The 72,089-nt window shown below is 41.9% G+C and overlaps 2 protein-coding genes across 3 annotated transcripts; both read left to right on the top strand.

The window, feature by feature from the left end:
• Positions 1 to 38,623: 38,623 nt before the first annotated feature.
• On the top strand, positions 38,624 to 50,502 carry LOC103648212 (probable 3-hydroxyisobutyryl-CoA hydrolase 3). Of its 2 annotated transcripts, XM_008672699.2 has the most exons (14): positions 38,624 to 38,732; positions 38,862 to 38,942; positions 39,200 to 39,268; positions 43,543 to 43,606; positions 43,901 to 43,980; positions 44,061 to 44,144; positions 48,560 to 48,644; positions 49,015 to 49,100; positions 49,321 to 49,442; positions 49,522 to 49,582; positions 49,668 to 49,766; positions 49,863 to 49,964; positions 50,057 to 50,098; positions 50,206 to 50,502. In XM_008672699.2, the coding sequence occupies exons 1-14, from the start codon at positions 38,694 to 38,696 to the stop codon at positions 50,341 to 50,343; spliced, it is 1,152 nt and encodes a 383-aa protein (XP_008670921.1). In that variant the 5' UTR covers positions 38,624 to 38,693; the 3' UTR covers positions 50,344 to 50,502. The 2 variants fall into 2 exon arrangements, with proteins under 2 accessions (XP_008670921.1, XP_008670923.1); XM_008672701.2 differs by lacking the exons at positions 49,321 to 49,442; positions 49,522 to 49,582.
• A 10,211-nt stretch (positions 50,503 to 60,713) lies between these two features.
• LOC103649474 (ankyrin repeat-containing protein) lies at positions 60,714 to 62,960 on the top strand. Its single transcript, XM_020549227.2, has 3 exons — positions 60,714 to 61,440; positions 61,501 to 62,048; positions 62,171 to 62,960. Exons 1-3 carry the CDS (start codon positions 60,729 to 60,731, stop codon positions 62,759 to 62,761), a joined length of 1,851 nt encoding a protein of 616 aa, XP_020404816.1. The 5' UTR covers positions 60,714 to 60,728; the 3' UTR covers positions 62,762 to 62,960.
• The last annotated feature ends 9,129 nt before the right edge of the window (positions 62,961 to 72,089 follow it).

Here is a 72,089-nt window from a genome sequence, read left to right as displayed (position 1 = left end):
TGACAGCATTTAATGAACAATGGTTATATACAAACATAAAGATTAATTTAATATTTCATATAATTGTAAATGGATCATGATAAAATAAGAGCCTTTTTTGCATCAACTAACTATACAACATATTTTAATAACTGGTTCATAGTAATATACACATTTAGCTCATATTCAAACATGAATATTTAAATAAACTTTTGCTTAAATAACAGTATCTGTATGTATTTATATATAATAAACAGGAGTGTAAACTACAGATTCAAGTAAATAGAACAATGCAAATATGCTTATTATATTGCGCAATGTTCATAAACATCTGTACAAATGAGCATACACAGTACTGCCAATATGCATATATATCAAATCCAATAAGTATATTTTATATATAATAAAATAGATGTGTAAACAAATGATTCAGTAAATGTGCATAAACAGTACTGAGGATATGCATATATAATAAAACAGATGTGTACACAAATGATTCAAGTGAATGTGCATAAACAGTACTGAGGATATGCATATATATCAAATACAATAAGCATATTTGATAATAAAATAGATGTGAAAACAAATGATTCAAGTAAATGTGCATAAAGAGTACTGACGATATGCATATATAATAAAACAGATGTGTAAACAAATGATTCAAGTGAATGTGCATAAACAGTACTGAGGATATGCATATATATCAAATACAATAAGCATATATGTGTTACTTGGGTTGTGTAAAGGTACTCTCTACAAACTCATCAATAAATACTTGATCCACAACCTTTGTCTAGATCTATGAATGTCGAGCGATACAGGGGATCTAGAAGAAATGCAGATGCTCTAAGATCGGGGCTCCTGAACAAAAGAGAGATGCAATGAGCGTTGCAATGACCCGATTAGAGAGATATATAAACGGATACAAATCACACATTTAGCTGAAGAATAAGGGTTACAATCAAATCCACTTCAATCGACAAAAATGCTTCAAAAAATCGACGGCAAACTCGATGTATTTCAAGTTGGATTACCTGGAACTTCTTGAATCGGGCTCCAATGCTCGGAGATTGAAGGAGGTTAGCTGGATTGGAACGGCGCTGGATTGGAGCGGCGCTGGATTGGAGCAGCGGAAATCGCCTGACGAGTCGCCTCAAACGAAAGGAAAGACTGTGCGGCCACTGGGGTTTTCTTCCTATCGGCGCGGGTTTGCCTCAGTTGATTGCGCGAAGACGGTTTTAGAAACCGGAAACGTGGGAGACGTGGCTGGGCTGACGGGGGAAACGGTGTAACGGCGCTGTGACTGGGAACTGTTGACCCGGTGTGGTTCAACCCAAATGAGCATATTGACTAGCATGGGCTTCCTCTATTATTGGAAGCTCAGGGCTCTTAATATATAAATTATATATATACACTTTATGCATTGGGAGACCTGGGCTCTCAATAATTAGAGGAAGCTCTGGTCTAATAATAGCTGTCGTTCTAACCACACCATATTAAACCTTCTTAACCGGCCCATTGAAAAGCCCATCAATTCAGCGCAAACCAAATTTCCAACTAATCGGCAAACCCTAACATTTTCACTGCTCCAGCGAAGGTAACATAGGCGTCGCTGCCGTTTCTTCGTCTCCCATGTTCATCTTCCTCGTAGCGCCACCGCCAGCGCTCCATCTTTCGTTCCCTCGTCCCTACTCACGCTCGGCACACAGGCGACGGTAGCGACACTCAGGCTTGGGCTCTCGGCGATGGCATCGACAGCTTCTTCTCCCGCCTTGATGGAGTCGACGGCTTCCTCTCCCGCCTCGCCTCCAGCCCTCCGCACACCGGCCGGTGACCCTGAGTGCGTGCCTCTCTCTCCTCTCGGCTCCCACCACTCCGGTGGATCTGTTTTGTGTGCGTGTGTCTGCTTCTATATTTTTAGCTTCAAATCCTGTTTGCCCTGTTGCTTCTATGTTTTCAAATCCAGCTATATCCGCAAGCATTAGCCTTCCTGCCACAGATGGGAAATCAGGTTATGGTTATTGGCTGGGAGTCTGTAGAAGATGATTTGGGAGTTTGGGACTGCACCACGAAAGCTAAAAGCTTTGATTGCTATATCAGGTCTATGTAAAGAAGGTTTGGCACTAGGCACTAGCTATGTTTTTTTGCTACGCCCTAGTGACCTACTCACCTACCTGTATGTATATATGTTTGACCTGTTCATCATGCGTCAGCTTTAAATTAGGCCTTAGATCAGGTCGTAGAATGAAGAACTAGTATAAAGCGGTCGAGACATTTTTTCCACGTCAATAGTGACGTATATATGTACATTGCATATATTGTTTAGGACCAACACCTACCGATGACTATTATGCGTGTCATCACTAATTAGTGACCACATAAAAAATAAGGTGGCCACATGGGTTACACATGCTTGATCGTACTGCATGCCACTTTGTTTGTACTGCAGTTCAATATCCTTTTCGTTCTGTTTTATTTGCACATTTTAGTTCAAAAATGAATTAGCGAACGACAAATAAATATCCAAGATCCAAGATAGTATTGATTAAAGTTGGTCGGTAGTCTAACATATATATATATATATATATATATATATATATATATATATATATATATATATATATATATATATATATATATATATATATATATATATATATATATATATATATATATATATATATATATATATATATATAACGAGAGCCTTGAGCTTCCAATAGTTAAAGGAAGCCCAGGCCGACTCCTGCAACGTGGTTCAACCCAACGCAGCGACTTAACCAGGCTGTTGGGTGCGTCACCCGCCCCATGCGCGCAAAAAAAGGAATGCATGCATAAGTTAAACACGTTCCCTTGCATGCGCGTAAATTTAGGAAAGATACGTGTGACGATTTCTATTTTTAAATGTTTTATTTACTCCATAAATTTAGAATCGCTGCAACAGCCATGCAGCTAGACTCGTAAGAATCATTTTATGATATATACTGATACTAAATAAGCTACACTGTGTAGATAATTATGCAATTCGTTATACTGCATAAAAATCTGTTACCAGCTGCATGCACACGAATTTATGATGTAAAGAATGTGCAATGAAAGGAAATGAATTGCACGTATAGAAACAAAAAATGTATTTAATGTTTTATTTCCTTCATAAATATAGGATCCCTCCAACAGTCATACAGCTAAACACATTAGAACTAGTTTATGATATATACTGATACAAATTATACTACACGGTGTAGGTATTTATGCAATTCGGTACACTGCGTAAAAAATATGGTATGTTGTTCACTGGTGGACGCATCTCCGGGTTGGAGCATAAAAACCTTAAGTTTTGAGTATAAAATCCTTCAATTATAAGCGTAAATACCGAGCCAATGTGAGAGGTTGATAGCTCTAGTAGGTTATTATTATGATCCTATTTTTATGGTAGATCCGAAAAACATGGCAGCCTCATGCATGCGGTTTCTATTTTTATACAGATCCAAAAATTATGAAAAAATGCATGCATAAGTCAAACACGTTCCCTTGCATGCGAGTAAATTTAGGAAAGATATGTGTGACGGTTTCTATTTTAAATGTTTTATTTCCTCCATAAATTTAGGATCGCTGCAACAGCCATGCAGCTAGACTCGTAATGACCATTTTATGATATATACTGATACTAAATATGCTACAATCTGTATATAATTATGTAATTCGATATACTGCGTAAAAATCTGTTACCAGCTGCATGCACACAAATTTACGATGGAAAGAATATGCAATGAAAGAAAATGAATTGCATGCATAGAAACAAAAAATTGTATTCAATGTTTTATTTCCTTCATAAATATAGGATCCCTCCAACAGTCATGTAGCTAAACGCATTACAACTAGTTTATGATATATATTGATACAAATTATACTACACGGTGTAGGTATTTATGTAATTCCTTACACTGCATAAAAAATCTGGAATGTTGTTCACTGGTGGACGCATCTCCGGGTGGAGCGTAAAAACCTTAAGTTTTGAGCATAAAATCCCTCAATTATAAGCGTAAATACCGAGTCAATGTGAGAGGTTGATAGCTCTAATAGGTTGTTATTACGATCCTATTTTTATGACAGATCCAAAAAACATGGCAGCTGAATGCATGCGGTTTCTATTTTTATACAGATCCAAAAATCATGGCAAAATCGTGGGAGTTTCCATTGCATGCGTGTAAATTACGAACAAAATAAATCTAGGAATTGTCTTTCCAATGTGCATACAGTAAACTGATATACGAACTCTGTGTTCAAGCATAAAATTGTACATTTTTTAGCGTAAATAATACATGTGGTAGGCATAAAACAAATTAATCGAAAAGAAAACACGAATCGAAGGAGGTAGTGGTCGAAGGACGTCATCGATGACACAAGCACAAATGTAGGTCGTCACTCGGGCCGCCCAAACTGCGCCGGATCGGAGGATGTCACGTGCGATCATCGTTGCGCGCATCTCGCGCCTTCCGTGACGCCGCTCGCTCGAACATCGCGCCTCATGCGTCACCGTCGCTACTCGCACGTTGACGGGCGTCGCTTGCTCGCCGGCCTTGGAAATGCCGCCTCCTCGGGGCCTCAGGGACAACACCGCTTGCCCACACAAGGGCCCCGCTGTTGCTCGCCCTCTGGATCGAGGAGCCGCCGCCACCGACCTGGGAACCGCCACCACTACTCCGGATCGAGGAACCTCCGCCACCGCACGTCGAGGTCATGGAGCTGCGGCCACCGGCTGGGGGTCCACCGCCGCGCACGCTCTGGGGCAACCGCCGTCGTCGCACGAGGCGTCGCTAATGAATCAGGGTGGAGCATAAAAAACTAAACCCTAGCACTCCGGGTGTTGTTTTATAGACGTCCGAATCTGGTCCGGCTCGACCGGATTGCACCGTCCGACCTGGGCTTCCTCTAGTTATTGGAAGTCTAGGGCTCTTAATATATAAACTATATATATATATATATATACACACGCACATATCAGCATCAACATAGCCTTTTAGTCCAAACAAGTTGGGGTAGACTAAAGTTGAAACCCAACAAGTCACCAAAAAGACAAACAGAGAGAAAGGGGAGGGAAAATCATTTGAGAGAACTAAAAGAGAAAATGCCTAATCACGGTTCGGGCACGTGGATAGTTTCTTTTCAACCACTTCTATCCAAACACAACTTCTTTGGAATATTTCATTCCTTCAAGTCCCTTTTGATTGCCTCCTCCCATGTCAAGTTTGGTCGCCCTCTACCTCTCTTCACATTATTGTCCCGTCTTATGATGCTTTTGTGCATTGGTGCCTCTAAGGCTCTCCGGTGGACATCTCCAAACCATCTCAACCAGAGTTGAATAAGCTTTTCTTTAATTGACGCTACTCCTAACCGATCATGTATGTCATCGTTTCTCACTCGGTACAATCTTGTGTGCCCACATATCCAACGCAACATACACATATCTGCGAAACTTAGTTGTTGGATATGTCGTCTCTTAGTAGGCCAACACTCAACCCCATATAACATAGCAGGCCTAATCGTCGTTCCGTACAACATGCGTTTCAGCTTCCATGGCACTCTCTTGTCACATAGGACTCTCGATGCTTGACGCCATTTCATCAACCCTCTTTGATCCTATAGCTAACATCTTCATCAATATCGCCATCTCTCTGTAGCATTGATCCCAAATAACGGAAGGTGTACTATCTGGCCTTCCAAGCTTACATTTCCATCATCACTAATTGTAGTACCAAAGTCACATCTCATATACTCGGTTTTGGTCTTGCTAATTCTAAAATCTTTTGACTCTAGGGTCTGACGCCATAACTCTAGCTTATTATTTACTCCTTATCGGCTTTCATCTGCTAGAACTGCATTGTCAGCGAAAAGCATACACCAAGGGATACCTCCTTGTATATCCCTCGTGACCTCATCTATCACTAAGGCAAATACATAAGAGCTCAAAGCTGAACCTTGTGAAAGCATCTAGGCCCCTAGTTAGTTTTAGTGATTAATGACAATGCAATATTATATGTGATTAACGTGTGTTTTGCAGCTACAAATGGTAAGTTAGGTCGCATTACAGGAAGATGTACTACAACGGTGAAAACAATCCCTAAGATAAAGAACTTGAAGCGACGGTTGAAACGACGAAACAAAAGATGAAGGTCTTTGTATTCCGAGTGTCAAGGAGTTGCGGACACTCGGTATAGAGTTAGGTCTTTTATTTGTTTTATCCATACTATAAAGAGGGGTTGTCGATGAGTAGTTTGACCAAGAGAGTTCTAGTGTAGTGTTGGTGCATATTCACACTCACATATAGGGCTAGGTGTCACTCTAGAACATACTCACAAGTTAGAACGAAAACTGGTTTGAAAAACAGAAGAAAACAGAAACTAGGGTTTTTGGCCTAGGGGCACCGGACTGTCCGGTGCGCCCCTTGACAGTGGGGCCAGCCTGGCCTGGGGAATACCCTTTTCCCCCCTCCAGAAACGCGAGAGCGCGAAGTTCAGAAAGTTGAATTATAGTCGGCACACCGGACTGTCCGGTGTGCACCGAACTGTGACTGTTCACTGTCCGGTGTGCCATCTGCGCAATGGCTAGCTATCAGAACTAGCCATTGGAGATGACCGTTGGCGCACCGATGGCGCACCGGACTGTCCGGTGAGCCCATGCGCAGCCAGGTTCTGGTAACGGCTAGTTGGCGGGTGGGGGCTATTTATACACCCTCCACCCACCATATTGATTGTCTTGCTGCCCACATTTACTCCTACACATTGGTAGAGCATTGTAAGCACCCAAAGCTTAGTGAGGTGATTAGAAAATCTTAATCCTGCATTTGGACCTCATTAGTGCTAGCGAGATCCACCTAGAGCACACACTTCATGCATTAGGCTTCTCTTGGTCAAGTGAAAGTCTACGGTTTGTTACTCTTGGTGATCGGCATCACCTAGACGGCTTGGTGGTGTTGGGAGCTCGGTGATCACCTTGGAGATCTTGTTGGCGACTCGGCTCAAGATTGTAAGCGGTCGTGAGGGATCCACCATGCCGAAGTGGCAAAGGATCATCTCATAGTGAGCACTAGGTTCTTGTGAGGACCAAGGGGAGCAATACCCTTGCGCGGGTGCTCCAACGAGGACTAGGGGAGAGTGTCGACTCTTCGATACCTCAGGAAAAATTGGAGGAGTCTTCTAAACCTTGCTTTACATTCCGCACTTAATTCAAGCATTTTGCATTGTGTATTGTTTAGCAAGTATTTGAAGTATTGTCTTAGCATTGTTGTATTTCTAGTAGTATTCCCTTATTACTAGTTGTTGGGGTGAAGTTGGGCTTTTGCTTAGGGTTTAATTATTGTTGAATTTTAGAAAAGCCCAATTCACCCCGCCTCTTGGGCATCGTGATCCTTTCAATTGGTATCAGAACCTTGTTGCTCCTAGATTAGCTTAACCGCTAAAGTAATGATGTCTGGTGGGGATGGACCTCCTCCCGTTTTTGATGGTGACGATTTTCCATATTGGAAAATTCATATGGAAGCTTATTTAGAGGCTATAGACATTGGTGTCTACAGAGCCGACACATAAGGGTTCCCCAAACCTAGAGATCCCACAAATCTTGTAGGATAAGATTTTAACTATGAGAAATGGAATGCTAAGGCCAAAAACACTCTTTTAGAGGCCTTTGCGAAAATGTCTTTAATAGAGTAAGAAACCATAGAAATGGTCATGATTTGTGGATTGATATATGTGCTCTACATGAAGGAACTATAAGTGAGCGTGAGGAGAGATATCATATTGTTATGAGAAAGTTAAATTCTTTTGAGATGCTTGCTAATGAAAATGCCAATGTTATGTACTCACGTCTCAATATTCTTGTAGAGGAAGTAAATGGCTTGGGGCTTACACAAATTTCACAACCGGATGTTGTGAGGAAGATTCTCAGTGTCCTCCCAATTGACAAATATGGACACATTGTCACAGTGCTGCATCAGATGGATCTTTCAGTTGCTACTCCTACACATTGTCACATGCACATCAATGACAAGGATGAGTCATCTTCCAAGAGAAAGGATTTGGCTCTCAAAGCCAATCAAGAAAATAAAGGAAAAGCTAAAGTACAAATTGAGGAGGAATCCTCAAGTGATGATGATCTTGATGCTAACATTGCCTTGATGGTGAGGAAGACCACCAAGATGTTAAAGAAGCTCAACAGAGAAGGTATCAAGTTTGACTCAAGAAAGAAGAAATTCTTTTCTAGTAAAAGAAAGCCTATTTCTGAAATGGATTGCTACAATTGTGGAGAGCTTGGTCATCTTGCTCATCAATGCAATAAGCCAAAGAAGAACAAGTTCAAGGGCAAGAAAGAAGATGGCAGTGATGACGAGAAAAAGGAAAAGAGATTCTTCAATAGGAAGGATGGGAAGCACAAAAGGTTCCACAAAAAGAAAAATGGAAAGACATTCATTGTTGGTGACTGGCTCACTGACATTGAGTCATCAAGTGGGTCTTCTTCAAGTGAAGAAGAAAATGATGAAAATGTTGCCGCCATCGCTGGGGACTTCTCTTCACCACCACCATCACCTTCATCGACTTCTCATCTATGCCTCATGGTTAGAGGTGAACGGAAGGTACAAAATGATAATGATATTATTGATGATAGTGATAGTGATGATGAATTTGCTTCACCTTCTTATGATGAACTAGCTGACTTGCTTAAGGAATACACTCAAATCATTAGGAAGTCAAAGGCTAAATATTATAAGTTGAAAGATGAAAATGAATTTTTAACTGCCAAATATGACATAGTTGTAAAAGCTAGTGATGAGATGAAAGAAGAAAACAAAACTATGTCATCCACTGTAAGTGAGCTTAAATCCTCCCTAAAAGATGCTAAGGATAAGTGTGATAAGTTAAATGAAGCAAATAGGGAGTTGAAAGATAGACTAGTAAAAATAAAGGAAGATTATACAAAGATTAAAATTTAGCTTGATAATCTTCTTGTTGCAAATGAGCTTTTATCTTGCAATACACATGAGGCTATTAACCCTGTTGTTAAGATTGATGTAGCAACCTCATGTGATGATTTGAGCCAAGATGATCAAACTAGTCTTCATGATGAACTGACTGAAAAAGTTAAAATCTTGACATTAGACAATCAAAAATTGAAGAGATATTTGACTGATGCAACTACTAGAGGAAAGGTTGCCATTGAGAACAATGACTTCAACAATGAGTTGGCAGTGGATAATGAAAGACTTAAAATGAGGTCAAGAAACTTAAGAGTGAAAATGAACATCTTGCAACAAGTATGCAAAAGTTCAACAAGGGCCAATACCTCCAAAATGAATTGCTCATGAACACTGTCATGAAAAACAACAAGAGTGGTATTGGATATAATTCTTTGGTGCAAAAGAAAGTTACAAATCAATACAAGCCAAAGCAAACTCATAAGCCTATCAAATGCTTTGAGTGTGGAAAAGAAGGTCATTTTGCCCACAACTGCAAAGCCAAACCACCAACTCCCTTGCCAAAGCACTCAAGACCATTTGCCTTCAATGTTCACTATGTTCTAACAAAAGTAGCAAATGGAAAAGTCAAATTACATTCCTCGGTCCACCAAGCAAGAGTAGACCTAGACAAATTTGGATTGCAAAGTCCTTGATTGAGAAAGTCACCGGTCCTATGCAAAATAGGGCCCTCAAAATTCAAGCTTGATTTGTTTGTGGATGTAGGTGAACTACAAGATCGGTGGGAGTCATTGGGTTATTGATAGTGGATGCACTCAACATATGGCTGGCAACCCACGGATGTTCACCTCACTTGATGAAAATGTTGATGGATAAGGCAAAAACACTTTTGGGGATAATTCAAAGGGAAAAGTTCAATTACTTGGCAAGGTGGCAATTTCAAATGATCTATCAATTTCAAATGTTCTCTTGGTTTCACCTTTGAGCTTCAACTTATTATCATTTGGTCAACTTTGTGATCTTGGCATTCAATGCTTATTCACTCCTACAGAGGTTATTGTATCAAAAATGGATGATGAATCAATGGTGTTCAAAGGATTTAGATACAGCAATCTCTACTTAGTGGATTTCACTTCTGAAGATGCAGACTTAAGAACTTGCCTCTTTACCAAAGCATCACTTGGATGGCTATGGCCTATGGCATAGAAGGCTTGCACATGTTGGAATGAGCACACTCAAGAAAGTACTAAAGAAGGACATGGTTAGAGGACTAAAGGATGTTGTATTTGAAAAGGACAAGCCTTGTAGTGCATGTCAAGCTAGAAAGCAAGTTGCTAACACACATCCTACAAAAGCTTTCATGTCAACATCAAGGCCACTGGATCTATTTGGACCAACAACTTATGCAAGTGCTGGTGGCAACCTCTACTGTCTGGTTATAGTTGATGATTTCTCAAGATACACTTGTGTGTTCTTTCTCCATGATAAATCTGAAGTTGCATCTATATTCAAGAAGTTTGCCAAGAAAGCTCAAAATGAATTTAATTCTAAGATCAAGAAGATTAGAAGTGATAATGGAAAAGAATTTGATAACACCAACATACATGAATACTGTGATGAGATTGGGATCAAGCATGAAGTATCAGCAACATACACACCTCAACAAAATGGAATTGTTGAGAGGAAGAACAGGACCTTGATTACTCTTGCAAGGACAATGATTGATGAGTATAACACACCGGAGAGGTTTTGGGCCGAAGCTGTCAACACTGCATGCTATGCATCAAACAGGCTATTTCCTCACCGGCTACTTGAGAAGACTCCCTATGAACTGCTAAATGGAAAAAGCCAGACGTCTCCTTCTTTTGGGTGTTTGGATGCAAATGCTACATCTACAAGAAATGCCATCACCTAGGGAAGTTTCAAAGACATTGTGATATTGGTTTTCTACTTGGTTATTCATCAAAGTCCAAAGCATATCGAGTATTCAATCATGCCACTGGCGTGGTAGAAGAAACATATGATGTGGAGTTTGATGAGATTAATGGCTCCCAAGGAGCACTTAAAAATCTTGATGATGTAGGTGATGAACCACTTAGGGAAGCCATGAAGAACATGCCAATTGGAGCTTTCAAACCAAAAGAAGATGAAGAAGAGGTGCAAAACATTAACAAGCCTTCTTCATCAAGTGTACCACAAGATGATGAAAAAGATTAGAGGCATGCAAATGAAGATACATTTGTCTCTCATGAACAAGCAAGGATACAAGCCAAAGATGTTGATGCTCCAAGATCTTCTTCCCAAGTGGTTGAAAAGAGAAACTCATCACTACTTCAAGCACACCCAGATCAAATCATTGGGAGTCCTTCACAAGGGGTTATTACTCGATCACATAAACATGCTTCATTTATTGAACATCACTCTTTTTTTCTTGTGTTGAGCCTACATATATAGATGAGGCGCTACAGGACCCGGACTGGGTGAATGCCATGCATGAAGAACTAAACAACTTCACCCGTAACCAAGTTTGGACCCTGGAGAAGCCTCCACAAGATGCAAGGATCATAGGAACAAAATGGGTGTTCAGAAACAAACAAGATGATCAAGGCGTGATTGTGCGGAACAAGGCAAGACTTGTTGCGAAGGGCTTCTCTCAAGTTGAAGGCTTAGATTTTGGAGAGACCTTTGCACCGGTTGCTCGACTTGAAGCCATCCATATCCTACTTGCATATGCATCATGCTATGATATAAAGCTTTATCAAATGGATGTAAAAAGTGCATTTTTAAATGGCTTTATAAATGAACTTGTATATGTTGAGCAACCACCCAGGTTTGAAGACCCTAGATATCCTAACCATGCTTACAGGTTGTCCAAGGCGCTACATGGGTTAAAGCAAGCTCCAAGGGCTTGGTATGAGCGTCTTCGCGACTTCCTCATCGAAAAGGGCTTCAAGATCGGGACCGTCGACACAACCTTATTCACAAAGAAACATAACAGTGATATTTTCATTTGTCAAGTATATGTTGATGACATAATCTTTGGCTCGACAAATGATTATCATTGCAAATAATTTGGTGAGTTGATGTCGAAGGAGTTCAGATGTCTATGATAACTTTACCGGCATTGACTCTAGTTGTAGCACTTTAATACACAAAAATGGCTTTAACTTTAGGATAAGTCGTTTCTGTCAAACGATTTACGAAATGATTTCACCTCTAACAGGAAAACTGCTTTTTAGGATAAACCAGAGCTAAAATTGTTTTTGGCAAACGAGCCTTATCAAACGAGTCCTAACATAGACGAGTACATCTAGCAAGGGACCGCCTGTTGGGCTCTCTACACGTAGGTGTGTGATCGGATCGGATATTACGCGTTCTATATTTGTTTTTATATTTTTCTCTTTAGATTTAGATCAGATACGAATATTATTAAGCTGTGTCGAATAAGACTTAAATGGATAGCGACATATTATATTAAATATCAGAATAAAGATACGAATAAAGATCAGATCGAGGTGACCACCGTTGGATAACACACATGACCGTGCAGATAGATAATAGTCATCCTCGGCGGTGCTGTTGCTGGTGATCCAGAGTAGGTTCGTTGCCCCTTTCTCTTGCAGCTGCTTTTCCAACTACAGACAGATACAATGCATTGGTCCATGGAGATGAACTCGATGATAGTGCTGGATGTTTCCACGTCAGTAGCTAGTGACGTGTACTGTACATACAAAGTGATGTATATATGTGCATTGCATTGTTTAGGATCAATGACTGTTATTATGTCTTTCGTCACTAATTAGTGACCACTTAAAAATGAGGGGTACCAAGGCCACATCGGTAACACATGCTCGATCGTACCACTTTGTCTATAATGTAATTCAATATTAATTTGAGTTGATGAGTGGTCTAATATATATGTACATATGTACTATGGCCCTTGTCTCTAATATAAGTGTGTGTTTGGTTAGAGGTCAAAGTAGGATGAGGTAGGGGCGATACTGTCCCCTTAATTTTTTGTCATCACGTCGCTACTTAAAAATTACTCCGGTGTTTACCTCGCCCTCACTTGTACCTCTATTTTTCATGTGCTCTTTCCTAAGTAGAGTATCTCCGACAGGAGGAGTATTTCTTCGTCTATGACAAAGGGGGAGAATATTCTTTCAAAAGGAGAACACTCGTTTAGGGGGAGTAATATTTTAAAACTTTGTTTGATAAATCTTTTAAGAGGGCAAGTCTTATTTACTTCATATATGCTTTAATGTCTTCCTTTTTGTTGTTTGATTCCAAAGGGGTAGAAGTTTTAGTGAACAAAGCAATGAAAAATATATCAAACACCAAACACCACCAAATTAAAATTTTAAATTTTTGATCTTGCAAGTGGTTTTGGTTCTTTGGTCTAAAATAGGAAGTAAGTGAATTATAGAGTTAGGGGAGGCTTAAGTCCATAATCTCACTTTGAGGGGACACTCATGCATCCTAGCAAGTAAATTGCATATTTTTATCAAAATGTTTCTTATATTTGCTTGCTTTGGTCGTGTTGTCATCAATCACCAAAAAGGGGGAGATTGTAAGGAAAATGGACCCTAGGCAATTTGGCTAAAGGGATTTTGGTGTTTGATGATAACCATAGCATGTGGACTAATGTGTTTGCTAGTGTTTATGTTTGTAGTTCACAGGATGCTAAAATGACTTGGACTAAGGCATTGAGGAAAGCAACACCTCAAAAGAAGACATTATGAAGATCATAAGTGAAGATCAACAAGTATCAAGCAAAGTCCAAGAAACGAAGAAATGTGTTGCCACAGGACTGCCACCCACACCGGACAATCCGGTGCCACACGCCGGACTCTCTGGTGCACCAGGGAACAGTAGCCCAAAGGCTAGTTCCTGGTGGCACTATGGAGGAGAGCCCGAACTATCCACTGCGACACCGGACTGTCTGGTGGCCGGTGCAAAGGCTGACAGTGCCAACGGTTGTCTGATAGATCCAACGGCCAGTGGCGCACCGGATAAGGCACCAGACATTTTGGTGCCCACCACTGTACTATCTGGTGTGTCGCATAAAGCTGCAGCTTTCCTCCAACGGCTATAATTGAGTTGGTGCTTATATATACTCCACCCAACCGGCCATTTGAAGGTGTGGGAGCCCAAACAACATACCAAGTCATACTGTAGACATTTCCATGTGCTCAAACACCCAAGTGCTTAATAGAATCACTCGGTGATTAGCGTACGTGCATTGCGAAGTGCTCAGGTTACTTAGACCGCATTAGCGCTTTCTATAGGTGAATCCTAGTTAGTTGAGTGAGTTTAGAAAAACCACAAAATCCCTCAGCTCTTGCACGAGCTGTTGTAATTGTACCGAGTGGGGCGAGAGCCTTGAGAAACCGTGACAACCACGTTTGTGTCACAGCCGCCACTGTGTACCCAGAGGGAACGAGGCCCACGACGTTTCGGCCGGAAGCTCGATAGTGGAGACGGCGAGGAGCGTCCAGGAGGAGCCGGAAGCGGAGCACCACTTGTGCGTGGAGAAGTGTCACACCCGGGTTTTAAGGGTCCAAAACCCGGGCGCGAAATAAATACCAGGTATGCTGGGACCAAGTCTCACACAAATGATGAATCATGGCACAGGATCGAATGTCACCTCTTTACTACATAACAGGAGTTCTATACAAAATAAATAAATAATTACATTATAAGGAGACAACGGTCCAGCAACCCAAAGTTGACTGGGAGACGATGGCCTAAACCTCTCACGAACACATCACAACATCCTCCATGCGCCTCATCCTGCGGTACCTGTTCTTGACCTGTGGGGGGTGTGAGACAGCAAGAGTGTGCTCACATACGTTCATAGCTCAACAAGTTGTGGGGAATAATGTGCATGAACTCGCCAAAGGTGGGAGCTCATGTAAAGTGTAAGGCTTACAAAAGAGGATGGTTGAAGCTGAGCATTGCTTTTAAAGTTGGTCAAAATTTTATTAGCAATTACTAAGTATAAGTAAATACCAACCCAATTAAGTAGTAGAACAAAAGTGATAACAACACCCTCAATGCAATGCATATGACAAATTGAATTTAGTTCCATAAATTACTCATTTGAGTGTCCGAGCTACTCATGACTGTGAGCACGGCTAGTATACCAGTTTTACACTCTGCAGAGGTTGCACATCTTTACCCACAAGTCATGTTACCCATCTACCAAGGGATCACGACTTCCCATTCACCTCTACTGGGAGGCGAGGCAGGGTAACACTACGAGGCCTTTACAAAGTTCCACTAGCTTCAGAAAACCCGCTACAGTTTCTAAGAAGCTCCAGTGCAGGGATCCCTCGCCTGACCGCCATTGCAGCAAAATCAACCCAAGGACCTCCCTACACTGACCACTCCCCTATTGCCCTTGCCCCTTTCGGGTAATGTAGTCCTCCACTAGCTTTCCTAATTAGTCAGCCACAGGCATCCCATACCACCCTTGTGGTAGCACTATTTTCCCGGGTGGTTCTCCATGTTCCAATTAACATAATGATCTTATCATGAACAATAATTAACAAACTGATAACAAAAGTATGAATAACGTGTATCTCAATGCCCAAATCCACATAAAGCATTAGCAAGTACTACCCAGAAGTTCAGAGGTAAACAAGGCATAAAGATAGACAAACTAGGGTAACCTATTGGGTCTCATCAAAATTTACCTATGCAGATCATTACGATAATAAGAACATGAGTGGGTAAAAAGAAGGGATCAAGGGCACAACTTGCCTAGGACTTGAGATTCCAGGTACCAACTTGCTCTTCAGATGACTCGCAACCTCGTGCTAGCGTAGCAATACAAACAAACAGTGTATAGGCAAAATTAACATCACACCAAACATAAGATCAATGTGTTGCTACGAGATCGTGGATCCACGAACCACTAAAATCAGGGTTACGGTTACAAAGTTATGGTTTTCCGAAGTCCACGTGGTTAAATATAGAATAGACTAAGTGCAACATTTTAACCTACATTTCATGACAAAACAAAGTTACCAGATGATAATAAATATTATTGTGAGACTAATGCAACTAGAATGGATCAAAACGGAGTTTCGGTTATTGAGTTATGAATTTCTGGAGTTATTGAGTACATGTTATAGATTAATTCAGATAAATAATTTTAATTCATATTTTATTGCTAAACATAGGTACTAAGTGGTAGACAATATTAAAACAAAATTAATGTTTTTGGAATGAATTAAATTGGAGCTAAAATGAATTTAATATGAATTATACAAGTTTCTAGAATTATTTTTGTATTAAAAATCAATTTCTGATATTAATTGATAGTCGCCTAGAGAGGGGGTGAATAGGGCGAAACTGAAATTCTCAAAAATAATCACAACTACAAGCCGGGTTAGCGTTATAAATATAATTGAGTCCGCGAGAGAGGGTGCAAAACAAATCGCAAGCAAATAAGAGGTGTGACACGCGGATTTGTTTTACCGAGGTTCGGTTCTTGCAAACCTACTCCCCGTTGAGGTGGTCACAAAGACCGGGTCTCTTTCAACCCTTTCCCTCTCTCAAACGGTCCCTCGGACCGAGTGAGCTTTCTCTTCTCAATCACTTGGAACACAAAGTTCCTACAAGGACCACCACAAGATTGGTGTCTCTTGCCTCAATTACAAGTGAGTTTGATCACAATAAGGAATCAAAAAAGAAGAAAGCAATCCAAGCGCAAGAGCTCGAAAGAACACAAGCAAATCTCTCTCACTAGTCACTAAAGCTTTGTGTGGAATTTGGGAGAGGATTTGATCTCTTGAGTGTGTCTAGAATTGAATGCCTAGCTCTTGTAAGTGGTTGGAAGTGTGAAAACTTGGATGCAATGAATGGTGGGTGGTTGGGGGTGTTTATAGCCCCAACCACCAAACTAGCCGTTTGGTGGTGGCTGGCTGTCGTATGGTGCACCGGACAGTCAGGTGCACACCGGACATGTCCGGTGCGCCAGCCACGTCACCAAAGCCGTTGGGTTCCGACCGTTGGAGCTCTGTCTTCTGGGCCCGCCTGGATGTCCGGTGGCGCACCGGACATGTACTGTAGAGTGTCCGGTGCGCCAGTATGGGCGTGCCTGACTTCTGTGCGCGCTGGCGCGCATTCAATGCGCTGCAGGTAGCCGTTGGCGCCGAAGTATCCGTTGCTTCGATGGCACACCGGACAGTCCGGTGTACACCGGACATGTCCGGTGAATTATAGCGGACTGGCCGTCGTGAATTCCCGAAGCTGGCGAGTTCCTGAGGCGCCGTTCCTTGGAGCACCGAACACTGTCCGGTGTACACCGGACAGTCCGGTGAATTATAGCGCAACGCCTCTGGATTTTCCCGAAGGTGGCGAGTTTGACTTGGAGTCCTCTGGTGCACCGGACACTGTCCGGTGGCACACCGGACAGTCCGGTGCGCCAGACCAGAGGTGCCTTCGGTTATCCCTTTGCTCTTTTGTTGAACCCGATACTTGGTCTTTTTATTGGCTAAGTGTGAACCTTTTGCACCTGTATAACTTGTACACTAGAGCAAACTAGTTAGTCCAATTATTTGTGTTGGGCAATTCAACCACCAAAATCAGTTAGGAACTAGGTCTAAGCCTAATTCCCTTTCAATCTCCCCCTTTTTGGTGATTGATGCCAACACAAACCAAAGCAAGTATAGAAGTACATAATTGAACTAGCTTGCATAGTGTAAGTGCAAAGGTTGCTTGGAATTGAGCCAATATAAATACTTATAAGATATGCATGGATTGTTTCTTTATTTTTAACATTTTGGACCACACTTGCACCACATGTTTTGTTTTTGCAAATTCTTTTGTAAATCCTTTTCAAAGTTCTTTTGCAAATAGTCAAAGGTAAATGAATAAGATTTTGCAAATCATTTTTAAGATTTGAAATTTTCTCCCCCTGTTTCAAATGTTTTTCCTTTGACTAAACAAAACTCCCCCTAAATGAAATTCTCCTCTTAGTGTTCAAGAGGGTTTTGATATATCAATTTTGAAATACTACTTTTCTCCCCTTTTGAACACAATAAGATACCAATTTGAAATTTATCAATTGAGAATTATACCAATTGAAAAACTCTTTTTAAAATTAGGTGGTGGTGTGCGGTCCTTTTGCTTTGGGCTAATACTTTCTCCCCCTTTGGCATGAATCGCCAAAAATGGAGTCATTAGAGCCCTTGAATTACTCTCTCCCCCTTTGGTCATAAATGAATGAGTGAAGATTATACCAGAGATGGAGTCCTTTTGCTTGGTGCTCATGCTTTCTCCCCCAAAAATGGAGAGTTGCTTGGAGTGACGGCGAAGGATGAGTTACGGAGTGGAAGCCTTTGTCTTCGCCGAAGACTCTAATTCCCTTTCAATACACCTATGACTTGGTTTGAAATAGACTTGAAAACACATTAGTCATAGCATATGAAAGAGATATGATCAAAGGTATATAAATGAGCTATGTGTGCAAATTAACAAAAGAAGTTTCTAAAATCAAGAATATTTAGCTCATGCCTAAGTTTGTTAAAAGTTTGTTCATCAAGTGGCTTGGTAAAGATATCGGCTAATTGATCTTTAGTATTAATGTAAGAAATCTCGATATCTCCCTTTTGTTGGTGATCCCTTAAAAAGTGATACCGAATGGCTATGTGTTTAGTGCGGCTATGCTCGACGGGATTGTCTGCCATTTTGAATGCACTCTCATTATCACATAGAAGAGGAACTTTGGTTAATTTGTAACCATAGTCCCTGAGGGTTTGCCTCATCCAAAGTAGTTACGCGCAACAATGTCCTGCGGCAATATACTCGGCTTCGGCGGTAGAAAGAGCGACCGAATTTTGCTTCTTTGAAGCCCAAGACACCAAGGATCTTCCCAAGAACTGGCAAGTCCCCGATGTGCTCTTTCTATTAATTTTACACCCTGCCCAATCGGCATCCGAATAACCAATCAAATCAAAAGTGGATCCCCTAGGATACCAAAGCCCAAACTTAGGAGTATAAACCAAATATCTCAAGATTCGTTTTACGGCCGTAAGGTGAGCTTCCTTAGGGTCGGCTTGGAATCTTGCACACATGCATACGGAAAGCATAATATCCGGTCGAGATGCACATAAATATAGCAAAGAACCTATCATCGACCGGTATACCTTTTGATCAACGGATTTACCTCCTTCGTCGAGGTCGAGATGCCCATTGGTTCCCATGGATGTCTTGATGGGTTTGGCATCCTTCATCCCAAACTTGCTTAGAATATCTTGAGTATACTTCGTTTGGCTTAGGAAGGTGCCCTCTTGGAGTTGCTTCACTTGAAATCCTAAGAAGTACTTCAACTCCCCCATCATAGACATCTCGAATTTTTGTGTCATGATCCTACTAAATTCTTCACACGTAGACTCGTTAGTAGACCCAAATATAATATCATCAACATAAACTTGGCATATAAACAAGTCATTTTCAAGAGTTTTAGTGAATAGAGTAGGATCGACCTTTCCAACTTTGAAGCCATTAGTGATAAGGAAATCTCTAAGGCATTCATACCATGCTCTTGGGGCTTGCTTGAGCCCATAAAGCGCCTTAGAGAGTTTATAAACATAGTTAGGGTACTCACTATCTTCAAAGCCGGGAGGTTGCTCAACATAGACTTCTTCCTTGATTGGTCCATTGAGGAAGGCACTCTTCACGTCCATTTGATAAAGCTTGAAGCCATGGTAAGTAGCATAGGCCAATAATATACGAATTGACTCAAGCCTAGCTACGGGTGCATAGGTTTCACCGAAATCCAAACCTTCGACTTGGGAATATCCCTTGGCCACAAGTCAAGCTTTGTTCCTTGTCACCACACCATGCTCGTCTTGCTTGTTGCGGAAGACCCACTTGGTTCCTACAACATTTTGGTTAGGACGTGGAACTAAATGCTATACCTTGTTCCTAGTGAAATTGTTGAGCTCCTCTTGCATCACCATCACCCAATCCGAATCTTGGAGTGCTTCTTCTACCCTGTGTGGCTCAATAGAGGAAACAAAAGAGTAATGTTCACAGAAATGTGCAACACGAGATCGAGTAGTTACCCCCTTATGAATATCGCCGAGGATGGTGTCGACGGGGTGATCTCGTTGTATTGCTTGGTGGACTCTTGGGTGTGGCGGCCTTGGTTCTTCATCCTCCTTGTCTTGATCATTTGCATCTCCCCCTTGATCATTGTCGTCATCTTGAGGTGGCTCATCTCTTTGATCTTCTCCTTCATCAACTTGAGCCTCATCCTCATTTTGAGTTGGTGGAGATGTTTGCGTGGAGGAGGATGGTTGATCTTGTGCATTTGGAGGCTCTTCGGATTCCTTAGGACACACATCCCCAATGGACATGTTCCTTAGCGCGATGCACGGAGCCTCTTCAATACCTATCTCATCAAGATCAACTTGCTCTACTTGAGAGCCATTAGTCTCATCAAACACAACGTCACAAGAAACTTCAACTTGTCCGGAGGACTTGTTAAAGACTCTATATGCCCTTGTGTTTGAATCATATCCTAGTAAAAAGCCTTCTACAGTCTTAGGAGCAAATTTAGATTTTCTTCCACTTTTAACAAGAATAAAGCATTTGCTACCAAAGACTCTAAAATATGAAATATTGGGCTTTTTACCGGTTAGGAGTTCGTAAGATGTCTTCTTGAGGATTCGGTGTAGATACAACCGGTTGATGGCGTAGCAGGCAGTGTTGACCGCCTCGGCCCAAAACCGATCTGAAGTCTTGTACTCATCAAGCATGGTTCTTGCCATGTCTAATAGAGTTCTATTATTCCTCTCCACTACACCATTTTGTTGTGGAGTGTAGGGAGAAGAGAACTCATGCTTGATGCCCTCCTCCTCAAGGAAGCCTTCAATTTGAGAGTTCTTGAACTCCGTCCCGTTGTCGTTTCTAATTTTCTTGATCCTTAAGCCGAACTCGTTTTGAGCTCGTCTCAAGAATCCCTTTAAAGTATCTTGAGTATGAGATTTTTCCTGCAAAAAGAATACCCAAGTGAAGCGAGAGTAATCATCCACTATAACAAGACAATACTTGCTCCCGCCGATGCTTATGTAAGCAATCGGGACGAATAGATCCATGTGGAGTAGCTCAAGCGGCCTATCGGTCGTCATGATGTTCTTGTGTGGATGATGGGCACCAACTTGCTTTCCTGCTTGGCATGCGCTACAAACTCTGTCTTTCTCAAAATGAACATTGGTTAGTCCTAAAATGTGCTCTCCCTTTAGAAGCTTATGAAGATTCTTCATCACAACATGGGCTAGTCGGCGGTGTCAGAGCCAACCCATGTTAGTCTTAGCAATTAAGCAAGTGTCGAGTTCAGTTCTATCAAAATCTACTAAGTATAGCTGACCCTCTAACACTCCCTTAAATGCTATTGAATCATCACTTCTTCTAAAGACAGTGACACCTATATCAGTAAAAAGACAGTTGTAGCCCATTTGACATAATTGAGAAACGGAAAGCAAATTGTAATCTAAAGAATCTACAAGAAAAACATTGGAAATGGAATGGTCAGGTGATATAGCAATTTTACCCAAACCTTTGACCAAACCTTGATTTCCATCCCCGAATGTGATAGCTCGTTGGGGATCTTGGTTTTTCTCATAGGAGGAGAACATCTTCTTCTCCCCTGTCATGTGGTTTGTGCATCCGCTGTCGATGATCCAACTTGAGCCCCCGGATGCATAACCCTACAAAACATGTTTAGTTCTTGACTTTAGGTACCCAAATGGTTTTGGGTCCTTTGGCATTAGAAACAAGAACTTTGGGTACCCAAACACAAGTCTTTGACCCCTTGTGCTTGCCCCCAACATACTTGGCAACTACCTTGCCGGATTTGTTAGTTAAAACATAAGAAGCATCAAAAGTTTTAAATGAAATGCTATGGTCATTTGATGCACTAGGAGTTTTCTTCTTAGGTAACTTAGCACGGGTTGGTTGCTTAGAGCTAGATGTCTCACCCTTATACATGAAAGCATGGTTAGGGCCAGAGTGAGACTTCCTAGAATGAATTCTCCAAATTTTGTCCTCGGGATAACCGACAGGGTATAAAATGTAACCCTCGTTATCCTGAGGCATGGGAGCCTTACCCTTAACAAAGTTGGACAATTTCTTAGGAGGGGCACTAAGTTTGACATTGCCTCCCTGTTGGAAGCCAATGCCATCCTTAATGCCAGGGCGTCTCCCACTATAAAGCATACTACGAGCAAACTTAAATTTTTCATTTTCAATTTCATGCTCGGCAATTTTAGCATCTAGTTTCGCTATATGATCATTTTGTTGTTTAATTAAAGCCATGTGATCATGTATAGCATTAACATCAACATCTCTACATCTAGTACAAATAGAAGTATGCTCAACGATAGATGTAGAGGATTTGCAAGAATTAAGTTCAACAATCTTAGAACGCAATATATCATTTTTGTCTCTAAGATCGGAAATAGTAGCATTGCAAATATCAAAATCTTTAGCCTTAGCAAGCAATTTTTCATTTTCATTTCTAAGGCTAGCAAGAGAAATGTTTAGTTCTTCAATCCTAGCAAGCAAATCATCATTATCATTTCTAGGATTGGGAATTTAAACATTACAAGCATTTGAATCAACCTTAGCTAACAAATTAGCATTTTCATTTCTAAGGTTGTCAATGGTTTCATGGCAAGAACTTAGCTCACTAGAAAGTTTTTCACATTTTTCTACTTCTAGAGCGTAAGCATTTTTGACCTTAACATGCTTTTTGTTTTCCTTGATTAGGAAGTCCTCTTGGGTGTCCAAGAGGTCATCCTTCTCATGGATGGCACTAATTAATTCATTTAACTTTTCTTTTTGTTGCATGTTTAGGTTGGCAAAAAGAGTCCGTAAGTTATCTTCCTCATAACTAGCATTTTCATCACTAGAAGACTCATATCTAGTGGAGGATTTAGATTTAACCTTCTTCTTTTTGCCGTCCTTTGCCATGAGGCACTTGTGGCCGATGTTGGGGAAGAGAAGTCCCTTGGTGACGGCGATGTTGGCGGCGTCCTCGTCGTCGGAGGAGTCGCTAGAGCTTTCTTTGGAGTCCCACTCCCGACAAACATGGGCATCGCCGCCCTTCTTCTTGTAGTACCTCTTCTTCTCTTTTCTTCTCCCCTTCTTGTCATCGCCCCTGTCACTGTCACTAGAAATAGGACATTTTGCTATAAGTGACCGGGCTTACCACACTTGTAGCAAACCTTCTTGGAGCGGGGCTTGTAATCTTTCCCCCTCCTTTGCTTGAGGATTTGGCGAAAGCTTTTGATGACGAGCGCCATTTCCTCGTTGTCGAGCTTGGAGGCGTCGATGGGTGTTCTACTTGGTGTAGACTCCTCCTTCTTTTCTTCCGTCGCTTTGAATGCGACCGGTTGAGCCTCGGACGTAGAAGGACCGTCAAGCTCGTTGATTTTCCGTGAGCCCTTGATCATAAATTCAAAGCTCACATAATTCCCGATTACTTCCTCGGGAGTCATTAGTGTATATCTTGGATTACCACGAATTAATTGTACTTGAGTAGGGTTAAGGAAAATAAGAGATCTTAGAATAACCTTAACCACCTTGTGGTCATCCCACTTTTTGCTCCCGAGGTTGCGCACTTGATTCACCAAGGTCTTGAGCCGGTTGTACATATCTTGTGGCTCCTCCCCTTGGCGAAGACGCAAGCGACCGAGCTCCCCCTCGATCGTTTCCCGCTTGGTGATCTTGGTGAGTTCATCACCCTCGTGTGCCGTCTTGAGCACGTCCCAAACTTCCTTGGCGCTTTTTAGTCCTTGCACCTTGTTATACTCCTCCCTACTTAGAGAGGCGAGGAGTATGGTTGTGGCTTGGGAGTTGAAGTGCTCGATTTGGGCCACCTCGTCCTCATCATAATCTTCATCCCCTACGGATGGTACCTGTGCTCCAAACTCAACAACATTCCATACACTTTTGTGGAGTGAGGTTAGATGAAATTTCATTAAATCACTCCACCTAGCATAATCTTCACCGACAAAGGTTGGCGGTTTGCCTAATGGAACGAAAAGTAATGGAGTATGTCTAGAAGTACGAGGATAATGTAAGGGGATCTTACTAAACTTCTTACGCTCATGGCGCTTCGAAGTTATGGAGGGCGCGTCGGAGCCGGAGGTAGAAGGTGATGAAGTGTCGGTCTCGTAGTAGACCACCTTCCTCGTCTTCTTAATTTTGTCGTCACTCCGATGCGACTTGTGAGAAGAAGTCTTCTTTTCCTTCTTCTTCTCCTTCCTCTTCTCTTTGTTGCGGGACTCTCCCGATAGAGCTTTCTCGTTGCTTGTAGTGGGCTTTTCGCCGGTCTCCATCTCCTTCTTGGCGTGATCTCCCGACATCACTTCGAGCGGTTAGGCTCTAATGAAGCATCGGGCTCTGATACCAATTGATAGTCGCCTAGAGGGGGGGTGAATAGGGCGAAACTGAAATTCTCAAAAATAATCACAACTACAAGCCGGGTTAGCGTTAGAAATATAATTGAGTCCGCGAGAGAGGGTGCAAAACAAATCGCAAGCAAATAAGAGGTGTGACACGCGGATTTGTTTTACCGAGGTTCGGTTCTTGCAAACCTACTCCCCGTTGAGGTGGTCACAAAGACCGGGTCTCTTTCAACCCTTTTCCTCTCTCAAACGGACCCTCGGACCGAGTCAGCTTTCTCTTCTCAATCACTTGGAACACAAATGTTGGGGACTTGTTGTCAAATGCTATGAATTAAGAACAAGGCAACATAAAATGTTAAATGCTAATGTCCTTCGCCCGCTGAATCATTATTTCCTCAAGGATTTAATGAACTTCGGACGAAGGTTATTACGATACAATTACGAAGGTTAAACCTTCGTAATTAAACTCTCAGAGATTATATAAAATAATGTGAGATATAAAGCATTAAAGACAAGTAAATTATAAGTAAACAGTATCATTTACATATTATATAAACTTGATGTATTCAAATACAATATTAGATACATTTATACCTCTGCCTTGGCAAAGAATAATTCCCGAGTGATGCGATTGCAATTACAGGAATGCGTGAACAGTAAAGGAATACTGTTCACTATTTATAGGCACAGGACACAGCCTGTGAGGAATTACAATCATGTCCCTCATAAAAGTTTACAGCAACGACTCAAACACTTATGGACTAAAAGGTCATTCTACTTTTAAGTCGGTTTGCAATTCCGAAGCTTCATGAACAGCAACCTTCGGTCATCACGTGCAGACAGCTTCAGCCGAAGCTGTTTCTTCCTGCAGGACCTTCGGCGACGAAGCATGGTCCCAACAGTAGCCCCTTCGCGGTGCTAGATCGTTTTTCGTAATGAGCTTGATCCGTGAAAAAAGTCTCTTAGGCTTCAGGAAGCCGAAGGTCCGAAAAACACCTTCCCTGAGCTCGTTGTCGAGAAACGATTCAGTTTCCGAGCGCGTAGCGGTCCCACCCTGCAGGGTTACTATTTGGTCTCTGCGGTCCACCGCGCAGCGGGTGTAAGCAGCGGTTTGCCTGGTGTAAAAATCCTGACGATTCACCTTCTTACCTGCAGCACTATATAAACAGACGGGTAGGTGTGAAGTTACCACAACATTCATTGCTATTGCACTGTTTCGCTGCCAAAATTTTTAACCATAGCCGAAGCTTGACTCTCGCAATCAGACGAAGCTCCAGTTTAAAACCTACTTCGTTAGAAGAAAAAGCTTCGGAAGAAAAAGTTTTTAGTTCCCAAGAAATTCAGAATTAAATGGCCAGAGTGCGCTCTACCGCTAGAGTTGAGCGTGAGGGAAGCGAAGCCGAAGGAGCGGAAACTGTTCCTATCTCTGAAGCGATGCAACGATCCGGACTGGTGACCTCGGAAGGAATCCGTACTACCGAGACAGAGCAGACTGCTTCCGAGACAGAACGAGTTGCTGCCGAAGCGGAAGAAGGAAATATTGAGGAAGCTGATTCCGATGATGATTACCATATTGCCGTGCCAAGCAAGCCCAGCCACTTGGACTTCGGAAAGTCGACTGTCTCCAAGGCTGATTTCTCCAAGATGGTGAAGTCGGGTTATTTCAGTGAGAATGAGAAGAAGCTACTTCGCTTCGGGGGGGAAGAAACTACCCCGAAGCCAGAAAAGGATGAAATAGTCATTTTCAAGAGCTTCCTAAAAGCTGGGTTGAGATTCCCCTTAAATAGGATGATCTCTGATGTGCTGCAAAGATTTGGTATCTATTTTCACCAACTGACTCCCAACGCGATTGTCAGGCTCAGCGTCTATATCTGGGCTCTCCGAAGCCAAGCGGTGGAGCCATTTGCCGACAGCTTCTGTCGAGTTCATGAGTTGCATTACCAAACTAAGGCCAGAAAAGATGGATTGCATGAAAATTTTGGCTGCTATAATTTTGCTTATCGGAAAACCACGAAGTTTCCCGTGATCAGCTATCGAAGCAAATGGCCGGCAGGCTGGAAATCAGAGTGGTTTTACGTCAAAGTTGACGAAGACAAAGAGAAGCTGGTTCAGAGCCCTCTTGAGCTAATCTTCAGAGAAACAAGACCCCGATGCAAAATGGCAGTAGAAGGTCCAACTTGGGCTGCACTGGGCGAATTCAAGATTATTGCAGAACATATTGGCACTAGAGATTTAGTGCAGGAATTCCTGGCCTTCAGGGTTTTTCCGACTATGAAAGAGTGGACAATGCCGAAGCTCAAAGGGGAAAAGAAAGAGGGGGAACTCGTCCGACTGCCCTACTATTATAAGTTCAAGAAATATTTTAAAGTACCCTGCCAAGAATGGCTTGATACAATTGAAATAATGAGTAATGAAATTCTTGGGAATTACTCTAAAAAAGAGGACCAATTGATGACAGCGGCCTTCGGCACTCGGCCGAAACGAAGGCTGAACAGGGTGCTTGATGCCATAGGATTTGAATATGCTGACTATGGCCGACTGGGCGGAGATGCTGGAGGCCCGAAGCGAAAAAGGATTGCTAGCACTACTGACGAAGAAGTCGTCAAGGCAGCCAAAAAGAAAAAGAAAGATTCTGAAAATCTTAGCGCTGAAGAGTTAAATCCTGAGCCGAAGGTGGCTACGGCAAAAAAGAGAAAAAGTGCATCCCCAGAGCCGGAAACGCCGGTCCGAGAAGAAGATATTCCTGCTTCTCCCTCTGCTGTTGAAATAGAAGAGATTATGAAGGTAATGACTGAACCCTTGCCTATCAGGCTAAGTCCGCTGGCATTGGAACTGACGAAGTTTTTTCAGAGGGACAAGGCAGCTTTGGCAGCAAAAAGTCCTGTGAAGCCGAAAAAACAGAGAATTATTCAAGTGACGGATGTGATCCATCAGACACCGCCACCAGCGACGGTGTCACAAATTGTCTTTGCCGAGACTGCCGAAGCCGAAGGCGCCGCAGCCGAAGCTACTGGAGTGGAAACTATTGAAGCTGAGATCGGCGAAGCCAAAGCTACCGGGGCCGAAGCCGGGACCACTGAAGAGTCGAACCTAGAAACCACACTTGAGGTTATTGACAATATACTCTTGAAAATGGCTGAAGAAGAAACTACTGCAGCTGCGGTGAGCACGGCAACTGAAAAGGGGAAAGAGCAAATTGATGAAATTTCAGAAGAAGATTTTAACTTTCAAGATTTGCTTGGAGAAGAGTTAACAGACGCTGAGAAAGAGGAGTTGAAAAAATATGCCATATCTTGCGGATATAAATCAGGGGCTATGCTATTTGGTGGGATGAACGAAGGGAAACTAAGGTGCCTTCGGAACCGTACCGAGGCCAAAATTGTCAGAACCCTTTCCAAAAGCATTGGCTTACCGAAGCTGGAAGCGGACTTGTGTCGTTATCAACGACACCACATCGCCGGAAGCTTGCTTTATGCTAACTTCAAGGTAACGAATATTTTTGTTATTTTATTACTATTATTATTATCTTTTGGGTCGTGTTTTAACGAAGATCAATTCGACAGAGCATATTATTAAGCAAGGTTCTGAAAATGCAACAAGATCTGGAGGAAGAGAAAAACAAAGTTGTCATTCAAGATTTGGCTGAAAAAATTGAAAATCACGAAGCCAATCTGAAAAAGAAAGACTTCGCAATCCAAGACCTTGAGATCATGGTCAAAGAGCACGAAGGTGCATTAGAAAAGAAGGATTTTGTTATTCAGACCATGGAGGGCTCTTTGGCTGAAGTCCAAAGTGAGAATGACAAATTAAAGAATGAATTACTCCAACAATCAGAAAAATTCGAGCAAGAAAAGAAATATTTTGAAGCAAGCCTGAAAGCTGAAGTGGATAAATACTCAAATTTGCAGACATCCTTTAAAGAACTTCAGGAGAAATGCTTAAGCTTCGGCAGCCGATGTGTGCAGCGGCTGAAGGATGTGTTTCACTCTGTCAGAGCTAGCTCTTCGAAATTTACACCTTCAGCTGAGAATCTGCCAAGAACATTAGAATATATTGAAGGCGAAGTTGACGCCCTTGACAAAGTTATTGGTGGGCATGCCGACTTCTGCGCCCTGGTAGCTTCTCGGGGCACAGCTACGGCTTTTTTGAAGGCTGGTTGCACGCATGGAAACATTGTGAACAGACCAAACTTCAGCTTGTCAGCTTCAGATTTGATGGATATCCCAAGCTTAGCCAGAAGTATCGGAAATAGATTCATGACCCAGATCTGGGTAAGTGGCGGGCGGAAAATGGCAGGCGACGAAGCTCGAAGCCATCTTAAGCCGGTAAGAAACTTATGTTTGTTACTTTTACCTTCTCCTTTGAATTTTGTACCTTTCTTACTCTACTATTTGGTATATACAGGATGACGAAGCTAAAGATTGACAATGCTGAAGTTTGATAAAACTGAAGACGAAGCCTTAGCTGAAGCTTAAAGTTGCTTATAATATGCTTTCCTGCAAAAATTCTTGGAGAAACTCTTGTAATATAGATATGAAATAACTTATGTAAATTTGTACATACCTTGTAATATATCTTGTCTCCCTTATCCGTATTCAATCTGCTTTGCTGTGGACGAAACTTCTCTTTTGAGCCGAAGGCGAAAAACACCTTCCCTTCTTTTCGTACACAACGAAGCATAGAAAATTTTTCCTTTGAATCTTTTCCTTATTTTCTGAAGCACCTGTCTTTTTTGTGTAGCATAATGATGATTCTATATATGTCTAAATGGATGTTTATGAATGCAAATGACATGGTGACATGTAATGTGCAAATGAATATTAGGACAAATGTTCAAAAACCATAAGTACGGCCCTTCATCCCCTCAAGAATGATAAAAATCTTTTTGTCGTTTACTTTTCGGCTTCACCGTTTACTTTTCGGTGTATTAGTGTTGACTTTTCGCTGTAAGCCTCCCTTAGGAGCTTCTTCGCCTTTTACTTTCGGCGGAATCAGCGTTTATTTTTCGCTGTAAGCCTCCCTTAGGAGCTTCTTCGCCTTTTACTTTCGGCGGAATCAGCGTTTATTTTTCGCTGTAAGCCTCCCTTAGGAGCTTCTTCCTGTTTTCTTTTCTTTTTCCTTTGCACTCGAAGGTGTGTTCTCAGCTTTTACATTTACATTTTTGGGGGATATCTCTCTTATAGAATGGAAATAAGGAAAAGAAAAATTACATGTTGTGGCCCCATTAAAAACCTTTCTCCCCCTTTGGAAAGGAAAAGGGTACCACAAAAAAGAAAAAATTACATCGAACTAAACATAATATCGCCGAAGCTCATCCGCATTCCACGATCTAGGAATGTCATTGCCGTCCAAATCCTTCAATCTGTAGGAACCGGGTCTTGACGAAGATACTACCAAAAAGGGGCCTTCCCACTTCAGCTGTAATTTGCCTACTGTTTCAGGGTTAGCTACTCTTCGAAGTACCAAGTGTCCTGGTTCAATATTCTTTAGCTTGACCTTTCTATCACGCCATTTTATTGTTTCAGCTTGATATTTATTGATGTTTTCCATAGCTTGAAGTCTAATCCGTTCAATAGCATCTTTTTCCACAGAGCAATCAGCTTCGTTTTCGCCCTCTGCCGAAGCTACTGTCCTTATTGATCCTGTTTTAGCCTCTTATGGGGTTATTGCTTCGTCACCAAACAATAGTTTAAAGGGTGTAAAGCCTGTTGATCTTGAGATGGTTGTGTTATGACTCCACACCACTTTGATTAACTCGTCTGGCCACTTTCCCCTCGGCTGATTGAAGATTGACTTCATTATTCCTGTCATTATGATCCCATTGGCTCTTTCAACAAGTCCATTTGATTCTGGGTGTCGGACTGATGCAAAATGGATCTTCATGCCGATTTGATTACAAAATTCTCTGAAGGCTTCAGAATCAAACTGTGTCCCGTTATCCACAGTGATAGCCTTCGGCACTCCGAAGCGACAAACAATGTTTTGCCAGAAAAACTTTTGAATAGTAAACGAAGTTATTGTGGCTAAGGGCTTCGCCTCAATCCATTTGGAAAAATATTCCACTGCCACCACCACATATCTTAAGTTCCCCTGTGCTGGTGGTAATGGACCTAGCAAATCCAGACCCCACCTTTGCAATGGCCAAGTGGGCTGTATTAATTGAGTTAAAGACGAAGGTTGTTTTTGATCTCTTGCACATTTCTGACAACCTTCGCACTTTTGAACTAAATCCGCTGCATCCGAAGCTGCCTTTGGCCAATAAAATCCTTGGCGAAAAACTTTCCCAAGCAAGGGCCTAGATCCAATGTGAGATCCACACAGACCTGCATGTATGTCCTTCATTAATTCTATACCTTCGGATCTGGATAAGCACTTGAGCAATGGGGAACAGACCCCGCGCTTGTATAACTCCCCTTCTATTATGACATATGGTCGAGCTCTTGCTTCTATTCTCCTGTTATAAGCTTCGTCGTCTGAAAGAAAATTACCCTGAAGGAAAGAGATGATTTCAGTTCTCCAATCTTCACTATAAACAGGGGATATGTTGAGGATTGCTCTTTCAAGAAGCTCGACCGAAGGTGCTTTTATTGTTTCAAAAAATACTTCCGAAGGTATAGGCAGCCCCTAGGCTGCTGACTTAGCCAATAGATCAGCGTATTCATTTTCTCCACGAGGAATATTTTTGACAGAGAAACCTTCGAAGGAAGCCTCAATCCTTCGGACTGTATCTAGATACCTTTCAAGCTTCGGGTCTCTTGCTTTGTAACTTTTGTCAATATGACCAGAAATAACTTGAGAATCAGTTTTAAGAATGGCCCTTCGGATTCCCATTGCCTTTAGTTTCCGAAGACCCAAAAGCAGAGCTTCATACTCAGTGATGTTATTTGTGCAACTAAAATCAAGTCTTGCCGCATAACAAGTTTTAACTTTGGAAGGTGAAACCAACACAGCAACCGCTCCTGCTCCGAAGGTTCCCCAAGACCCATCGCAAAACACTGTCCATGCTTCGGCGTCTTTATTTGTTTCTTCCTCCTGAGCCCCTGGCGTCCAGTCAGCAATGAAGTCTGCTAACGCCTGGGACTGAATCGAAGATCTATGAACATAATCAATACAAAATTCATTGAGCTCTGCAGCCCATTTTCCAATCCTTCCAGTAGCTTCTCGGTTCCTCATAATATCCTTCAGAGGTTGTGAAGAAGGAATAATTATGTTGTAAGCTTGAAAATAGTGCCGAAGCTTTCTGGAGGCCATCAAGACAGCATACAGTACCTTCTCCAACTCTGTATAATTTTTCTTTGATAAACTAAGAACCTCGGATACAAAATATATTGGGGCCTGCCTCTTAACTTGGCCTTCAAGCTTCTCCATAACAAGTGCTGCACTTACCGCTGAGTGCGAAGCTACCACATATAATAACAAAGGAGCCCCTGGCGTAGGTGGAGTTAATGTTGTTAGATCTATCAGATACTGCATCAGTTCTTCGAAGGCCTTCTGCTGGATTGGTCCCCATTGAAAGACTTCAGCTGTCTTCAGCACTTCGAAGAATGGTAAGTTTCTCTCTGCTGATCTAGATATGAATCTGTTGAGAGACGCCAGCCTTCCTGTCAATCTTTGAGCCCCCTTTTTTGTACTTGGTGGTTCCATTCGAAGTATTGCTTCGATTTTGCTTGGATTAGCCTCGATTCCCTTTGTTGAGACTAGGGAGCCGAGAAATTTCCTCTTCTTTACTCCGAAGGCACATTTTTCTGGATTCAACTTTAGGCCAGCCTGTCTAAAATTAGCGAAGGTCTCCTGCAAATCAGCAATGTGATTATCTTGCTTCGTGCTTTTTACAATGATATCATCAACATAAGTTAGCACATTCCTTCCTATCTGAGAGTGAAGGACCTTCGCTGTCATCCTGCTGAAACTTCCTCCAGCATTTTTAAGCCCCTCAGGCATCCGAAGGTAGCAATATGTCCCACTAGGGGTTATGAAGCTGGTTTTTGGTTCATCTTCCTTCTTCATCCAGATTTGATGATACCCTGAATAGCAATCCAGCAAACTCATGAGTTCTGATGAAGCTGCTGCATCGACTAAAGAATCTATCCTTGGCAATGGAAACTCATCCTTCGGACAGGCCTTATTGAGATTAGTAAAATCGATGCACATTCTCCATTTACCATTGGCCTTCTTCACCATAACAGTGTTAGCCAACCATTCTGGGTATTTTACCTCTCTAATAACTCCGGCACTGAGGAGTCTTTTCACTTCATTCCGAGCACCTTCGGCCTTATCATCAGACATTCTTACGAAGCCTCTGTTTCCTGGGTCTGAAGGATGGATCAACATTGAGCGAGTGCTCAATAACATCCCTGTTAACTCCGCAAAGATCATTAGCTGACCAAGCAAAAACATCTTTATTGTTGAACAAAAACCTTATCAAGGTTTTCTCTTTCTCTTCGGACAATTGAGATCCCAATAGCACCTTCTGCTCTGCTATATCCTCACATAAGAGCATGGGTTTCGGCTGGTCAGCCGAAGCAGCTTTTTCCCTTCTGAACTTGTATTGCTCACAAGATTCAGTTCCATCTATATTATGGATCGCTTTTGAGTCTGTCCAATTTCCTTCGGCCCTTCTGGCAGCTTCTTGACTTCCATGAATAGCAATGGGCCCTTGGTCCGAAGGTATCTTCATGCAAAGATAAGCTGGATGCAGAATTGCTTCGAAGGCATTAAGAGTACCACGACCAATGATTGCATTGTAAGGGTACTCCATGTCAACGATATCAAACATAACTTGTTCAGTCCTTGTGTTATTGATGAATCCGAAGGCCACTGACATTGAAATTTTGCCGTGTGCTACAATCTGCCTTCCTCCGAAGCCACAGAGGGGATGTGTGGCATCAAGAATTTTATCTTCGTGCTCTTGCATCTGTCTGAAGGCCTTAGCAAATATGATATCAGCTGCACTACCTGTATCAACCAAAACATTGTGGACCAGAAATCCTTTGATAACACAAGAGATAACCATAGCATCATTGTGTGGGTAATCCTTGAGTTGAAGGTCCTCTTGAGAGAAGGTAATAGGAATGTGAGACCATCTTGACTTGATGAAGGGTCCTTGCACCCCGACATGCTGTACCCTTCTCTGTGCTTCCTTCTTCTGCTTCTTGTTGGCTCGCTCTGAACATGAACCGCCTGTTATCGGGAGTACCAGCTTCGGAGCCGAAGCAGCTCCGTCTTGAATGTTGAACGAAGCCATCAGCTCAGAAAAGTGGAAGTGAGTTCACCGGAGGTGGGCGCCAATGTTGGGGACTTGTTCTCAAATGCTATGAATTAAGAACAAGGCAACATAAAATGTTAAATGCTAATGTCCTTCGCCCGCTGAATCATTATTTCCTCAAGGATTTAATGAACTTCGGACGAAGGTTATTACGATACAATTACGAAGGTTAAACCTTCGTAATTAAACTCTCAGAGATTATATAAAATAATGTGAGATATAAAGCATTAAAGACAAGTAAATTATAAGTAAACAGCATGATTTACATATTATATAAACTTGATGTATTCAAATACAATATTAGATACATTTATACCTCTGCCTTGGCAAAGAATAATTCCCGAGTGATGCGATTGCAATTACAGGAATGCGTGAACAGTAAAGGAATACTGTTCACAATTTATAGGCACAGGACACAGCCTGTGAGGAATTACAATCATGTCCCTCATAAAAGTTTACAGCAACGACTCAAACACTTATGGACTAAAAGGTCATTCTACTTTTAAGTCGGTTTGCAATTCCGAAGCTTCATGAACAGCAACCTTCGGTCATCACGTGCAGACAGCTTCAGCCGAAGCTGTTTCTTCCTGCAGGACCTTCAGCGATGAAGCATGGTCCCAACAACAAAGTTCCTACAAGGACCACCACAAGATTGGTGTCTCTTGCCTCAATTACAAGTGAGTTTGATCACAATAAGGAATCAAAAAAGAAGAAAGCAATCCAAGCGCAAGAGCTCGAAAGAACACAAGCAAATCTCTCTCACTAGTCACTAAAGCTTTGTGTGGAATTTGGGAGAGGATTTGATCACTTGAGTGTGTCTAGAATTGAATGCCTAGCTCTTGTAAGTGGTTGGAAGTGTGAAAACTTGGATGCAATGAATGGTGGGTGGTTGGGGGTATTTATAGCCCCAACCACCACACTAGCCGTTTGGTGGGGCTGGTTGTCGTATGGTGCACCGGACAGTCCGGTGCACACTGGACATGTCCGGTGCGCCAGCCACGTCACCAAAGCCGTTGGGTTCCGACCGTTGGAGCTCTGTCTTCTGGGCCCGCCTGGATGTCCGGTGGCGCACCGGACATGTACTGTACAGTGTCCGGTGCGCCAGTATGGGCGTGCCAGACTTCTGCGCACGCTGGCGCGCATTCAATGCGCTGCAGGTAGCCGTTGGCGCCGAAGTATCCGTTGCTTCGATGGCACACCGGACAGTCCGGTGTACACCGGACATGTCCGGTGAATTATAGCGGACTGGCCGTCGTGAATTCCCGAAGCTGGCGAGTTCCTGAGGCGCCGTTCCTTGGAGCACCGAACACTGTCCGGTGTACACCGGACAGTCCGGTGAATTATAGCGCAGCGCCTCTGGATTTTCCCGAAGGTGGCAAGTTTGACTTGGAGTCCTCTGGTGCACCGGACACTGTCCGGTGGCACACCGGACAGTCCAGTGCGCCAGACCAGAGGTGCCTTCGGTTATCCCTTTGCTCTTTTGTTGAACCCAATACTTGGTCTTTTTATTGGCTAAGTGTGAACCTTTTGCACCTGTATAACTTGTACACTAGAGCAAACTAGTTAGTCCAATTATTTGTGTTGGGCAATTCAACCACCAAAATCAGTTAGGAACTAGGTCTAAGCCTAATTCCCTTTCATTAATTATCTATTTTTATCACTCTCTGGACTGCGCGTCAATTTCCAGAGAGTGCAGGGGCTAATCCATAGTTTTTCCAAAGACCCAGTTCTCTACCAAAGTGGACTACGGGTTGAATCTGAAAAAGAGCAGGGGCTCTTTTACAAAGTGGTGGCCGAAGGGGTATCGACCATTCACAGCCGTTGGATTAAAAGTTGATGGTTCAGATTTTATAAAACGAAGGGGTAAGTTGGTTCTAATTTCAGCCGCCAGATCGTCGATCCACGGCATTGATTTAAAACATCCGAGATCGAATCTGGGTCACGGGATTCAGATCGGACGGCTCGGGACGGTCCTACCGAAGGAGTATAATGTTTATAATCTGAGCCCTCAATCCAGAGATCGACGGCGCCCACAACTTCTCCCTTCCCAGACCAGCCCGAGGCGGCGCCGCCGTCGTAACGCGGCGGAGTTCCCGCCGGAGAAGAGCAACGCGCCACCCCCGATCCCCGAATCCTATTACTCCAAGTGCTCTGTAAGGTAAAGGTGAGTGCGAACCTAGGGTAGGGTCTCTTACCGGCCGTTGAGCCACGCAGGTCCCCAATCCACGTTGGCGCGGCGATAGTGATATGCTGATGAGAAATCCCCCCCCCACGCAAAACACCAATCAGCCAAGGCGAGCACCCAATCGTACCCAGCATGGCTGATGATGCTCCCGCGCAGTGGATTTGGTTCCTTGGTGGGGGCTGGTGGGCAATCGGCGTTCAACCACGGCGGAAATCCTTCAACTCTACGACGGCTCGTTCGTGGTTCCTCCCGTTGGTTGATAGCGTAATAGGAGAAGAGAAGTGCACGGCTTTATGGGCGAGATTAATGGCCGAGTTGGTCGGTTTGGAGATCAAGCGGGATCCCAACAACCCAGTGCCCAGGCGGCGGATTTTGTTGCGCCCGGAGCTTCACACGGCGGAGAATACGGTCCTGGGACCCGTGGGTTATGGGCCCACCTAGCGGTGATTGAGGAAGGGGCGAGCGGGAGAGCAGAGTGGCTGGCCAGGGGGAAGCCGAGTCCACGCGGGTGGCGAGAAACACGGCCGGGATCAGTTCTTGCCGCGCGCAGAGTTCGACGGATTTAGTTGGAGTCCACCACGATCGGGAGCTGGGAGGAGAATCTATTCGCGGGGCCCACGTGGCAGAGATGAGGTAGGCGCAGTGGTCACTGACCCAGGCGGCCCACGCGTAAGAGGTTGTTTCCGCTGCACGCGTGATGTGAGGCTGACGGGGTGGGATCAAATGCGAGTGGAGGTGAAGGCGCGGTACGTGGGCTGCGGGGGCGCGGGACTGTTGGACCGAGGGGCATGGAATGCAGCCCAACGCAGGTAGTTCATTTTTCCTTTTTATTATTTTTCCTTTCTCCCAATTCAGATTCCAAACTAAATTTAAATTCAGGTTTGAACTTCAAATTTCTCAAATATCAAACACAACTCTCACCTGAATAATACTTTTACCTCTTGTAATTTATTTATTTATTATTTATTCTCCTCCCCATTATTTAATTCTAGTACTAAATTAATCTATTATAGATCTCTTTTCTCATTTTATACTTTAGGTTTTCATTTAAAATTTTGAGATCAAATTTAAGCTATGTTTTCAATAACATACCTCACACAAAATTATAAGCAAGGGATGCATCTTTTCATTATTTATTTACTGTCTGCTTAACTTAATTTAACAATATTAATTGATTATGAATAGGAAAGGTCCTATTAATTTTCCAAAGGCTTTCAAAAATTATAGAAATACTATCATAAATATCTACTTCTTTATTTTATTATTTTATGATATATGTATATATATATTTTCTTTTTGCCAATTTTAGTTCTTACAAGAAGGCCCGCTGCTCTATACGGAATTACTCGACCGTGGTTCTTGGCCCTCGTGTGGGCTTCCCTTTGCGTAGGGGCACTAACGAGGATGGACCTTGCGTTGTTCTGGATACCTTGGTAAAAATACCAGCGTCACTACACGAGAGTTTGCATCTCTACCTTGCTCTTATCTTCCGCATTTACATTAAGTACTTAAGTTTCAATCTTGTCTCTCTAGTTAGATTATTTAGATTGAAACTTAGTCTTTGTGGTAGAGATAGCAACACTTAGACAAAACCTAGTGCGAACATTCTAGATTGATCATTTGCATATGTTTTGTTTTAGAGATTTATTTGTGGCCTAGTTTAAAGATAATTTTTAAAAGTCATAATTCACCCCTCTTAGGCATCACCGTTTCCTTCAGTTTATATTCTATTGACCTCGGAGAATGTATCTGACGATGATCTTAAAGTTAAGCGTGTTTTAGGGACGTAATCTAGTACCCCTAATTACGATATCCGACATCCTTATTTACACAAACCGGCTGCAATGTTGTAATCCATCTAAGCTATTTACAGAAACTCAGCGTAATGTGTGCTGTAATCTGGTCTCGAAAACTTACTTTTATTTTTACTCTACACAACACCTTCCATAATTATGAACTTAGTATTATAACGTTATAGCAGCAGTAGTTATATTTGCTTAGTTCCTTTATGGCTCCGTTTGAAAATATATTTTAAATAAGGTCCCGTTCCAAACCTCTAGCTAATTGTAGCCAGCTAATAAGTTACTAGCTAGCTTAAGACAACTAACAAATAATGGTTATTTAAGGGGTATACCTAATAATTAGTTCGTCTATTAGCTAGCATGTTCTAAACTGCTCAGCTACTATTAGTTTTAGAGGTTTAGAACAAAGTCTAAAGGAGTGTTTGAATACACTAGAGTTGAAAGGTAGTTGGCTAAAAGTTGCTAGTGGGATTAGCTAGTTAACTATTAGCTTGCTAATAGTAGCTAATGGCAGAATTATTAGCTAGACTATTCGGATATATTTAGCTAATTTTAGCAGCTAACTAGTAGTTCTAGTGCATTATCTAAACACCACGTAAGGTTACTCTCAATAATATGCACATTTAATAGTGTGCTATATCAAATTTTTTGATGACATGTCATAGCAGTTAAGAAAATTGAGTTTTATGTGGATGAAAATATATCAACTCCACTGAGAGTGATTTATTTCATCTTTATATATTTTACTAACTTTTGTTCGTCATTAAATTATAATATTTAATTAGTATGTTAGTCTATAAAACAGTGAAGTGATTTTTTGTATTCCGAGGCATTATTTCATTTCGACTCAGACTCAGGATGCTGACTTCAAGGCCCACCAACTCCCATATATACAATACTCCCTTCGGCACTAGATATTTGTTAATGTCTATATATTTAGGGTAGAGCCAGAAGCAAAGAAGCCCTGCCTATAAATAACCAAGTAGTTGAGCACAATCAAGTCTCTTCATCCTGAGCAGCTTTCTTCGCCACTGAGTAGGGAGGAAGTGCCGAAGAGATAGATTATATGGACGCCGGCGGTGCTGTTGGTGGCAATTCAGAGCAGGTTCGTCCCCCCTCCCCTCTTTTTTCTTTACTTTTGCAGCTTTCCTCATTTTGCTTTACCAATTGATTCATGTTTGTTTGCATCAGAAATGAAAGTAACTCTTTTCCCTTGTATTTCTCTGTTTTTTAGCTCTTGGTTGAAGCACATGGGAACACACGGACACTTATTTTGAATAGGCCAAAGCAGCTGAATGCTCTCTCTTATGCAATGGTACGTATAGGTGTACATTTCAGGTTGGTCCATGGGCTGTTCCGAACTACGAAAAATAAAAACCCAGCCCAGGCACCGAACACCAAGGCAGGCATAAAATAGCTTATATAGAGACACGAAAAGACTCATGTATTCATTAAAATCGTATATCATTCGACACTTTCATTACAATGTACCCCATATACGTTGTGACTTAAGAGGTCGCTAGTAATCACTACATGCTGCGGATTAATTAATGATAGTTGCTTCTTTTGCAGATTAAGAGGCTCCTGAGGTGTTTCACTGCTTACGTGAAAGATGATGGAGTTAAATTATTGATTATAAAGGTATCTGCTCGTACCACACTTTGTTTGTACTGTAATTGATCGATATTTGACTTGGTTAGTGGGCTAACATATATGTACATGTGTATTATTAGCTAGGCCCTGTTAATTTGTTAGAGCTTTGACTAGCGTTGCCTCCTCCGTGTACTTATAGCGAGCAACTCCAGGATACTAAATATATGGTTTTATAAAGATAAATTTAATTATTGTTAAAAGTAAAGCGTCTCCAACAAACTCTATAAATGGCTCTTTAAATTTAGTGTCTATCTATCTCTCTATCTTCACTCTTCATTTTTGGATAGTCTACATTACTCTTTATTCAGTACATATATTTACCGTGTCTATTGGATTAGGCTACTCTTTTTTTTGTAAAATTTATTTTAGAGAGTAACTAAATCAGTAAATTTGGCTACTCTTTTTATCTAATCTCTTGGGTTGCTCGCATTTCTCCAAGAAGCAAGGCAGTCACAAATTAAGAAAATGAGTTTCCCAAGTTGGCATCTCTTTTACACCCTCAAAGGATAATATATCACCCAGTTGACTTTTTTTCTAAAACTTTAATCACTCGTCTTATTTAAAATATTTATTCAAAAATATAAAATTTTAAGCAACGTTCTAACAACCTTAAGTAATAAAACAAATAACAACAAAATAAATGATAACTCATAATTTTTTTTTGACTAAGAGGAGTGATTAAAATTTTGAAAAAAAAGTCATTAGTATCATATATTTGTGAACGGAGTACTAGAGCTCGGTGTTATTCTAACGTTACACCTAGAGAAAAATTTACCCTGGAAAATTTATAACTTTTAAGTAAATTCAGTACTGAATAAACTCTATACCAAATTATATAGAGCACGACATGATCTCCGACATTATTGCTGGTGATAATTATTTATTTCAAACTGTTTAGTCTCCAAAATTTATTAACAAATGTTGATGGACAACAACTGCTTGACACAAGAAGATGCACATTGAAAAACACAAATGTTGTGATGTTCCATAGCCACCAAGCAACCAGGACCGCCACAGAATTAAACCCTTTCCCCGGCCAGTTGGTTGTCGACCCTATTCTCAGCCTAGCTCCATCCACCACAATTGGAAAAACTCAACTTGAGGGTCCGCTTCGCATCCCAGCAAGGAAAACACACGCCACCACACCTGGCGAGCAAAGAAACACGAAACTGAAAGGTGATGTGTTGTTTCCTCTTCCTGCTCGCAAAGAGGGTAATGTTCAGGATGATCCAGACCGTGCATTGCAAGTCAATCCGTGCAGTGGTCTAGCACCTATTCAAAGTGGCAAGCCAGATGAAAAATTTGTACCTCCGGGGACCCCAACTCTTCCATATACTTTGGCAAGGTTCAAACCTAGCAGAGCGCCCTCAAAAAAAAAATCTACAATATGCTGACTGAGGAGAAGGTCCCTGAAGTAGTTGGTGCCCACACGTGATGATCAGGAATCCCTGACAAGAGTTCTTGCAGCACATCCCATATTAGAAGCAACTGAAAAAGAGCTTGCACATTAACGAACCGAGCTAGGATGCCAGCTCAGCTCGTGAAAAAATTCAAACGAGCCGATTCGAGGTGAGCCGAGCTGACCATGAACCGAACGAGCCAACGAGCCACGAGCATTTCGTCCGGTCCTACTCAAGGGTCTAACTACAAATTTTAGGACCTGACTGTATGATTCTTAAAACATAAGTGGGTGGCAGGATGTTTATGAAGAAATCCGGGGTTTCTTTAACAAACTTGCAACACGAATGTGTACACAGGGATGATTACAGCCGTTCGATCAAGATTCTGCAGTCCGGATTACATGGATACTTAAATGACACGGCACACGACTGTGGCCCTTCGATCTTAGATCCATGGCCGGTATTTAATTAAACTCGCATCAAACCGGGATCGTCCGAACAGATCATAACGGTTAGTATAAAAACACGAAGAGAGATGACTTTGGCGGTCTGCTCTGGCCGCTCTCCCCCACCTGTGCCTGGCAAGTGGCAACGACGATGCTACCCAGTGGCCATGGTGGTTCGTCACCGGAGCCACGCAAATCGATGTCCGGATGCGTGATTCTTCAATTCGAGACACGCTACATGATGTGGAAGGTATTTCGAACACGCTAGGTAAGGTACTCACCAGCCTTTGTGGCGCAAAACCCCGTCCACGGCACCGCATGGGTCCGCCGTCCTCGCCCAACTCCGACGACGAATTAGGAGTGCCCCGAGGATCCTTCCTTCGCTTCGGCACCCTTGGTATCTTCCCCGATCCATAATGAATCCCCTCTGACTACCCACCGAGGTCGAGGAACGGCTCGGATGAAACCCCGACGCGGCAGCTCTCCTTTCTCTGCGTCACTCACAACTAACGGTGGCTGGACTAAATGGCTTTCGGTCAGGAGCATGGAGGCGCGGGGCAGGGACTTAGGGTCGGATCCCTACATCCCGCAACGGCCTAACAACCATGCCCGGATCGCTCTCACGCGACCATGACGAATAAGCCGCAGGAAAAGGATGGAGATGACCGACAACTAGGGCCCACCAAAGCCAGTTATGAGTGCGTGCAGTTGAACGGATAACGCGTAGATTCCACACGCCAGGACACGCGTGAGAGTGAGAGAGGTTGACATATGGGGCCCACCTGTCAATGCCGATGTGAATGGGCTGGTGGTGAGAAGCGCTGGTGCTGGACCCAGTAGAGGAGGAAGTGGCCCAGGCGTGCTAATTTCTTTTCTTTTTGTATTTGCTATTTTCTATTCTAATTTCAAATCCAATTTTAAGTTTCAAGTTTACATTTGTGTTCTAAGTCAAACAAATGCCACAAACATAAATACCAACATGATGCATCACTATTTCATTTACTTGGTTATTAGTTGCTTTAATTAAATCTTTACTGTTGATATGCACCATGAAGGAGAGAATTCACATAGATCTTTATAATTAAAAGAACTAATGCATTCATCCTATATTTTGGGTATTACACATATCTAAATGAGGCGCATGATGCACATGTATGAATATAAGGAAAAAAGCACAAGACACTACAATGTCACACGGTAGTGAACTAAACACTAAGTTACAAGACACCACAAATAACCATACGCAAGCACTAGCTATCTATATGTCATCGGGCACACGAATCTAACACCAGTGGAAAATGACGAACACTACCATATACTTAACCAACGCAAACACAACATTACGAGTACAAGCATTTATCCCATTTGCTCTAGTCTTTCATTAGCTCTTCTATTATTATAACTAGTTAAGTACACATGCATTCACTACGACTTCTAAATGTCATATAAACAGACCTAGTCTAAATTGGAATAATCGTTCATTCGTGTTCCAACAACCATTTGCAATATCCTGCTGCATGCACATATCAACAAGAACACAACAGGAAGTGACAGTCTATCCCACATACAATTGTTGTACTACCCTAAGACGTTGGTTATTTAGTACTCCCTCCTTTCTTCTTTATTTATCGTGTTTTAGTTTAAAAATAAACTAGCAGCTGACAAATATTCGAGAACGGAGGTAGTAGTATTCATGTTTAACAACACAAGAAGTAGAGAGTAACAATATATCACCAACTTCGTTTCTTCGACCATATAACCGCACTTGCTAAACTAATGTCGATTGAAGCTTGAACTACTTAATAGACTTCAATCAAGTTAAATCGATAACCTAGCGAGACATGCACCAAAATCAGCTAACATAGTTGAAACAATTTCCATTTGAACCATTTCAGGTCTAAAATATTCAATACAAAATTATGTAATGTTAGTAAAAAACATAATATCATGCCATATACGCGCACACATGTATAATTGAGTGTATAGTGTAGTGGTAGAGTTGCATTATTGACTATGCTGATGATCCTTGATCTAACCTTCAAAGACACTTTATTGGAGTTTATGGAAATCATTAACTGAGGGGTGCGTCTTAACATGCCTGTGTCCAAGAATGGCACTAATAAAGGTTGCATGGCTTTGTTAGAGGATTAGCTGAGGTTGCCGCCTTAGTTAATGGATTAACAAATTTGCATTGGGTAGCCTGGCCAATGGCCATGGCTGAAAATAGTTTTTGATCGTCTCTAAAAAATCTTTATCTAGAAGATAAATTATTTATCGTTTATTGTTATTAGAAGGTCTAAAACTGACACAAAACTAATCATAATTTTACTGCCTACAGGAAGCCATATCTTGATCTTAATGTTTGTCATAGTATTTAGGTATTACATGTTTTCATTGACGTATCACATGTTTTCAGGGATCCGGAAGAGCATTTTGTGCTGGAGGTGATGTTGTTGCTTGTGTCCAGTCAATAAATAATGGTACATATACACTCTGCATCCAAAAAGAATGTAATTCTAGTATTTGGACAATTCGAACTTTTTAAAGTTTGATCGAGCTTATATGGAAAAATATCAATATTTATGTCTCTAGTTAGGTTTATTCTGAAAATATATTCTATACTCAATATATATATTCTTATTTAGCATCATAGATATTTTTCAATGCCTTATGTTACCTTAGTCAAAATCCATGTTACATATTATAAATAGGTCTATTATTGTGGTTCCACATATGTTCTGTTGGCTGTGTTATGTGCTTACTTCTTAAATTAGATGGATGGAAATGGGGCGATGATTTCTTCCGAGATCAATACTTTTTAAACTACATAATTGCAACATGTATCAAACCTCAGGTGACCTTCTTATAAATAATTCAATGCAATTATTTGTTTCTCTGCTCTTTGCCTCTAAATGCTAGATGATTTAATTGTAGATTTCTCTTCTTACTGGAATCGTCATGGGTGGAGGTGCTGGGGTTTCTTTGCATGGAAGATTTCGAGTTGCCACTGATAACACAGTATGTGCTATAGAAACCAAACTTACCTGACTTTTGTTATCCATTCAAGACGTGATTATGTCCTAATGAAGCTAGAGACCTTCATTTATAATGTTCCGCACAATATAAACATTCAGGCATAATATTCATAAGAAGAAATTGTCAACACTACCTTTCGCTACCTTTTCTGGGATTAGGTTTAAATTATGGTCAAACCTTTTTGTGTGCGCAATCGGTGCCAGTATAGTTCTTCAGCTCATTTGAATATAGAGAAACTCGCATTATTTTCATTGGAAACTCATTATATTTTGATATGCCAAAATCAGTGTTATCTTGGATGCTAAACGCTAGACGATTTAGAAAATAAAACTTGGCTGATAGGAAAAAGACCCCCCTCCCCGACCGAAAAAGGTCATGAAAGCTGCCCCCAGTGCAAAACAATGACTACACAATTTGAACAATTTGCACTATAGCAGTAAATATACATATAAAATTATATTTGTTTATGCAACCTTTTATTTATAGTAAAAACTCACAATTTTACAGTATTAAGAGTGTCTGGGCCGACACTCTCAAATTTACCGACACTCTTTCAATGTTTTCTTGTAGTGCAACCTTTTATGTATAGTTTAATGCATTAATATAGACTAGATTAGTGTCTGTGCGTTGTCATGATAGTAAAATTAATATGAAACATATATACAGAATGACAAATATTATTATAATATGTAAAATCCACGTGACAAAAATATCACCGTAACATTAATGTTATATTAACAATATAAATATATAACATTATTATAAATATGCCTCGAGGAACTCCACAAACGAGGGGCGCTCTACCATGAGCCCATGACCAACTCCGAATGATGACCTGCAAGTCGCGCCTCCAGACCTGTGGTGAAACACTGAGCTAGTCATTGTGTGGCATGATCTCCTTCAGAAGCTCACCTGCTTCATTCAGATTGTTTAATTGCCCCCACCTTAGCGCATCGCCTGTTGCTGCTCCTCTTGTTTTTCTTCTCTGCACCATTGTTGGTCATGGCAATACACCTGTTACCCCTTGTCCAAAAAAGGTTTGGCTGACAAACCCATAGTACAAAGCAGAACACATGCAAGATTTATTTAAAAAACAAAGGGAGGAGAAACAAGGATAGAAACGTCAGAAATATTATGACCATAATATGAACAAAAGTGAAACAATGGGCACACCAACTCATGCCTTCATCTTTCCATCATCTGAAAAAAGCCATCCTATTTTGAATGAAGAAGAATGATGGAAGCTTTTTCCCAAAATCTAATTGTGAACACATAATTTAATAGAATGAAAACATGCTAAAATCATCATGGCTATAATAGTAGCACCAAAGGTAAGAGTTAGACATGGAATTTTGATACGAAATATTAAAAAGAGAGCAATTGTACAGAATCTTGACTTTTTCAAGCAACTTCGAAAAATATGTAAGCAGACTGCTAGATTAATTGTTCTTAATTTTTTTAGAAAAGCAAAGGCAATAGATTTAGTCATCGAGAAAATAGAGACCATGTAGTCAATACTCATCCATCCGTAATTAGTAATTTATACAGAATGAAGAGCAACCAAGGAAGAAAAATAAGACTATTCAACAACATGCAACAAGTGGACTACGATGCTTGATTATAGGGTAGTAGGGAACCTAATTTGCTCAATCGATCGGCTAGGAAGAATATTGTTGAGTGCTATTGCTTCTGATGAGACCGAAGCCTAAGTGGTCTGGTATCTTTTTTTGGTGACAATGGAGTTCAAAGTAGCACCCAATAATTGTGTCAGTTGGATGAAAATGTAGTTCAAACTTCAAATCCTGACAGCAACCAATTCATAGCAGAGAACGACCAATCAAACTGACAACATTATTATGTTGAACTAGATGTATGAACCTATTGGTATGTTGCTGTTTTAAATATGTGTACAAGTAAATCTGTGCAAGCTACCTATTGGTAAGTTGATATTTTGCTGTCAAAACTAAAAAAACAACAATATGTGAATCTATGTTAAAATGATGTTGCCTATTACTGAACACATGTTGCTGTCAAAATTGAAAATGGCCACTTCATGCAAAACAGTTAGTTGGCTGAATGTTTTGCACTGAAGAATTGTTGACAGTAACCTATTTGTATGGCTGACAACAAGTTGTTCACGAAACAAGTAGTTAGTCAGTGACAGCAACATTTGTCCTTACAACATTGTTCACCAAACAAGCAGTTCACTAAATAACATTGTTGAGAAATCAACGGGGAACAACTTCGATCATGGTCGGCGTCGAAGAAAGGGAATCAATAATTTTTAAGAGGAGCTGGTCGGTTGCTGTTCACCACTTGGTAAGCCAAAAAAATAAGAGAATGAGACTCGGGAACGAATACATCTATAAACGGTACTCTAGGTTTGTAGACAAGGATGTAATGAATAAAGGTGGAACTACTCACTGCATGTGAAACTGCAACAGTCCGATGGGAAGACAGGAGGGCGTCGAAGATTGAAGAAGACGTGTTACCCTTACTTCTGCGTCAACTACGCCACCATGGTCGCCTTCGCCCTGGTGGCCTTGCTTCTGGCACACCCGTTCTCGCTCCTCATCCTCCTGGGCCTCCTCTCCATTGTTATGGAGAAACAATTAAAATTTATAATAGTGCAAAAACATTGCATATTATACAGTAAAGGCAAATTGTATCACCATCAGATGCCCATAGCCCACATTACAACAAGAAACTGATGGGGCATTTTTAGGGCTAGATAACCAAATTATAGCGGCCATCAAAACTATTTGTAGGCACATAACACCATGTTATCCTAACCTCTAAGTCCCAGATGCGAATGGTGGCATCCTCCCTGTCAGTGACGATGGTCCTATTTAGTGGCCCCCAAACAGCCCTGTTGATCCTTCCATTGATGCTGGTGATGGCGAATCCAGACTCCTCCATCTCCGCATACACACAGGATCAGATCTCAAGGTCAAGGGCGACATTGGAACAAAACAACAGAGGAGGCAGAAACAAAAACTTGCTGAGAAGGAAATGAGCCCGAACACAACTATGGCGGCGTCTTCGCATAGGGTTGCGTAGGATGAGTTGGACGCTGGTGCCAACGACGTGCCATGGGAGAAACGTGGAACTGTGGGCCCGTTACGTCAGCGACAGGAGGAGGGAAGAGTTGGGAGGAAATTGGGGAGACGGACGGACCTGGAGGAAGCTTCGAAAGAGGGTGATGGTGGCCTAGATGAAGGACATAGGCCCGATCGTGGCGCGCGGAGGTGTAGGCTTTGAGCGGGTAGCATGCGGCTTGGACGAGCGCGCGACAAATGGTGAGGGGGACCAGCACCGTCGGAGAAGCACCCAGCGACGTGCCCACCTCCTTGTACACGGTGGGCAGCAACACCTCGTCTACCTCTTCCATCACCGATGCCATGTTCACCAGCACCAGTGTCCACTGGCGAGACGGGCGGGACGCACGTATGTTTCAGTGGATGGTGGAGCGTCTATTGTATGCGGTGGTGACGGGGTGCATGGGATAAGAATGATGTAGATGTGGGCGGGCGGGCGGGGGAGGCGGGCCGGCCAGGCACGACGTGCGGCTAGGGAGGGCCCATGGGGCGCTTGGCTGGGCGAGGGGAGGGGGCGACTGGGCGAGTGGAGCCACTATTGGCTTAATATGTAGTAAAGATATAAAAGTTGATATAAACAGTAAACAATATACATAAAGTCATAAATATAGTCATGCATATAGACATCATATGAAAAACAGTAAAATGTGTGTTCCATCAACATGCCTAATTTCACCCTAAAAAAGTTCACCGCCCACCCAAACATTTGTGGTTTATCACCAAAATGACCGTTTAAACACATGTTTTCCGTTATACCTACTTAGCCACAATTTAAACCACTTTTTGGCTGGTTTGAAAACTCCATTTTCCCATGGGATTTTCATTTTTTTCCAATGGGAAATTAGTTCATTTTCCCTTGGGAAAATATGAATCCTTTAGTGCTAGTTTGAGAACACTGTTTTCCAAAGGAATTCCAATTTTCCCAAGGAAAAATGAACTAATTTCCCTTGGGAAAATGGAAATCCCTTGTAAAAATAGTGTTCCCAAACTAGCCCTTAGAAAAATATAGTTCCTAAACTAGACATTTAGACACCTTTAGGGCTAGTTTGGGAACCTCATTTTCTCAAGAGATTTTCATTTTCCCAAGGGAAATTAGTTCATTTTCCCATGGGAAAATAGAAATCCCTTAGAAAAATGGGGTTTCCAAACTAGCCCTTAGTGTTTAATTCAGTGACTAGGAAATAAACTACACGTCAACCCAGTGTTGAGCATTTGAACGCGTGTACGCTACCGTTTTAGACACGTTTAGGTGACAACTAACCAAAATCTAGATCATTTACATTTTAAATATTCATGCAGGTTTTTGCAATGCCAGAAACATTTCTTGGTCATTTTCCAGATGTTGGGGCCTCATATTTTCTGTCTCGGCTTCCTGGGTTCTATGGTTCTCTAATACCTCCTTTCTTTATTGAGTTGAAATACATGTGGCTATGTCTTTGCCTAGCATTTCATATTCCGATATTCTCTTAACATAGGGGAATTATGTATCCTCGTATTCTTCTTTATTTTCAATTTTATCGCATATGATTTTTAACTTTTGAAAGCCTGATTCCTGTGCAAATGAGTTATGTAATTATGTAACTTGTTGTGGAGATATATCCATATAAGGAAATAAAAATGACATAATTTCTTCTTTTCTAGTAGATTTGTTGGTTTCATCATGTTAATTATAGTACTTTGTAAGGTAGCCATCTAGGTGGTGGTAATGGCAGCATGGAATATCTTGTTAAAAACATTATCCTAACATTCTGTAGGAGAGTATGTTGCTCTTACCGGTGCCAGATTGGATGGTGCGGAAATGCTTGCATGTGGTCTGGCAACTCATTTTGTCCCTTCAAATGTATGTTCACTAGTAACTCAAATTTTAATTGAGCTATCAAATTTTATTCCACTTATGATGTTTGTTATTATATTTATGGTTATTATTGTTGAGAATGTTCTATGTATAAAAATCCTAGCTTTATTGTTATAGCTTTTGCACATAAGCTTTGAATTTTTGTTCGCTTGCATCATTAAGTTTATTGATGTGGTATATCCATGGAAATACTTTTGTTTCCTAGAGAATGCTATTGCTGGAAGAATCCCTTAAAAAGGTGAACACCTCCAATAGTTTTGTTGTGTGCAGTACTATCGATCAATTTTCTCAACAGCCGTCACTAAAACAAAAAAGTTCCTTGAATAGGTAAGCGTGATTCTGATTGACTTAATGAAATATGCCTTATTTACAATATCACTATTTTCCATTCTTTGGTGCACCTTAGGTTGGAAATCATCAACAAATGCTTTTCTAAAAGAACAGTTGAAGAAATCATATCCTCTCTTGTGAGTTTGTTAGAATAACTATAGGTTTGTAAGGTTTAACTTCCTATATTCTAAAAAGATAATAAATGTGTATTTGTTGTGTCAGGAGCAAGTGGCCTCAAATATGGCAGACGAATGGGCTGCTGAAACAATTCGGTATCTAAAAAGGGCTTCTCCTACTAGTTTGAAAATCACAATGAGATCGGTATTCCTTAAGAGACTAAACCCCATGATTGTTCTATTAATTTACGACCTTTGTTGCGTACAACGACATATATTTGTTTTCTAATATGGAATTTAGATGAGAGAAGGGAGGACACAAACCATTGGTGAATGCTTGCAACGGGAATATAGAATGGTTTGCCATGTCATACGTGGTGATTTCAGTCGAGATTTATTTGAAGTAATTGAATATGGACATCACCAACACTATGCTCTATACTTTCTTGTCATTGCACAACAATCTCTGTACCTAACATCCAACTCCCATTACAGGGATGCAGGGCTATACTAGTAGATAAAGATAAGAATCCAAAGGTTCAGTTAATTTCATATTTAGCACCTCACCATCAAAATTCTTTGCTTATGGCTTATTTTATTCGATATAACCATTGGATAATGGTGTCCTTTTTGGGAGGTTGCAGTGGATGCCTACAAGGTTGGAACAAGTGCATGATGAGGCAGTTGAAGAGTATTTCTCTAGGATTGATGATCCACGGTGGGAAGATTTGAACTTACCTGTCATATGTTCACATGGAAGAATTATGGATTCCAAGCTTTGATGGAAGTCTATGGTGAAGAGTATAATATAATGGAGGCTCAATTGTGGTTAGAATAACACAACATCGCTTGTTCGAAGAGTTTATGTAGATTGAATTTAGTGATAAAATAAAACTGAATACATGTGTATGTCAACTTATACAGCAAAAGCACTCGTTATTTAATTTATAGGGATAGACAACATTAGCAAGTTGTCTCATTTGGCTACTCGATCTGGCTTATTTAGCTCGTGAGCCACCATGACATGCTATCAATATCGATTAAATTGAAACCAGTAGTAATAGGTTAACTCTACTAGTTTTAGAACTACCAAATTAAACAATGTTTGTGAACCTCTTGAATAAGCACAAAAAATAGTCACCGCAACCAATTTAAGCCACTAATCGGTAGTGCTATGCACTACCTATTCCAAAAACAAGTATACTATAAAATGAAATTAAGAATGTCATTTTGTTCTATGACCTAATAGTAAAGCCCATTTCAGCCCACAGAACATTAATAACTAATTTTACCTGCCTCAGTCTCGACTATTAGATCAGATGGACAGTGGAGTTCACCATGGAGTGAATTAATATGGATGTAAACACTAACCCTCATGTGACTAGTCTGGACATCAAAATCTATCGTCCAGTGTTGTTACAAACAATCTGTCGTTTTTTTATGTCGTCCAGTGCAGTTACAAACATTGAGTCCTATGAGTATTTTTCAGTCGGAGAAGTATTTCAAATATTCGAGTTCAGGTAGTATTTGCAATAATAACTGTTGTATATGTGTGAGAACTATGTTGAACTTATGATAAATGTACAACTGTCAGTTTGTTGTATGTTAAATTGCTGATTGCAGAAAACTGGTTATTTTTGTATCTGTGTAGATGTTTCAGCCTGATACCGACCATAGTCATGATGATAAGGATCATGAGAAATTATTAGTGGCAGCATTGACTTTGGATATTTGGGGTAGCTCGTCAAGTAGGGTACCCAGAAGAAGCATGGTCGAAATAGGTATCCAATGGGTTGAGCGTACATTGGAGAATAGTGATGATTGCTATGACATGTTTCGCATGCGCCGCACTATGTTTTGTCGTTTGCATGATACGTTGGTGCATAATTATGGTCTGCAACCAAGTCGTGGAGCAAGTACAAAAGAACCGGTTGCAATTTTCTTGTGGGCATGCGGGGGTCCACAATCTTTTAGACAGATTAGGAACAAGTTTGGTCACTCGTTCAAAACAATTAGCCACAAATTTAGTGAAGTCCTTAACGCAATTTATATGATGTCTTCGGACGACATCAAGCCTAAGGACACACATTTCAATGAGATTCATCCTAGGCTGCGAGAGAGTAGATTTTGGCCACACTTCAAGGATTGCATAGGTGTAATAGATGGAAGCCACTTTCCCGCTTCTGTCTCGGACTCTGAGCAACCGAAGTATATTGGTCGACACGGTTATGCATCGCAAAATGTCATGGCCGTTTGTGACTTCGATATGAGGTTCACATTTGTCGTCACAGGTTGGCCTGGATCAGTGCATGATACTAGAGTATTACAGGATACTTTGATCACGTATCGAGATAGGTTCCCACATCCACCTGAAGGTAAAACTATATTTTAGTTTTGTACCATACGTTATTAATGTGTATCACATGTATTGAAGTACAAATTTATTTTGGTGCAGGTAAATACTACCTTGTAGATTCTGGTTATCCCAACAGGAAGGGATACCTTGCACCATATAAGGGTCATAGGTACTATACTTCTGAATGGCAAAATGTGAGGCGACCAGTAGGTAGCAAAGAAGTGTTCAACTTTGCACACTCTTCCCTCTGTAATGTTATAGAGCGATCGTTTGGGGTCGTCAAAATGAAGTGGAGAATCCTGCTAAATCTACCTTCATTTTTCGCTTAGGAAACAATCGAAGATTATTATTGCTTGTATGGCACTGCATAACTTCATTCGAGACAATGCTATACACGATCGAGACTTTGACCAATTTGTACCTACTAACCTTGTTAATGATGTACACTTAGGTGAGAGTAGAAGTAGCACATCTGATGAGTTAGACATGAGTGCATTTCGAGATGCAATAGCTACTGCCTTAGTGTCGTAGGTTATTTATTCAGAATTGTAGCGATAGTTAAGTTGTAAAGAAGTCTCATTTTGCTAATGTAATTCACTAGTTGGCTCGGTGTATTTATCAGTTTCCATTTTTCAATCAGAATCTACAATCTCTCGTAAATGTCGTAAATTAAGGGGGTGTTTGAATGCACTAGAGCTAATAGTTAGTTAGCTAAAAATTTGCTAGTGCAATTTTAGCCACTAACTATTAGCTCTAGTGCATTCAAACACCCGCTAAGCGACTTTCCACTGACGGTTCAGTTAAGTGAACCGCCAGTGTATATATATTTCCACTGGCGGGTTACTTAATACAGCAGCCAGTGGAAATACATTCTTTCCACTGACGGTTCAATTAAGAGAACCGCCAGTATATATTATATTTCCACTAGCGGTGTACTTAATACAGCCGCTAGTGGAAATTGATCCTTTCCACATACGGTTTTAAGTGAACCGCCAGTGTATATATATTTACATTGGCGGTTCGTTAAGGCGGGCCCACATGTTTTTTTCACTGGCGTACTGTAACTGAAACCGCCAGTATAAATTTCTGCGTGCCGCCACGTTAGAGCTCTTTTCTACTAGTGGATGCACCCAATAAGAAAGCACAGCCCGACACAACACTAGGCATGGATCGGTTATGAGCCGTGCCAAACAGACCCACGACCCAGCCTTGACTCAATCCGACTTCGACCCGACCTGACGTTTGACACTACAGGAATCCGGCTCTTTGCCGAGTAGCTAGCTCTTTGCCGAGTGAGCAGGTTCGATCACCTACTCCTTTTACTATGCAAGCAAGCCAGCATCAGACCTAATATTCTGGAATGTAATTCTATTTTATATTTGCCATAAAAATAAAAATGAGTGTCGCCGAGGAGTAGCCTGACCGACCCTGCAGCGCCTGTTATTTGTCAGCTGTACTGTTATTATATCCAGCGGCATGTCACAACGTCCATGCCTTGCATGTGATCATGCATGTGCAGTCACAACGTCCATGCCTTGCATTGAATGATTGAATGCTTCGCTCCTCCTTATCCGTGAACACAAGAAATAATCTGCCCCAAAAATGGCGGAGCTATCGGCGATCATGGAAAACACTTCAGGTCAGATTCAAATCATGAAAGAAGAAATGAAGCTCAACGAGCATCCAAGCCAATACGACCAAAAGCATCAAAATAAAGCCCCATGTGTCCTGCGTGTGCGTGCTTGCCTTGGGTCTGCACAATGTTTGAAAAGATATGCGCGAGCGCGAGGCCTTATTACTGCCTAATAAAGTAGGCCATTCTACTGTAATAATGAAATATTCTTCTTTTTGAAGTTGCTGAATCGATAAACACTAGTAGACAAAAGGGTGGCCCTGTTTTCTTCCAATATTTCATAATCTAGCTTATATGGATTATATAAACACCTAATCACCTGTTTATGGATTATCACAATCTAAGTATCTAAAATATATAATCCACATAATAATCTGTGTTGTTTGTTTATTCCTTAACATATTTAAGCTAGATTATATAACCTAGGTTATCGATCGACCTTCTTCGGTGATGGATCACGCAATTAATCAGGACTGAAGTGGACGTTAAGAGGCATCTAGTGGGTGCCTCGGATGCTTGGAGCGAACACTTTTAGTTTTGGTCGATGCATATTATCAACTAAGAAAAAAATTCTTTTCCATTCATTTTTTTTCATTTCTACACCAACCGGAACAAAAGATCTATTTTCTTTTTACTATTTCCTTTCCTTTTAATGATATATTTTCCATTTAATTCTTTCTTAAAATGGTTCTTTGTTACGTACTTTATTTTACAACGGTACATCCATATATATAATTTTATCTTCAACCATATATATACACATAAAATATAGGGACATTTGCACAGTTGTCCCTGTTCACGACTCTAACTCCATTTTTATCCATGTTTTTTAACTTTGTGTGGTTGCCCTGTCTTTTTTTTTTTTGAAACGATGCCCCAACTTGCCCCTATTATTCCGTTATAAGCACATAACAGTGTCAAGTCACACATAACTTTGTACCAATGTCCCTCTTATTATAAACTGTTTGCAAATTTACCCCCACTTTGATATAAAAGTTTATAGTATAAGTATGACATAAATCCAACATAAATTTGGAAATCAATTATTTCATATTCAAAATTTCAAAAGTTTAATTTAATCATAGTAAGATGTTTACAATAAAGTATAGTTCAATAACTACTAAATATTTCTTTATTTTGAAAAAGCATTATTTATAAGGTTTAATATATTAAATTCAAAGCTAAGGTAGCAGTGATACACTACCGTGAAATCAACATCATCGTGAAATCATTATAACTTCTCATTTTGACTAGATGGAAATTAGATGCCATAGTTAGAAATAGTTTTTAAGTTGCTTAATGTATCTTCTCCTCTAAGACATCTCAGTTCCTATATATGTAATAATGTAACATTGTATGTGGACACGCAAAAGCCGCAAATCTGCTTTATTTGCTAAAACAAAAAGTGAGTGCCCATATGCATGCACACACTATTTAATTTATTGAAGAATCAGATTCATTATCTTGACATGTGGTATGGTGTCGTGCAACATGAGTCTTATGTGATGAGGCACTTTTTTGCCGTTAAGGGTATATGCTCCCACCCCATGTATCGTTGGATGTTATCTCTCTCCTACAGTGAACACATTCACATGCACATTCAACGGAGCATGGGGTGAGAGCACATGCCCTTAGGGACAAATTTAACTCTTTTCTCTTATGTCATCAAGAGATGATGAGGCTTTGGTTTAGTGTTCATGGTGTGTGAATGTGGTGTGTAGCATGCCCTTCTCTCATAATGTTTAGGTATGGAGGATTGAGATAGTCAACAACAAAGGAGATGGTCAAGTGAGTTTATGTTGATAGACTGAGAGCGGTGAATGATAAACGTAAAGGCTTAGACTAAAGGAATTAGTACCGGAGGATGGAGCATTGGTGGCTGACACTTAGGGGCATTGATGAGCAAGTGTACATGTGGAGACTATGTAAAAAGCCTTGACTAGTCAAGACAATGGTTCACCAAGTGAAACAGGGGCATGAGGGCTTGGTGATCAGATGGTCGAGGATAAACGATAACACGTGTCGAGATCATGGAGGAGGTATGGCAGGTGCGATTCTCGAGCTAGGTTTGGCAGTTTCAACATCAAAATCATGTGCAAACCGTTTGGTAGTTTTGGACTTCAACACTCGAGGAGGAGTTTGGGGCAACATGTGGCATCATCTGAGAGCTTTCGTTGAGATGAATCTTTCTGATAAAGGTATATTGTGGTGGTCGGATACACATATCTCAATTTGGACCATCATGGCCCTATAGGGTTAAGTGCTTTAGGGAAATCTCCCATAAAGCAGGGTGGGCTTATGATATGTAATGCGGCTTTATAAGTAACAGGAGGGTTGCGCCAAGCTTGCCAAGTGTGTCAGTTTCTAGGTCTTCATTCCATAATTTAGTGCAATTTTTATTTTGTTTCAAGATATGTGTTTTGAAACATACGACCATCAGTTGGACGGTGTGATTCTAAGTCGGGCTTTTAACCACTTTGGACTTTTGAGGTCTCGGAGATTGAAACGAGGGTAAAGTTGAGATCTCGAACAAAAAGTTATTGGTTTCCATCTATGTAATTAGGCTTGATAAATCTGTCTCATCGTTTATATAATTAGTTTTATACTTCTATTATATTTAATATTTATAGTGGACATTCAAACATTCGATGTGACGTGAACTAAATTTTAGTCTCTGTAACCAAACACTAAACAATCAACCATATCAGACCTAATATTCTGCAATGTAATTCTATTTTATTATTCATCCCGACCGACCCTTCAGAGCGCCTGTTTGTCAGCTGTATTATTCTACCCAGTGGCATGTGCAGTCACATCGTCCATTACGACCTAAAGCATCAAAATAAAGCCCCATGTGTCCCGCACAATGTTTGAAAAGAAATGCGCGGTCATATAGACTATATATGCCCCATTGATCAGGAGTGAAGTGGACGCCAACAGCTTAACATCCCCATTTTCTATTCAAACCCCACACACATTCTATAGTACAAAATATTATTTTGTATGGCCATATAGATGATATATGGTCATAGCCTAAGAGGCATCTAGCTAGTGTGTAACTCAGGGCAAGCACTTTCAGTTTTGGTTGCTATGCATGCATATTATCAATTAGGGATTTTTTTTTCTTTTCCTTTTTATAATTTATTTTCCATTCATTTTTTCATTTCGAATTATTTTTAACACCAACCGGAAAAAAGATCTCTTTTTTTACTATTTCCTTTTCTTTTAATGATTTATTTTCATTTAAATCTTTTCTTCTTTGAAATGGGTTTTTCATACATACTTCACTGTCGGAATCCGGCTTTTTGCCGAGTGCTCGCCGCTTTGCCGAGTGTTTTTTGGCAGGCACTCGGCAAAGAAGTCTTTGCCGAGTGCCGCACTCGGCAAAGTCCTGCTCTCGGTAACCACGGCGGTTTTTCTTTGCCGAGTACCGAGTGACACTCGGTCGAGTGCCCGATAAAAAGTACTCGACAAAGAAGTCGTTGCCGATGTACTGTTCGCCGAGCTCTCTTTGCCAAGTGTCACACTCGGCAAAAACTTTGCCGAGTGTTTTTCAGGCTTTGCCGAGTACTTAAGGCACTCGGCAAAGCGCCCGATTCCGGTAGTGCTTAATGTTACTATTGTACATGCATATAGTCAATTTTATGTCCAAGCATATATATACATATATACACACATAAAATATATGAAACTATATATAAATTATATACATCTGTTTCAAAATATGAATCAAACCAATTAACAAAAGCTTGTATATTACAATGAGATCGTTCCCATTCATCAATCTTTTCATCTACCGTAGTAGGACGTAAATGTCCATCATGGAAGTATTCTCCTCCTATATATGTATATGACCATGTCCAGAAGAAATCAAACCAACTGCTCGTAAATTACCTTGAGTTGTTCCATTGGTAGGAGATGATCCTTATATATATATATATATATATATATATATATATATATATATATATATATATATATATATATATATATATATATATATATAATTTACTACGTTTTTTATATATCATATATAAATAGATATTGAGATATTTATTCAAATATAATTAGTATTTATTTCAAAACACTAATGTACGTGTAGTCTGGTGATTAGTCCCAAATTTATGGAGCAGGGGACATGGGTTCGAGTGCTTGCTCTGTATTATTTTTTGATATAATTATTGTTTATTTCTAAACATTAAAGTATGTGTGGTCTGGTGTTAGCAGCGTGAGCGGGTCGAGAGCCGAGAGCGTTGTGCGGGCGTGGGGTCCTGTCACACCCGGATTTAAGGGATAGAGCCGGGTGCGTCTTATATGTGCACCAAAGAAGAACATCACATATAATGACAAAGTGTATGGAGATAAATGTCACAAATATCATAAATGTCATTATTACATAGTGGAAGTCTTACAAAAACAAATGATAATAAATAAGCGAACTAAGTATTATTTCTTGGCGCCACAAAGCTGATTGGGAGACACCACCTAGATGAGTTTGTACTCTTCATTGTAATGCTCCTCCTAGACCACCTGTTCTTCTTCTGTGGGGGTTTATATATCGCAAGGGTGAGCTCACAAAAGATCATAGCTCAACAAGTTGTGGGGAATAATGTGCATGAACTCACCAAAGGTGGAAGTTCATGTGATGTGTAAGGCTGACCAATAAATAAGGGTTAAAGCTGAGCATTGCTTTTAATAAGTTGGTCAAGTTTTATTAGCAGATACTAAATGTAAGTAGATACCAAACCAGAGTGATAATAGATCAAAATTAATAATAAATCTCAATGCGATGCAAATGACAAATTGAATTTAATTCCATAAATTAATCATGCAAGAGTCTTGAGTTGCTCATGACCGCGAGCACGGCTAGTATATCAGTTTTACACTCTGCAGAGGTTGTACCCTGTACCCACAAGTCGTGTATCCCATGTAACCTGGGTTAGCTTGATCCTTAGACACTACTAAGGTGAATGGCTAGGGAATTATAGTGAACAAACCAGCCTTGGGAATTTTGGAGCAGGACGCACTGGACCGTCCGGTGGCGCACCGGAAAGTCTAACATGGGTTCAACGGTCACCTACTAGGGTACTATCTACGGTCAGGTGGCGCACCGGCAGGGACTATTCACGGTCCAGTGCACCACTTCTCAGACCACTTTTTGTGCAGATTTTTCCAATGGCTATATTGGGCTTTTGGGGCTATAAATACACCCCCATTCTGCACTTTGAAGACACAAGAGTTGTGTATTCACTCATATAAACTTGGGCAACACTTTCAAACACATCAAAGCCTCACAAGTGCCACAAAATAAAAGATCAAGCAAATAGAGCTAGTCGTGTGCATTGAGCGATAGTGTGCCTTGTGAGAATCGTTTGTGCTACCTCTTGTGATCATTTGAGCATGGAGTTTTTGACTCCCATTCATTGTAAAGCTAGCAAGACCCCTTATCTTTGTAGTTGGCCTTATGGAGACTTTGGTCTTTTGTTGACAAATAAGGAACACTCATTGATCTTGATGATAGTTGGAGAGAGGGAAAGGGTTGAAAAAGACCCGTCCTTTATGGACTCCTCAACAGGGAATTAGGTTCTTGGTGAACCGAGCCTCAGTAAAAGAAATCACTTGTATCTCTTGTGCTTATGGCTTGTGACTTGTTTGCCTTCTCCTTCTCTAAGTTCTCTTGCGATATTCTTTGTTGATATTACTTCATGTTCAATTCTCATATATAGAAGCAACTCCTTGCAAAATAAAGAACTTGTATTGTTTACCTTCTTGACTAAGACTTATTGCTTTATTCATCATAGATATTAGTTGTATTGCTTTGAGTTTATTCCGCATTATTTGAAAGCAACACATTTTGCAAGAATAGGACTTAGTTCTATGCTCTAATTATTGTTTATCTTGTTCTAACCAATAATTAGGGGATCAAGTGTTTTTTAAAGTTGAAAATTTTAGGTTTTGCCTATTCACCCCCCTCTAGGCGACTATCAATGTTTACATCCCTCAACAGGTTGTTGCCAACATCAAAACGGTAATCATGTTGACAGTATTATGGTTTTGTCTACAATTCGAACGCAGGTGGAAAATGAACATATTAATGTAAAAATGATGAGATTTTATATATTAACTGTTGTTTAGAGCATGCATATGTTTTTTTGTCTCCATTGGTGTAGCAACGCCTACATCGTCAGGACAACTCTCAAATGGTCGACACATTTGTTGATGCCTTTCATTTATTTCTTCGACCTAGGTGCCTGTCAACTCCGTATTCAGCTACGAAGTTGGCATCAGTAGGTCCGGAGTGATTTGGGTACCAAACTGTATGCATGGTTCTATGAGAAAAAAAGTTTAACCATTTAACTAAAACATATATACTGATTATATGGAGAAAAATTTAACATTAGAACACAAATAGACAGTTAACAACTATGAAGTGTGTGAAATGTGCTAGCAAGATAATGATGCATGATAACTTACAAAAAACATATGGACAATGAGACAACACAACTGATGAACTGATCTACATAATAAAAAAAGATGGAATGTGGGTGACTCACCGGCTGGGGCATGATGAGCAACAGCTGAGGATTTTGTTGCTTGAGGCACTTCTATATCCTTGTCTGTGTTGTCTGCCTCGGCGCGAAGGATCTCATCAATCAGCTCAACGAACGTGTTTGCTAGTTCATACTGCTTGTTAACCATTTTGATAAGAGTTTTTTTATGGTGGAACATGCCTTTCCAGCCTATGTAACTTATCGAGTAAATTTGAGCTCAAATGGTGTATGAATCAAAAAAAAAACCTCCACTATTATTCCCAATTTTTTTAAAAAAACATAAAATCCTCTATTTATAAACCATGAAAGGATCTATAATAGCAATGAAAAATAAGAGGATGAAGCTGCTAACCTATAGAACCCTAGAATGAATGGAGAAATCAACTCTTCACAAATAGTCTAGGCAAAAATTGGCATGATCTCCTCCACCCGAGAGCAAGAACGGAAGGCTTCAAATGACTGGATAGCTCAGGATAGGAGATGAAGAATGTGGATATATGGCAGTGGTACTTTTAGTCCCAGTTGGTTGCTAAGACCTAGTAGAATAATGGTGGTCCCTAGCCACCAACCAAAACTTATCTGTGTTTATAGTCAACGCCGCTGAAACCAAAAACCAACTAGTGGAATATGCTCATAAGCTCGTGTTTTTTAAATGCGCACACTGCATCAATCACGAACCCTTTCACGCATTCCCGGGTCGGTTCTAATAATCACAAAAGGGGAATTCATGGGTGGTCTCGAAACTTTCTCCCAAGAGTTGCAGCCTGCAGGGGGGGACGACATCATCTTTCTCAGCTAGCTGGGTCGCTAACTGTATACATACATGCAGACGACGGTACGACATCAATCACGAACACCTGCCTCCACATCGCGGCTCTCTGCGGCCACCAGAACTTCTGCAGCGAGGTCCTGGCGCAGGAGTCGCGTCTCCATCGTCCCGGCCCGTCGTCTCTGCTCTCCACCACCAACGACGACGGCGAGACGCCGCTGCTCGTCGCCGTGAAGAGCGGCCGTGTCTCTCTGGCCCTTCATCTGCTCGACCAGCACTACTCGAGGCATAATCTGCTGGTGGAGCATCTTCTTAAGCAAGACACTGGCAAATGCAACGTTCTGCACCACGCGATCCGCAACGGCTACGTGGACCTGGCGCTGGAACTGATCCACCGGCAGCCGGCGCTCTCGGAGTCCTGCAACGCGCGCGACGAGTCACCCATGTTCATCGCGGTTCTCAAAGGTTTCAGGAGCATCTACATGGAGCTGCTGCGCAACGAGAGGTCGGAATACGGCGGGGCCAGGGGATACAACGCTCTGCACGCTGCTGTCAAGTATGGAAACCAAGGTACCTAATGCATGCCCCAGCCCTGCTGCTTTCTTTCAGATCCTTAATTTGCTGTTTCAGATTTCGTTGAACAGCTTGTGGAGCAGCATCCCGAGAAGGCCAAAGAGCTGGCGAGACAAGCGGACACTCAGCACGACACTCCAGTGCAGCTCGCCGCGCATTTCAACAGGGATACGATTCTAACGCTGATGCTGAGAGGTGATCGGTCCTTGGGGTATCGGGTGCACACGGAACACTCCACGCCTCTTCTCTACATCGCCGCAAACCGAGGCCACGTAGCTTTTGCTCGAGCGCTTCTGGAGCACTGTCCAGATGCGCCCTACAAGAACGACCGGAGCAGGACATGTCTCCACGAAGCTGTAGAACAGGACCGGACGGAGTTCGTCAGGTTCATCCTCGACGACAACTCCAAGCTTCGGAAACTCGTCAACATGGTAGATGACGTCGGTGACACTGCTCTGCATCTCGCGGTTCAGAAGAGCAATCCGAGGATGGTCCGTGCTTTGCTGCGTCACCCTGACATCGACCTCACTGTCATCAACAACAGGGTTAACACGGCGATCTGGAACATGTACAATGATGGGGACGAAGTCAAGACTATAAACTGGGTATGTGTTTTATGCATATTAATTCCTGCTTCAAACCGGATCGATGTAACAGCTGTGCTGTGCTGTGCCTCCGATCCCTTTGATTTGATTTCATTTGATTGAATAATCCATCATGCATGCAGAACAAAATCTACTTGCTCATACGGAACGCAGATCGTAGAGCTAAAAATGACATCTACAATTTCCGAGAGGAGATCAGGAACAAAGTCAACTATGCAACAAGAAAAGATGCCAAGTCTCTGATTCAAACATATACGACCAACACGTCCTTAGTGGCTATCCTCTTAGCGACAATTACCTTCGCTGCAGCTTTCACATTGCCAGGAGGGTACAGCAGTGATGCTGGAAGCGAGGGGCTCCCCATCATGGCTAGGAAGGTCGCCTTCCAAGCGTTCTTGATCTTCGACACGTCGGCGATGTGCGCCTCCCTCGCCGTCGCCTTCATATGCGTCATAGTGAGGTGGATGGACTTTGAGTTCTTGCTGCACTACAGGTCCGTCACGACGAAGTTCATGTGGTTCGCATACATGGCAACCACCCTAGCGTTTGCGACTGGTTTGTACACAGTCCTGGAAGATCGTCTTCCTTGGCTGGCCATTGCGATCTGCGTCCTGTCTGTGTTGCTGCCCATCCTTACGATGATGGTCGGTGGATGGCCCATATTGAAGCTCAGAATTCAATACGGTAATTCTGATTTCCTTGACATGGTCTAGACCTCAGGGACATCTATAGCCGCTCATCTGTATTCGAGATATATTGTTTTACACTGTCATGTAACAGAAATGCATTGACACAGATTCTATATTACCCTTGACATTTCACTATAGTCGTTCATCTTTATTCGATGTATTGTTTTATCCTGGTATGTAACAAAAAATCATTGACAAATTCTATGTTACCCTTGACATTTCACTATAGTTGCTCATCCATATTCGAGATATAGTTTTACCCTGTCATCGACATTTCACTATAGTTGCTCATCCATATTCGAGATATACTTTTACCCTGTCATCTAACATAAATTCATTGACATATTCTATGTTACTCTTAACATTGCACTATAGCCGCTCATCCACATTCAGAGATATTGTTTCACCATGACATGTAACAGAAAAACATTGATAGATTCAATGTTACCCTTGACATTTCACAATAGCCGCTCATCCTTATTCGAAATATTGTTTTACCCTGTCATGTAACAGAAATGCATTGACAGATTCTATCTTACCCTTGACATTTCACTATAGCCGCTCATCCTTATTCGAGATATTGTTTTACCCTGTCATGTAACAGAAATGCATTGACAGATTCTATGTTACCCTTGACATATCACTATAGCTGCTCATCTATATTCGAGATATTGTTTTACCCTGTCATCTAACAGAAATTCATTAACATAATCTATTACTCTTGACACTTCACTATAGCCGCTCATCCACATTCAAAATATTGTTTTACCCTATCATGTAATAGAAATGCATTGACAAATTCCATGTTACCTTTAACATTTCATTATAGTTGTTTATCCATATTCGAGATATTGTTTTACCCTGTCATGTAAACAGAAATTCATTAGCAGATTCAATGTTTACCCTTGACATTTCACTATATCTGCTCATCCTTATTCAAGATATTATTTTACCCTCTCATGTAACAGAAATGCATTGACATATTCTATGTTACCTTTGACATATCACTATAGCCGCTCATCCATATTCGAGATATTGTTTTACCTTGTCATCTAACAGAAATTCATTAACATAATCTATGTTACTCTTGACACTTCACCATAGCCGCTTATCCACATTCAACATATTGTTTTACCCTATCATGTAATAGAAAAGCATTGACAAATTCCATGTTACCTTTAACATTTCACTATTGTCGCTTATCCATATTCGAGATATTGTTTTACCTTGTCATGTAAACAGAAATTCATTAACAGATTCAATGTTTACCCTTGACATTTCACTATATCTGCTCATCTTTATTCAAGATATTATTTTACCATCTCATGTAACAGAAATGCATTAACAGATTCTATGTTACTCTTGACATATCACTATAGCCGCTCATCCATATTCGGGATATTGTTTTACCTTGTCATCTAACAGAAATTCATTAACATAATCTATTACTCTTGACACTTCACTATAGCCGCTCATCCACATTTAAAATATTGTTTTACCCTATCATGTAATAGAAATGCATTGACAAATTCCATGTTACCTTTAATATTTCATTATAGTCGTTTATCCATATTCGAGATATTGTTTTACACTGTCATGTAAACAGAAATTCATTAGTAGATTCAATGTTTACCCTTGAAATTTCACTATATCTTCTCATCTTTATTCAAGATATTATTTTACCCTCTCATGTAACATAAATGCATTGACAAATTATATGTTACTGTTATGACCAATAGCCTAGCAGGCCTAATACAGCGCTAGAGCAAAAGATCGACACCATGACGAAGGCCCTTGTCGATCTCACCACCGCCATCACTCAGATGATCAGTAGGGCGCCAACACCACTGCCGCCCCCAGCATCCACCAGCCCTACTTCCATCCCATATGGCATGCCAGGTTATGGCGGGATACCTCCCTTGTCAAACCCTGTCGCGCCACCCATACCATCACCGCCGATCACCACCACACCCGCTCCACTCCCATCCACCTCAACCAATCTTCCACCGCCAACCTCAGCCTTGTTGCTGCCCACATCTACCATGCCCATACCCATCCATCAGATAGCCTTCCCACACTCCCCATCACCAATCTCAGGCTTTTCCGAACCCCACCATACCGCTTACCCACCACAACAAAACCATCCCAACCAGCACCACCACAACCCTCCCTTTCGCACATTCGACGGCAAAGAGGGTCATGTTGGTTGGTTATCCCGTGGTGAGAGCTTCTTCTACAATCAAGGGACGCCGGAGGTGGATAAAGTCTGGATGGCCACATACTATCTCACGGGCGCTGCACAGCTGTGGTCCGTCATGCTACGGCGCGACGAGCCCACACTACACTGGCCACGCTTCAAGACGTTGTGCCAGCAGTGTTTTGGGCCTCCTCTGCGCACGAACACGTTGGGCGAGGTGGCACGCCTGTCGTTCCGCTCCACGATTGAGGACTACCAGGATCGATTCCTAGCTCTCTTGTGCCACACGGAGCCCATGCCACTACCGCACCAACAGGCCCAGCTATTCACCGTGAGACTACCATGCATCTCCAGGTGGACGTCGAACTGTGCGTGCCCGGTGACCTGCAACAGGTCGTGGCCCTCACCTGAGCATACGAGTGCCGCCAGCAAGGCTCGGACGGGCGCGTGCCTCCGCTCTCTACGCGTATACTGGCTATGCCATCCTCGACGTCAGCATCGTCGGCTGGGCCAGCGGCTGCTGCCTCCGCCCTGGCAGCACCGACGTTCAAGCGCCTTACCCCAGCGGAAATGACGGAGCGACGCCGCTAGGGGCTATGCTACAGCTGTGATGAGCCGTTTGTACGAGTCATCACTGCCAACGCCTCTTCTACCTTGAGGTGACCGTCGATGACAACGGGGTGGCTGCGGCGGAAGACCCCCACCCCCGTAATCCTGCCTTCCAGCTCGAGGGCGAGCTGTTTTTGAAGGCCGAGAGAGATGTTATGACCGATAGCCTAGCAGCCCTAATAAAATCAGTTAGTTTGTTTAGATGGATAAGTATCAGTTAGTTTGTTTAGATGGATAGGGATAAGGAGTTGGAGTTTGTTTAGATAGATAAGGATTTGCTTTGTTAAGATATTAGATAAGGACGGCTGCTATCTCAGCCCTATAAATGTACCCCTCCAATCAATGAAAGATTAAGCAAGCTTCCCCCTTTATTGGTGTCTACTGTTCACCGCAGGTACTGTTCATCCTGTGAACAGTACCGCGCCCCTTCCAGCGAGCAACCCTAGATCTAGGACGACGGCGTCCAAACGTCGTAGTCCTGATCCTCCTCCTCCTCCTCATCACACATAGCACCTCAGAAGCCACAGCTCCAACAGTTACCCTTGACATATCACTATAACCGCTCATCCATATTCGAGATATTGTTTTACCCTGTCATCTAACATAAATTCATTAACATAATCTATTACTCTTGACACTTCACTATAGCCGCTCATCCACATTCAAAATATTGTTTTACCCTATCATGTAATAGAATTATATAAATGCATTGACAAATTCCATGTTACCTTTAACATTTCATTATAGTCGTTTATCCATATTCGAGATATTGTTTTACCCTGTCATGTAAATAGAAATTCATTAGCAGATTCAATGTTTACCCTTGACATTTCACTATATCTTCTCATCTTTATTCAAGATATTATTTTATCCTCTCATGTAACAGAAATGCATTGATAGATTCTATGTTACCCTTGACATATCACTATAGCCGCTCATCCATATTCGAGATATTGTTTTACCCTGTCATCTAACATAAATTCATCAACATAATCTATGTTACTCTTGACACTTCACTATAGCCGCTCATCCACATTCAAAATATTGTTTTACCCTATCATGTAATAGAAATGCATTGACAAATTCCATGTTACCTTTATCATTTCATTATAGTGGCTTATTCATATTCGAGATATTGTTTTACCCTGTCATGTAAACAGAAATTTATTAACAGATTCAATGTTTACCCTTGACATTTCACTATATCTACTCATCCTTATTCAAGATATTATTTTACCCTCTCATGTAACAGAAATGCATTGACAGATTCTATGTTATCATTGACATCTCACAACTCATCATTATTAGAGATATTGTTTACCTTGTCATGTAACATAAATTCATTAACAGATTCTCACTACTACAAAACATAGATATTATAACACTCTCTGGTATCACATATATCATTGTGTTATAATAAGTTTTCGTAGGAACACAAAACTATGTGTTACCGAAGAACATCGTACCATATACATATGAGTTTGTTTAGTAAAATTGTTTTATAGATAACAATTATAGTAACACAAAATTAAATGTTACACATAAAATGTTACGGATAGTGGTATTTGTATGTAACATATAAAATAGTGTTACGAATAAAATGTTTTGAAGAAGCATGTGTGTGTATATATAGTATCGAGGTAATGGAAGCTCTGGGCTTCGATTAGTAAGGGAAGCCCCAGCCAGGACGCGGATAGGCCACCACCCGCGTGATTGCGTCAATATTTATGCTGGTATAACCGAGTTACAGAATTTGTATATACCATGCAACGAATCTAGGAAGACAGTTCACTTATGCATGTGTCAGCAATTATACCAGGATAAACAGATTGAATAATGTGCATAAACCATGCAAAAATAATCTGCTGACGCGCAAATCACGTGGAACAACTTTACAAGTTTGTTCAGTGTTTACGACTGCATAAGAACATGAAACGTAACATCATAAATCATGCAATATCGAGACGTCAGACCATTTCTGCTATTGTATATATGTGACCGGTGTATGCGTAGATTTGGGTTGGTTTGAGATTAGGAAAGTAGTGTTGTAAAATCATGATAAATGTGGGATAATTACCTCTTTATTCTCAACGTTGCGTAAAAGGTGCGTAAGATTTGTGGTAGTTGTCGTATATCTTGCTTTGTCCGTTTTAGTGTAAAACTGATACAAAAGAAGCGTAAAATTGTGTATAATTTAGCATAAACTGTAGTTGACTTTATAATGGGTAAGAGGTCTACTGTTCAGGGCATAAAAGTCACACACAATTTGAAATAACTGTTGTGTATCTCGCTTCACACAAGGTTGTCGTAAAACGCATAAAAAATATTGTAAATTGACGTAAAATGCATCAAGAAGTATTTTGAGGTAATTGTAGCATAGAACACAACTAGATGTGTCGTAACTTTCGTTGGAGTATTTTGTGTAAATATCATCATTCTATACAACCTTAATAGCAATCTTGTAGAACAGATGACAGAGTTGCATAACGTTCTGGAATGGAAGATTTTGTGTCACTATCAAAATTAAACCTCAATAGTTTCATCCATCACTATTGGTACACCTCCAGCATTTGAGATGATGTCTAATGGGAATTATGGCTCTTCTTCCGCCTTTTCTTCTGGCTTAGCTGTAATCTGGGAAAAAACAAAATCTCTTATACAAGAGAAGCCTTGATCTGGTGACTAATTAAGCATGCGGTCAATGTAGCTTGGACACTAGTAAACTAGACAAAAATAAAAATATTTGTGACACAAGAATCAGTTGACTATTGCAAATTCACATAAAACTGGTCCAAGGTGGACAGAAGCTACCAATATTTTTGTTTTAGGACAATATAGTGCCCACTGTATGTGTTAATGCATCTCATCTATGGGGACGCTTGTCCGCCGCGGTCGTGCTGGCTTCGCCGCGCTCGCTCGTGTCGCGCAACCGCCACCACTGAAACCCTAGTCTCAGCCATCGCGGAAGGCCAGGTAGAGCGGTTGGTTTTATACGATGATATATGAGCGTAAACCTGTGTATAACTAAGCGTAAACATTATAGTGGGTGAACCGGATGGTATGCCTGGTCAATCAGGCGGCTGGTCGGGGCTTCCTGTAGTTAAACAGGGCCCAGGGCTCTAAATACGTATTATATATATATATATATATATATATATATATATATATATATATATATATATATATATATATATATATATATATATATATATATATACTACTTATTAAGGCTCTAAAGGTAGCCTGTCTTTTCTCGTTCTGCCATTCTACCATCTCAACCATCCGTTCTACCATTCTGTAATCCCAGCCGTCCGATTTACGTTTCAGTCTAACTCCTCGATCCCGCAGAGGCGCACACCGATCTCGCTCCTATCGCGCCCCGAAACCCTCTCGTCTGGAAACCGTCGCCCCCGACCTCCCATCTCCTCCCCCGAAACCCTCTCCTTGCCCTCAACGTCGGTCGTGCTGGAGTTCAGCATCCTCATCCGGAGCGACAGCGACGCGGCCGGCGCGGACGAGGACGAGGACGCCACGCCGTCGCCTCCTCCTCGCCACTGCCACCAGCAGCAGCTCGTGACCCGCGAGCTATTCCCGGCCGGCGCCGCGGCATTGGGCCGAGCTCGGCTTCTTCCGCGCCGACCGACAGCAGCAACAGGCGCTGGGTCACAAAACAAATCCATCGCCTCGCCGTCGCTCTGCTGTCGTTTGCTCCAGGGCCATGACGCGCATCGACCTCAACACCGTGGAGGAGGAGGACGAGGCGGAGGCGGAGGCGCTGCCTTTTCTCGTGGCGGCGGCGGGGTGACCAGGCAGGTGGGCCATCGGCGAAGCGCCATGGTCGTCGTCGGGGGGCAGGAACCGGGCGGTGTACGCGCGCCGCGCGCCCGGCTCTTCATCGCCTCCACCCGCTCCAGCGTCTCCACCACCTCCTTCATCGAGGGCCAGCTGCGAGGCTCGCCGGCCAGGCAGCCGAGCGTCAGTTGCGCCGCTTGGAACGCTTGCTTTTGTTGATCGTTTGTTTTGGTCTGATTTCGGTGGGTCTATCCGCAGAGAGGAAGAAGCAGAAGCTCTCTGAGATCCATTCCGACGTTGAGGAAGCTGAATCGCTGGTAAATAGATGTCGCGACGCGTTCTGTTTTGGGGATCCCCTTGGCTAACGAGACATATGACATTTGGGGAATGGGTAGAAAAGCAGAGATTAGGGATTTTTCGTTTCCGTCGGTGCAGTTTTGGTGTTCCAACGGAGTTGCGAGATGTTTATGTGCCTTAATCTTCAATTTGGGGGTTAGAGGAAAAGTAATTTTATGTTTTTGTTTTGTGTCTGCAGATTTGGAAGATGGACCTGGAGGCAAGGAGCCTACAGCCTAGCATTAAGGCTGGTTTGCTTTGCAAAGCTGAGGGAGTATAAATCTGACCTCAACAACGTCAAGAGTGAGCTCAAGAGGATATCTGCGCCCAATGCCAGGCAGGCTACCCGGGAGGAGCTCCTGGAGTCTGGAATGGCTGATACTCTCGCAGTGAGCTAATGCTAGGACTTGACTGTGTCTACGAGACTGCTCCTAACAATAAACTGAAGAAAGCAAAAGAAATCATTCAACGTATTCGCCGAAGAGAACTCTACAAGGTAGTATGATGCTTTAATTGCTCATATACAAGTGTCATTTTGTCATGTCATTACACATGGTTAGGATACATAGGAGATTCTGTTTTTTAAGACATAGTTGTCCCATGTCCATGAATTCATTTGAATTAATTTACTCTTCGCAATCTTATACATTAAAATCGTGTGACATATTACATCACAACTTCATGAGAGCATGCTTGTTCTGTGTAGAAATGGTAGTCCTGGGAGGAAGAGCCATCGCCGCTATGTATGGCAGAACCACCCGCGAAAGCAACCACTCTGGTCTCGCGTAGCCAGAGCAGGAGCAGCTCGCTTGCGCGGCCGCGGCGCTGGCGGTCGGCCCCGCGTACGAGCGCCTGCAGGTAGGCCAGCTTCTGCCGCAATGCCCGAATCTCGGCGTCCACGCGCAGCAGCGTCGTCGCCTCCTCCTCCGTCAGCTCACCCAGCTTGGCCAGCACCCCCGTCACCCCCGCGTCCGCCATGGCTGTCGCCGGGATCGAAAGGCTGAAACTGTCACAGTGACGTAAAGTTTGGTTGGTGTTGGCGGCTCACGCAAAACCAGATCTTTCCAAGTTTTACTTTAGCGGAGTTTTTTTGGAACGAGAGCAAAGCAGCACAGTTTCAAGAATGTGGGGCAATTTGAATGTTCGTTCCTGCTGCACTGCTACTGCTTTTAGAATTGTAGTATGCCTCATCATTTATTTATTTCTAAAAAACTTGCATGAATTCTATCGTGACTTTTATTGAGAAAATAATGTATTCACGTATCTTCATGTTTCTGATAAAGGTATTTGTATATGCATCGGTGCTACATATGTGAATACAGGTTTTGTTTCAACTCTGAAGTCTCAAGTTGAATTCTAAACTCCAGTTTGTTTTCTACTGTGCTGTTGCAGGAACCCATCCGAACAAGGTCGCAATCATGATAAGCAGATAGAGCAAGCATATGATGATATTTTGAATTCGTCGAAGCATACTTTGGGCAGCATGATGGAGCTGCAGGAGGTTCAGTTATTTGCACACATTGTTTTTCTTTCACTCCTATGATTTTCCTCAATATGATAAAAATGTTTCTTTTGCAAATAATGATTGAAATGTTTCTCATTGTACTCAACCTCTTAAATCTATACTACTTATTAAGGCTCTAAAGGTAGCCTGCCTTTTCTCGTTCTGCCATTCTACCATCTCAACCATCCGTTCTACCATTCTGTAATCCCAGCCGTCCGATTTACGTTTCAGTCTAACTCCTCGATCCCGCAGAGGCGCACACCGATCTCGCTCCTATCGCGCCCCGAAACCCTCTCGTCTGGAAACCGTCGCCCCCGACCTCCCATCTCCTCCCCCGAAACCCTCTCCTTGCCCTCAACGCCGGCCGTGCTGGAGTTCAGCATCCTCATCCGGAGCGACAGCGACGCGGCCGGCGCGGACGAGGACGAGGACGCCACGCCGTCGCCTCCTCCTCGCCACTGCCACCAGCAGCAGCTCGTGACCCGCGAGCTATTCCCGGCCGGCGCCGCGGCATTGGGCCGAGCTCGGCTTCTTCCGCGCCGACCGACAGCAGCAACAGGCGCTGGGTCACGAAACAAATCCATCGCCTCGCCGTCGCTCTGCTGCCGTTTGCTCCAGGGCCATGACGCGCATCGACCTCAACACCGTGGAGGAGGAGGACGAGGCGGAGGCGGAGGCGCTGCCTTTTCTCGTGGCGGTGGCGGGGTGACCAGGCAGGTGGGCCATCGGCGAAGCGCCATGGTCGTCGTCGGGGGGCAGGAACCGGGCGGTGTACGCGCGCCGCGCGCCCGGCTCTTCATCGCCTCCACCCGCTCCAGCGTCTCCACCACCTCCTTCATCGAGGGCCAGCTGCGAGGCTCGCCGGCCAGGCAGCCGAGCGTCAGTTGCGCCGCTTGGAACGCTTGCTTTTGTTG

Source organism: Zea mays, chromosome 2 (assembly GCF_902167145.1).
Source record: "Zea mays cultivar B73 chromosome 2, Zm-B73-REFERENCE-NAM-5.0, whole genome shotgun sequence".
Lineage (NCBI taxonomy): Eukaryota > Viridiplantae > Streptophyta > Magnoliopsida > Poales > Poaceae > Zea > Zea mays.
Note: the sequence above shows the minus strand (reverse complement) of the source record. Positions and strands in the feature narration are given on the sequence as shown.

Excerpts from the sequence above, each read along its gene's own strand:
- LOC103648212 (XM_008672699.2), top strand. The coding sequence starts at position 38,694 with ATGGACGCCGGCGGTGCTGTTGGTGGCAATTCAGAGCAG. Across the intron at positions 38,733-38,861 it reads TTGGTGGCAATTCAGAGCAG|CTCTTGGTTGAAGCACATGG; the intron begins GTTCGTCCCCCC and ends TCTGTTTTTTAG. Across the intron at positions 49,583-49,667 it reads AAGAAATCATATCCTCTCTT|GAGCAAGTGGCCTCAAATAT; the intron begins GTGAGTTTGTTA and ends TTGTTGTGTCAG.
- LOC103649474 (XM_020549227.2), top strand. The coding sequence starts at position 60,729 with ATGCTCATAAGCTCGTGTTTTTTAAATGCGCACACTGCATCAATCACG. Across the intron at positions 61,441-61,500 it reads TGTCAAGTATGGAAACCAAG|ATTTCGTTGAACAGCTTGTG; the intron begins GTACCTAATGCA and ends TTGCTGTTTCAG. Across the intron at positions 62,049-62,170 it reads AAGTCAAGACTATAAACTGG|AACAAAATCTACTTGCTCAT; the intron begins GTATGTGTTTTA and ends TCATGCATGCAG.